Source organism: Coloeus monedula, assembly GCF_965178545.1.
Source record: "Coloeus monedula genome assembly, chromosome: 13".
Lineage (NCBI taxonomy): Eukaryota > Metazoa > Chordata > Aves > Passeriformes > Corvidae > Coloeus > Coloeus monedula.
Window position 1 is genome coordinate 1,762,869 of NC_138793.1, and position 70,826 is coordinate 1,833,694.

The following is a 70,826-nucleotide window of genomic DNA, read 5'->3' on the forward strand; positions in this document are numbered from 1 at the left end:
GGGAACTCTGCAGAGCTGGAAAATGGAAATTTCCATCAGGGCTCCAATGGAAGGAAGAGAATACTGTGAAGAGCCTCAGCAGCATTTTGGATGTTCAGAGGTTCAGCTGCTTTCTGCTCACATAAATACAGCTTTAGTCAGTCACATCTCCTGAGTGTAACTCATGGAGGACTTTGGCTCCCTGTTTTGTGCTTTTACAACCAAGAAATGTCTTCACACTGAGTGAACTCCCTTCTTACAAAATTTGAATGATCATCATGGGAAAGAAATAACAAGCCCTGGAGAGTAAAAAAGCAACACATGGAACAGAAATAGAGTTGTCATCAAAACTGTAAAAAATACATTATGAAAATCGAGTGTCCAAATGCATATGAGGGTTGAATGCCAGAGATGGAAACCTCAGGGACACCCTATCAAAGGGGACAGAGATAAAGCTTCCACACCATCCCTCAGATGCAGACCATCAATCCTTGCCTGACACAAGTGGATTTTACTCAGCTACTCGGAGTTTTCAGTGTTATAGACAGAAATGTTATACTTCAGTCACACTCAGCATTACACAGAGGTTTTGTATTTGAAAAAGGAGATCAGAATCCCACAAAAAATCACTTGGTTTCAAGAATTCTCCATTTTCTACGAGTTTATAGTTAGCATTTTTTAAGCTGAACTGTCTGGCCTTTAGACACAAACAGATTTTGAAGACAGGGGCTGTCTGAAATCTTCTCATGAATTTCCTTTTTCCCATAAAATTCCAGGTATTAACATTGAGTTTTCACCCACTCCCTACACATGTTGCAGCTCAGAAGGAGCAGTGATTTCTAGCAATCACTTCATAACAACAGGGAAAGCTTTCTGTCCTTGTTACCAGGACAAATTTGTTCTCAGATAATTACTTCACAGTATCATTGGCACAAACTCCTTCAGCTCAGAACACCCAAAACTGGGAACATCCTGGCTCAGCAGTCCCAGGCTCTGCAACAGACACCTACAGTGGACACCTACAGAGGGACAACTAAGAGTTACTGCTTGCCAAAGACGTGCTGAAAGCCCAACAAAGTATTTGGGGCCAAATTATTGGAATAATAAAAAAAAACCCCAAACAACAACAACAACAAAACAAAGCAAAGCAAAGCAAAGCAAAGCAAAAGAAAACAAAACAAAACAGTAATAATAATACCTGGTTTTACATTTTTGTATTATATTTATGATGGTGATGATGATGATGAATGAAAGTATCCCAAACCAGCCAGTTTCTTTAATCTTGAAACGGCAAAGAACAGGAACAATCTGGTGCCATTGGTCAGCTCAGCTCTCCCAGCAAAATGCTAAATCCCTGGAATTACCAGGCAAATTAAGAAAATGTGCTCTAACACCAAAAAAACCCCAAAACATCACTCAGCCACTAAGAGAAGTCAGCCTGTAGCCAGTGACCGTTCACAAAGGGATTTATAAAGCTCTCCCTAAGGAATGATCCATGTCTCTACTGTGCAGGAAGCAGCACGTTCCCAATCCAGTCATGGCAGAAGTTTCTTCCCAAGGGAAGATGCAACAAATGTGGCCTTGAGGACTAATGGCACTGGATTGTCATGATTCCATCTGAATCAGTCTGCTTAACTCTTACACAGAGAAACTTTTGAAATTAATACTTGGTTTTATATAAGCTGCTTCTGAATAAGCCATTTAACTTTAAAAAGTGCTGATGGAAATTCTGAATTGCCTTTTCATAGGAAAATAGCATTTTTCATCCCTACCCTAAGGGAAGGAAAAAATTTATTGCAGAGTTTATTTCCCTGTAATATTTTGTTGATTACCTGCAAACATTGCAGTTTTTGTCCTGTGAAAATCAGTATGTAAGACTGTGAAATGTGTGACTGAACAATCCAGTTTCTTTAAACTAACAGAAAATTATTGTACATCTCAATTTTAAATGAAAATTAGAGCTCTATATGCTACTGAAAAGCTGTGAGTGCTTTAAAACTTCTTTTTTTTAAAGAAAAACCTTTTCATAAATTAAAAATTACCACTTTATATCACTTTAGTGATTGCCCTAATGCTGTAACTTGGCAGGTTATGGGCTTTGCAGATGACTTGTAAACCTTCCAAATAGACATCAATAATAGAAGTAATTGCACGGTCTTTATAAAGCAATCTGAACAATTATGCTCCAATATAAAAATCTATTTCCCCTATAACCAGCAATGAATCAGATACCCATTAATGAATAAAGATTGTGAATCATCATCTTTAAAAGATTTAAGACTGGGAAATGTAACAGCTTCTTAAAATTGGCTCCTGGGCTTGTCTGGATTAGTGACTGCATGGCCGAGGTGGTTGAGAGCTCGCTGGAGTTTTTTCAGTGTCCCAAAATAAGTTAACCTGATGTGCATCCTGGAAATGCCCCTCCCAAGGACACACCCTCTGTCTGGGAATGTCCCCTGCTCTCGCCTGGGCTGGACAACATCACAGAGCCACAGAAGTAACCAGGTTGGAAAAGGTCTCTGAGATCATCGAGTCCACCCTGGGACCCAGCACCACCCTGTCACCCAGACCAGGCTTTCTTAAACACCTCCAAGGACATTGCCACCAAGCAAAGGGGCCTCCTTCAGCACAGCATTCATGAGCAGTTTCTAATTTCCTGTGAAAGAATTCCCTCCTCCATCAGTATCCATTAAACACGGTGTGAGTCAGATGGGAGCAGACCCCACTGGCTGTTGCTCACTAATTAATTGTCAGCATCAATTCCTGGAGAAATTCAGTGAACTAAGGGTGATTGGCAACTTTGGTCAGAGGCAGCCATGCCAAGCACAGTATCTGTGCTTTAAGGATGGGTATTACTGCATTTAAACCACTAACATGAGAAGGCAAGATACATCACAAAGACTTTCATATTGAATAACCCAAAACTACTTTTGTTGCCAATCTTTTGTATTTTATGAGTATTTTACATTCTTGGCTCACTCCTTTTGCTGAGACTTGTCCTTACGAATCTTGTGTGTATGCCTAAAAAAATTTAGGCAATGCATTATTTTTAACCTCTTCTTTTCATAAGCATTGTATATTATGTAAATAAACACATCCTTTGCCAGAGGGAAAAAAGTTTGCAAATCCACAGAGACCAAAGGAAAAAGACAAGCATCCAAGAAGCACTTCAGTAATTTTGAAATGAGCATGACAAACTTATTTTTCAGGTCAGTGCATGATTTTCTATTACTACCTTTTCCTTAAACAGTCCTGGCTTACACTACCCATAGCGTAATTAAGATCACTAATTTAATCTGAAATCGAAATAGATTTTTAAAAGTCAGTTGTGCTTTCAGCTCGGATCCTTCACACACAGCAAGTCAGCTGCATGTGAGGTGGTAGTTTGGAACTGTGGGCACAGGTTTTGTCTACAGTCTCCAAGTCCTCTGAGCTTCACAAACACAAAAAATCTGCTTAGACAGACTGCCCATTCACACTTACTTGGTTTTGAGAGGATGGTGTTTGTTTCCATGGAGCTTGAGGGTTTTGGGGTATTTTTAGTTTTTGGAGAAGGGACCAAAATTGTAGTAAGGCACAATTCAAAGGAGGATGCAGTGATTTTGAGCCTCAGTTTTCTTTCTTCTGACTTCAGGATACTCTAGTTACTATTTCAATAGTCTAATTTTGCCACAAAATGCTTAGTCATATACATCTACATAGCTACATCAGAAATTTCCAGTTTTAGGGAAGTGAAAGAATGATTTTTAAAAGAAGAGTCAAAAAACACAGGAGGAAAGACAGACATTGCCTTGAAGTTATGCAAGTTATGTGTATTAACAGTAGAAATGACAAGCATGAGAAACAAACAAGTCACAAACACAAAACCTAAATGGAGTTTCAGGTACTGCCTGTGTCCTTCCCATTAGGGTGGTATTGATGCCATGAAGATTTTTGCCTTTTCTTTTATACCCCTGTTATACCTTTTTTACAGCTTCTGTACTCTCAGTGCTTTTTGCCTACATTCTTAGACTTGTTTGTTCAGCTAAGAGACTCAACATTTTAGAAGCCTTGTAGTTAGGGATCAGTGTGCCCCAGAGCCCAAGGTCCTCTCCAGAACACATTCTGTAAACCAAGATAGAACCATTCCAGGGGAAGGTTCCTTGGGGAGGGGGGCTCACTTGAGCCTCTCATTGGGGAATCTTAGATAGATCTGCTAATTAGTAACACCTATAATGATATACCCAATGTTGGGGGGAGAGGTGGACACAGAGATAGACTCGGTGGGGTGCATCTCGATGCATGTGACCTGGATGTGTGCACCTAAGGATCCTTAAAATAAATACCAAGGTAAAATCCCTTTTCCCCTTCTAACCCTGTTTGACTCTTGATTTTAAGACCAGGAAAAGGAATCAGTATAAGTGAGTCTAAAAACACATTTGCAGTTTTGTCTAAATCCAGCAGCCACCCTGATCACCCAAAAGCCATGTGAGAAACGGGAAAATCAACCACCTGTCTTGCCATTATCACTGCTTCTTTTCTTAATGCAGTGCCATGAACACAGAAGAGCACAAATATTGGGTGTTTTATTTAAAAACGAAAGGATTTGTAGCCAACACAATTTTTCAAAGTTAGAAGTATCTCTTTAAATAGTCCTCTCAAAGATTGAATTCTTGGTATAACTAGATGAATTTTGCAGTTCTGGGTGTGAGCAAGAAAAACACCTCACGTCAAAGATGTTTCACTCTTCCATAGTGAAGAAGAGGAAGCAGGACTCTCCCAAGGCCTGTTCATGCCATGTCTGAGCTCAGAGCTGTGCACTGTCAGGGCTCACAGGTTTCATCTGCTTCTAGGATGGTCTGATCTCAGCAAACTTTCTCACTCCACTGGTTGCCCTTTCTATCCTTTATTCCTTTCTCAGGCACTTACAATATATGCATTTTCTTGTATGTTTTGTATGAGGAGAGGTGAGAGAGCTGCGATTGCTCAGCCTGCAGAGGAGAAGCTTTGGGGTGAGCTCAGTGTGGCCTTGCAGGGCCTGAAGGAGCTGCAGGAAAGCTGGAGAGAGACAATTGCCAAGGGCTGCAGGGACAGGACACAGGGAATGGCTGCCCAGTGCCAGAGGGCAGGGCTGGATGGGATCTTGGGCAGGAATTGTTCCCTGGCAGGGTGGGCAGGCCCTGGCACAGGGTGCCCAGAGCAGCTGGGGCTGCCCCTGGATCCCTGGCAGTGCCCAAGGCCAGGCTGGACACTGGGGCTTGGAGCAGCCTGGGACAGTGGAAGGTGTCCCTGGGCATGGCAGGGGTGGCACTGGATGGGCTTTAAGGTGCCTCCCAACCCAAACCCTTCTGGGCTTCTGTGATAATGTAATTCTTGAATATCTAATGTTCATATCCTAGAAAAATGTCCTCCAGCTCCCCCTCATCTCCTTGTGGGTCTCAGGGTGTTCACCCTGCACAGTGAGCTTCGTTCCTCAGTGAGGAAAGAAGAAGTCAAGACATCCTATTTCACAATAATAAAACTGACTAGTTTGGCATCCAGTCATGTTTGAAACATGACAGTAAAGGAGGAATTAGAGCAAAATCTTCATGCATGCCTAGATCCAGAGTTTCTGTTCTGGGAGGCACCGTGTGCCCAGAGTTACCAGTTCCCAGAGGAGTTAGCTGTGGCCTGATGCAGTGAGTCTTTACTCTTCCATGTGGGGAGATAGGTTAGAGGATTTATGCACTTTCCAATAGTAATCCCACTTGAGACAGTGAAATAGTCACACATCCATACATTTACCTCACCACTTCAGCACCCAGTGTTGATACAGGAGACATATCTGCCTCTTACATCTGAGGAAGACTGGCAGAGGTTCATAAGACTTTGATTTCATGCAAGCCTCACGTGGAGATAGCAGAAGATACCAGAAATCACTTGTTTATCCCACAGTATAGACTTCATTTATTTTCCTTAGCATTAACTACCCTCATTTTTTTCCTCCTTTCTCTCCTTCCAGTATATGCTGCCTTGAATCTCTTTTTCCAGATGGTTTCTGTCACCCTTAACAGTAATACAAAAATTGCCCATGTGTTCTTTAAAGGCTCTGAACCAATTAGCTAAGTCTTTGCTTTCATTTCATCAGCTCAAAATTTCTGTATATCTGATCACATTGTTCCAGCTGTGATCCTAATGAGCTAGAATTTCTCATTTTGGGGGCCCCTAAATTCTATTTATAGAGTCTTTTCCAACAATGAATTCATCTGTTCAGAAAACAAGGTCGGACTGTGCTCAAAAATAACTTATAATGAGCCATGTCAGCAAATACCAGATAAAGGTAGTGCTGAAAGAGGGAAATGAATACTTCAAGCTCATTTATGATTTATGAGTTCAGGGTTGAAATGGAAATGGCACATAATAATGAACAATGGAAATATCTCTTGTTTGGAAAGTGCAGATGAATAGAACTTTGGGTTTGAATAAGTTATTAATAGGTTATTGATCCAACCTATTTCTGCTACCAAAAAAAAAAAAAAAAAAAAAAAAGAGACCAAAGTTCAAAAACTGGTCAGCAATGAACAAAAATATACTCCATCAGCCAATAGCCAAAATACTCCCCAGCCATAAAAATAGAGATCCTTAACCATCAGTCACAGGTCTCTCACATCCAAGATCACGCTGCACCTGCAGTTACAATGGGCACATCCAGGGGGTCACACTCACTCCTCCCGAGTTTCCCAAGGAGAGGTCAAGTGACTCTGGACAGAGTCCCAGGACGTTGTGGGAGTGAAAATGTATGTGACTTCAAGGGAGAGCACAACACTGCGTTTTCTACCCAGGTCAGGGAATCCAAAACCCTGGGATTTTTTTAGAGGTGGACATTTGCTTCCCTTCTACTTTCCCAGTAGAGTTGTCCTACTGACCCGTGCCTGGTCTGTCTTCAGGTGCAACGCCCACACCTCTGGCATGTTTGGTTTTAGTTCAACAGCACCCTGGGAACCAGAGCCAGCCTTTGCTGTGCTCCTAAGGAACATGTCAGAAATACAGTCGTGCCCCTCAGCTCATGGCAAAGCTCTTAGAACAGCTAAAATTTCATCAAGTATAGAAAACCTCCTTAGACAAAAATAAAAGTTTACTTGGATGCATATTCATACCTCTCCCTTTTCTTCACAGAGCATAAAAATCATATTTTCATCACAAAAATGTATTTAAAGCAGGAAGATCCTTGGGCTCATGACTGCCCAGGATCCCATCTTGCCTACAGGTCTTGCTCTTCCTCTGTGGACCAAGTGATGTGTTTATCCACACTCATATATATAATATATAAACAGCTGCAGCAATCAGTTGGTCTGGTGAACAGCACAAATTTATTCAGGAATTTTGTTATATTTTAAATAGATAGGCAGGCTCCTGCAGCAATTTGCAGTCTTTACAAAACATAATTGTCAAATACAACTTGAGGAGAGTGGTTTAGTTACAGCTGTTATTTGCTGGGTACCACGTGGGTATTTTGGAATAAGAACATAAAGCAAGAGCAGGTTCAGCAGTTGCTACATTTCCTGGCTTACATTCTTCCCCTTGCTCTAATTAACATCAGAATTTTACAATTCCTAACCTCTTCAAGAAAAGTAATAAAAAATTCTTACACTAAGCTGAAAAAGGATCAATTACATCCATAACTGGAAAGTTTTTGAACTCTCTCAGCAACAGAAGTTTCGTGGGAGATTGTTTTCATCAGCAGGATGAATAAAAGATGAGTTGGCAGGTGAATCAAGTAGAAATATTTATTACTAGCATGCACTGAGAATGACACTAGAATGCCTCTAAAAACCTGACTGGGGGAAAAGAAATAAATGAAAAAGCCATTTAAAAATTAACTCTCACTCCAGAAAAGGAAATGAAGATAACCAGATAACCAAGCACACCTACTTTTATATCATGTTCTCAAAAAACCACACAAAAATTGAAGTAAAAACAAAATTGAAGCCAAAATGAAATTGAAGCCTCTTTTCCTTTATGTCACATGGTCATAGAAGGGCAACAATGTCCCATTGTTTCTGTGGGTTTTATAGAGGGTTCCACACTCTCTTCCCCAAATGCCACCACAGAAACTCAAATTACTGGCCAGTGCCATCTGCTCCACTGCAGCCAAAGATTTCAAAGACACAGGGTTTACCACAAAGTCACCATAAAAGTAAATAAATCACTTTTTCAGCAGTGTTGGGATTTTACTACTGTTGTCATAGTTTCAATAATTCAGCAGTTATCTCTTATTCATAAACTGAGCTCTGCAGATGAGGGGAAGGTTCTATGTGCCTGCCTTGGGAATTCACAGGGGATTTCACAGCAGAGAAAACCCCTGGCAAACTGCAGGTTTCCAAATGCACAGCACATCAGAATCAGGGTGGATGCACTGATTTTATTTGTTTCTCATATGCTTGCAAACAGTCAGAGATAACTATTCCAGGCTTTTTATAAATAGGATGATGCAACATGAGCCCCAACCCTGGAAGATTTTAATCATGACCTATTTCCTCTGAAAATCTGGCCGAATGATTGGATCTCACTTCTGAAAGAGCGAGAGCATAGAAAAGATCTGGTTAGCAAAGTCTCCCAATAGGTTTGGGATCAGAACCTGACCCAAGGCTGTGTGTGGAGCAAGTCCATGGAGGACCAACTCCAAAGTCCACAACTTTGCCCTGCCCCACCACTGCCCAGCATCTCAATCTTTCAGATGAGTTGCCACTTATTGTCTGATTATTTTCTTTTCATGGTAAGTGGTTAGAAACAGACTCAAACAAATCCCAGGCTGAAGTTTGGGATTACACAAAAGGTAAAGTTGGTCTAAGATGAGGATGCATTACTTTTATCAAATAACAAAGAGGACAAAGTGGTTGCTCTGTCCCCCAGCACTTCAGACAGGTGTTATTTGCTGTGCTAATACTGCATTGCTGTGACAGCAGTAAACAGTGGGAGAAGCTTTTCCACGCAATTGTGGATTATTCACATGTGCACCTGGCTGAAAGCACGTCCGGTCACACTCTGGAATTCCCTCACCCTCCTGTGTGGAAGAAAGTCACGTCTCCCTTCTCATATTGCTTTAAAATTACAATGTTGCCCCTTTTTCTTGATGTAGTTGCTCAGATCAATAACCAGAAAATATAATACCGTGGAGTAACAGGAACGGGAGGGGGAGAGGCATGTGGGAAATGTGACAGCAAGAATACACAGAAAATGCAAGTTTTCATAAGTTGCATCCAATGCAGGCAACTATGTCAAGAAAAAAAGAACTGAACATGAAAGGATAAAGGTGGAGAAACCCTCATCTTACTCAAGAATGCCAGCTGACAACGGGGTTGGAGCAAGACAACTCCGTGAACACCCAGACTAACAGTGTATCCCCATTCCTCCCAGCAGCAAGTTCCCCGGGAGCATCCCAACGCAATTCCCAGACTAGAAGTTTGTCCAGATGGAAATGTTTTAACCGAGGCCACAGCATGGCCCCGGGGCAGCCGCGGCGCTGCGGCCGGATCTCAGCAGGAGCCAGGCACCGCGGTTATGGCTGAGCGAGATTTCCTCGGCTTTGGAAGCATCTTTTCCTCTTGTGCAAGCGAAGACTCTCCAGGAAGCTCAGGCAGTCCTGGCTTCACCTGCACTGTTCTTGTGCCTCACAGTGCCAGGGCAAGGAGACTGTTCCACAAAGCCTGACCCTTTAGGGTACCTGCACCATTCAAACTTGGTCTAGAAAAAGAATTGAAGTTAAACTCTTGCTCAGATTACCCCATTCACAGGTGGGAAGTACTAATAAATCACATCGGATTTTTAAGATGTGTGTAGACGATTGGTGGGATTTTTTTCTCCATTTTCAAGAGCACCTGAAATTTATGTCATGAACACGTGAGAGCGAGGAGAGACTGGTCAGAGCACAGAAACCCTTTTGCAAAACTCAGGTGACACCGTCTGGGCAACCCCGGCTCTGCAGGAACCGAGTCAAGGATTATCCAGCAATGCACTGAAATGGGAATTCTGCTTCTTAAGAAAAACACCGCGGAACTGTGCAGCGTGAAGTTGTGCTGTAAGAGCCACCTCAAAGCAGCCAAGTGCATTTCAAAAGGGACAAAACAAAGCAGCAGAACACACAGAGAAAGGAGCGTGCCCGATGCTGCGCCCTGGGAGCTCAGAACCCCCTGCACTGGCAGCAGGATGCTGGCTCCTGAAGCACTGCAGTCGCCTACAGGTGGGAAGAACTTCTTCCACAGGGAGCACCTCTGCGTGGGTTTGAGAGAAGTACAAAGCCAGAGTCTGAACTAACCTACGCACCCTAGAACAATCCTATAGGATTGGCTCCAAAATTTCGGCAGGGAGGAGTGGGAAGTATGCTTTATGACCCACTCATCTGCTGCCCATATCATTTTAAACATTGCTTGCTGACCCCAGTTTCCCCTTCTGCACTGTTTAGTTCAAAAAAGCTTCACCAAGCCATAGTTTTTCACTTTAAGAAAAGCGCCCAGATAAGTTCCCTTAACCCAAATAAAAACCATAATTATTCTTCCCTGCCACAACTGCTGGCTCCCAATCACCTTTTTCCTTGAGGATGTTAAAGAGCTCCAGTCAGAGCATCCCCAGCCCCTGCCACCCGGGCTCCAAATGCCAAGCTCCAGCAGAAGTGCCCTGTGTGCCATGTGGGGCTGTGATGTCCCTGAGGCACCAGCACAGAAATGAGTCTCACCTGACCGACAAGTGCAGAGATCAAAGGGGAGCAGTGTGAGCCAGCTCTTCAGGATGAGTACAAGGATCTGGTAAAATGTAAAGAGTTCTGCTGGACAGGAACAATTTGAAGGTCAACATCCCCACCATAGATACAAAGAAGGGTGTTGGGGAAGATGAAACAGGAAAGCCTTATAAATATGATTGCCTGACAAAAGATTTTGAGAATATGAAAACTATAAGCGACATCAAAATGAAAGCCACCTTTGAGATACCAAGTCTTAGTTACTGAACAACTGGAAAACAATGGTATGGCCGACTGAAGGTAATCCCCTCTTGATTGAACAATACCCTCTGCTTGCAGGCAGGTCCAAGGGTCAAAGCAGACCCTACTAGCTCAGCAGAAGAGGTCCAAAGAGTAGTTTTTAGAAGTTAAGATGTAACACTCTATGGTAATATAAGAACTCTTATAGGCTGTATGTAAATGCTATAGGATTTGTATCTTGTATTAGATTGGTTAGTGACAATTAGAATATTCAGTACAGAAGATGATTTATTGTATTGTAACCAGGACTTCAGTCACTCTCACACACACACTCTCATTCCACTCTTACACTCTCTTATTCCTCCCTCTCTCTCTTTGCTTACCCGCTTACTCTCTTGCTCTCTTGGGCCTGCTCAGAGCTGCCAGCTGCAGCTCTAAGCAGTGCCCCTGTACCCACGCCCTTTGCAATAAACCGCATGTTCCAAGATCTGACTGCAGAGATCTCTCGTCTCCATCCGTCCCGACCGTCCGAACCACCCCAGAGCTCCCGCAAAGGGAAAACTTTTTTTTCATGTCATGGCATTTTTATTCATTGTAACCCCGAGAAAAACACACACCTGGGATTCTTCCCTCTCTACTTTCTATTGAAGTATTCAGCCTGTGGCAGTACAGAGCACACACCAGCTGTGTGACCAATTGATATCTGACAAAACCCCAAAGTGTGCACAGCTCTGCCTCCAGTTCTCAGTACAACTACAGCTCTGAACAGAGAACCTCTGGTCAACTTAAACAACACCAAAAAAACTCTTCCTCAGAGTCTAGACAAGTATCTTCTTTTGGAAGAAAAAAAAAAAATCAGTCCCAAATAGTTTTCTCTTTACCTCTCCTAGAATAGACAAATACTTGAAATTAATGGGAATAAAGTTAAGCTTCGAAGATTGAATACATGAACAGTTGCCTTGCTACTGGTCTATTGCAATTTAAGGATTTATTGTTTCTATAGGTGTTGTAGGGGGTTTTGCATTATTTTAAGACAATTACAACATTTTAAATGTTACAATGATGTTTTATCTGTTGATAAGCTCATACATACCGAAGTTAAAATAACTTTCTGTAAGTGTCAAATTAACTAAAGCCCAGTTTGGGTATTGGGCCAGTGAACTCATGTCCCCTGTGCTGCCTGGTTAATTTAGTGGAGCCTCAATAGTGTCGAGATGTCTTTACTTTCACTTCTTAAGAGTTGTTTTCATTGTGGAAAAGCCCCAGAGCTGCAAACACTGCAGCGAACTCGCACCTACTCAAGCTGTTTACCTCTATCCCAGGTTGAACATTTGTGCTCTCTGACCTGGAATCTGGTGTATTTCCCTAGGGGCTACATTCCAGTGCAGCAACCAAAACATTGCCTTCCATCCATTTAATAAAGATTAGTTTTAAGTGTGAAAGGAATATTTTTACTTAGAAAAACAGTGATCTCCCCTCACCAATTACAAACAAAGTTACCCTTTTTTACAAAAAAAAAGACCCTCTCCAAACTCCAGCTATGTTATGGAGGTCTGAATACTTTAAATAAGCATCACAATTTAGAAGTTCTGGAGAAAAAAAAAAGTGACGAAGCTGTATTTGAGTTCAAGATGTAAGTTTTGGGGAAGAAAATAATATTTTTCTACTATTTACATCCATGCTTAACCTCAGATGTTTCACTTCAGGGTCACAATGTCCAAAATACCACATTTTAAGACACAGAAGTTGTGTGAATGCTGTTGACTATTACTTCTCTTGCTGCCATGGAAGTGAAAAACACAAAAGGGAAGCAGAACTATCTAACCTAGACCAGACAGATTGCCTGCAAAGTTGTTTGTTCCAACAGATTTTCAATACTGCAGGAGTTGCATCTAAACATTCTTCACATCATCGAGCTTGCAGGAATAGGTTAATGCAGTTAGTTTGCTTACTTAAACATTGTTGATGCTCCATGTCCCCAAATCCTATTTTTATTAGTGCCAGCTAGCTCTGATTGCACTAATTGATGAAGCAATTAAGACAAGAGAATACCTACGATCCAGTTCAAATGGTACAATCCCTGTTCTTCTCACCACAAGTTATGGTGTACACATTACTGAGAATTTAGAGTGACTGAAATCTGGAACTTCTTTAAAATACATTGGATAGAAGACATGATTGAATTGCTGTCAATTCAGGCAATTTCAGGGTGCAGTAAATTGTTGAATTCATGCAACTTACCGTGGTTGTAGTGGGTGAATTCATCAAGAAACGTTTCACTGTGTGCACACTGTCACAGTTCAGTACGCCCGTTAATTTCTGCAGTGACCTTAAAATGTGACTTTTTTCCTGGGTAAACATGCACATCTAATACTACAGAGAATTGAGACTGAAAGGAATTGTAAGAAAAGTGCAACATCTCAGCATGATGGAGCATGAAAGTTCCAGCAGCTCTTCAGAGCTGAAGATCCCTCATGCTTGTTGAGAGGACACTCCATTGCTTTGATCAGGTACAGCTCTTTCGGGGCACCTGGCTACCAGCTGTCAGAGATCAGGAAAGGAGGGGGAAAGGCGGTGTCATCTTGTTCTTATGCGAGCATGGAAATACAAATGAACCTCAGTGCTCATGTGGCTCCAGCTGCTCAGCTGTTTGATGGGATGGATGGCCCGGGTGCCACAGCAGCTGACTGCGGTGTGTCACCTCCAGCCAGCTGCTCCTGTCACCTGTGTGACAGCTACAGTGACAGAGAGCGGACAGCCAGGGGTTCTGTGGTAAGAATCCATAGCTCTGTCATCTCCCAGTCCCAGGATACAACCTAAGAATGCAAAACTTAGTGTCCTGCTAACAATGCAGAATAACACCTTGCTTACCTGAAGGTAAGGTCTTTGACAAGTGCTTGGCATCTCAGAGAATGCACTTTGGGTTTCCAGAGTTCTCACACCCTTCCACATGTGCGGACTTTTCACCCTGGGGTTTTCACACCCTGCTTAGTTCTAGTTCACACACATTTTGTGGAGGGGCAGGAATTTCTGGCAGGTTCCTGTCTTTCCCTGTGTGCTTGCCCAGGGCAGTGGTGGAGTCACCACCCCTGGAGATATTTAAAAGACACGTGGATGTGGTGCTTAGAGACATGGTTTAGCAGTGGCCTTGGCAGTGCCACATTAATGGCTGGATTCAATCTTACAGATCTTTTCCAACCTGAATGATTCTAAGTATAGATGGGTTGCCTTCACTGACAGCAACAAATCCCAGGGAATATGCAGTCGAATCCACGATTTGTATTTAAGAAACCAACCAACCAAACCAAACCAAACCAAACTTTTAACCAGTTTAACGTTATCCTTTTTCACCACAGGATGATTACAGTGCTGCATGGTACAACTGAGCAAACCTACCATGAAATGGGAAATATCTTTCTAATTTTCAGACACGTTCCCCAAAACAATCATTACCGATTTGCCGGTGCAGGTACAACCTACACACAGTATCACCAAGAGTTACACTTGATGAAGAAGTGCCATAGTGACTCTTTCAAAAGATGAGCTGGATTTCACCACTGGACAGTGGAAGGAACAGAAATTTGTATTTGTTTTATGACTAGACACTTGCTGGTTTGCTACACTACTCTTGCAGCGGCAGGTTGGCTCTACATGAGATGTTTTCTAGACTATCTTCATAAAACAAGTCCCACTTCACACCCCTCTGAGAATGGTTTAGCACCTTTGTGCCTCTGGCTACATTGCTAAGTAATCTATTAAGAGGTAGTCAAAGAAATGCTTTCTTTCACTACCTTAGGGCTAAACTTCAAGCAGTGAAGCTTGTAACTGATCACACAAGAGGATTTGTAAGAGCAAACAGAAGCCAGAAGGGTCCAGGGATGCTGCTGAGGAGCTCTCCCCTCCTCACCCGCTGCCTTGCAGGCAGAGCAGACCCCTCCCGAGGTTAACACAGGCCTGACCTCCCCTGTTTGCCTTTCCTGGCACAGGAAACCTCGGTCTCCGCAGCACCAGCCTCGAGGATGAGAGCAGGATACATTTTAAAGCAAGCTGGACTGCAGCAACAAGAATTTCTACAACCTCTGTAGCATCTGGCACAAACCCAAAGTCTGCCTGCAGCCCTTATCACCCAGAGCTCAGGGGCAGGTTTCCTGAGGTAAATGCTGGTTTGGTGATATCAAGGGGAACAGACCCACTCATTGAACATGCCTCCAGGCTGAACTGCTGGATGTATTTCAATATGTACTACATGAAAAAAAAATTAACAGTAAATTCAGAGCAAAGGTTTTTTTAAGGATGCATTCAGTGATTGCAATTGTAGCACTGAATTACAGTCAGTCCTGAATAGTCAAAAGCATGAATATTTTTTGAACAGTTTTAGCTTCCTTCTCCTTCTAATCCCATCTTCAAAAGATTATTAAATGCCGGAAAAAAGCACTAAGAAATTTTATGTGTAAGGAAAAGCACACAAAGAGCCCCAAATCCACAAATGCTACCTGTTTAAGCTCCAAGACCTCATCTACTTAAGATCTTGAGAAAAAAAAAACCCTACTTTTTCACTTGCTAAAAACCCAGTATTTTTATTTGCTCTGCTGCTCCCACACAAGTTCTTACTCAGCAGCAAGAAGAATGAACAGTCCTGTATTCCCAATATTCCTGTGGGCAACAGTTCCTGTTGTGTGTAAACAAGGAAGAGGCACCAGAGAACACCATATGTAAAAGCTAATTTGCAAGCTTGGATGGCACTCTGGAAAGCTCAGTATAAAAGAAAACTATTGTAAAATACACTTTCGTGTATGTTCAGAGACTAAAACATACATTCAGTAGTGAAAATAACTCTGTACCTATAAGGAAAAGCAAGAATGAAAGATTAAACATGTTTTGGAGAAGTACCAGCACTGTTATTTCTTCTAAGTGAAATCTGGAGAGAAAGGTGCTCTCTTTTGTTATATTTACCTTTAGGTGAATTTTTGAACTTCTAGATCTGACAAACAATTTAAATTACAGTTGGTAGATTTGATGCACAGCACTTCATAGAACAATACCTAATAAAGGGTACATTGTTTAAGCAAAACACTCAAATGCTTAAGTCTGGTGCTGTTAAATCCTAAACAGGGAATTGTGGAGACCCTCGTGTTTGAACTCTAAGCTGTCACACAAGTCCACACAGAGTTAAGAGAATATGCGTTCACACTGAAAAAGAATTGCACAAGAAAATAACAATTTTTCCCTTGCTTAAGGAAGAGAATCAGGAAATACATCTGACAATCTGACAAAGGCTCTTTGAACAGCCTTCTTTCATGCTGTTTTATAAATATGGGGCCATTTGTTAAAATATCTGACACATCCAAAGAAAGTTTGGTAGTTAATTTATTTAATTCAGTTACAGTGCTTCAAGAGGATGCCACTCATTCTCCACAAAAGCAGAGCCTGACACTCCATGCAGCTACACCTATTATCCATCTCTATTAAATTGTACCAGCCTCAGTGAAATTTGCCTTGTTTGTTTATTTGGAAAGTTTTACCAGAGGTTCTCATGGAATCAGAACTGGTCCACAGTCTTTAGTTCAGCTACATTTCAGTGAGGTTTTATGAAAACATTTTTCTTCAGTGCATACAGACCTGGAAACCCAGGGCAATTTCACCTTCTAGAAAGTTATTTTCAAAGCCAGTAAGTAACAAAAAGATTTAGGAACTCGCAGACACTGGTAGCAGCTCAACTACCAGAGAATGAGAGGAATGCTTCAGTATCAAAGTTCCCCAGTGGTATTGCACTGCAGCAGTGCAAGGCTCTATTTGTGGTTCCTGTAGTAATCTTCAATAGTTTCTGAGTTGAAGTACACCACAGTGACTGTGATGTCGTCCCTGTACATGCGGGCCAGGTCCTCAGGCAGTGCCAGCATGGCAGCCAGCTTCTCCGGGTCCACCTCGCCGTACTCGTTGCTGCCGATCGCGTGCCGGATCAAATGGGTGGCGATGTTCTGGTCCAGGGAGGCCAGGCCCTTGCTCTTCCTCTGCAGCAACAGGTTGTGCATGTAACCCAAATTAACTGGTTTCTTAAAAGTCAGTGGTGGTTTCTGCATGTTGAGCTCTGTAAGGTGTCCAGCAACAAGTTTTACAACCTTCTCATTACTCAGCATCTCCCATAGCCCATCTGAAGCAATAACAAGAAATTTATCCTTGCTCCTTAATTTGTGATACGTTACTTCAGGTTCTGCAGTTAAATAAGGGGGGGTATGGTAGTTTGGAGGAACATACTGATAAATGTTTAGAGCCTCAACACCACAGCTGTTCTCGAGAATGCTGTGTTGCAATTCTTTACTCCATTTTAATTGCACATCTCCAAAAGCTCTGGACGGCATGAGAATCCCCAGTAATCTGTCATTCACAAATAGGGTTTTCTCCTCAGATCTAGGATGTTCTCTCTTCAATCTTCTAATTTCAAATTCATCATAGGCATTGTGGTCTCGGGTTAGAGGGAGAGTAGACCATGTTCCATCTTCTTCACGAACCCCTAAAACCGCTCTGCAATCACCGGTGTTTGCCACGTGTAGGTGAACACCGTCAATGTGAGCTACACAGGCTGTTGCACCAGAAAAAGCTACTTGCAGGGCAATATTTCTCATCAACTCACTTTCCTGAGGAGCCTGAACTTCCAGTGATATGTCTGAGTCTAACCTTTTGAATGCACAAATCATGGCTTCTTCTAAACTAAACCCCAGCTCAGTGTCCAGGTCCAGCAAGTGCTGCCAGTAAACCCGGAGGTTTTCAAAGTACTGTGAGGTGATTTCCTGGTACTCTACATCGTTGGGATGCTTGTGCCACTGCAGGATGGGCCGCACTGGTTTCATGGCCTCCACGGCCAGCTCGATCTCCTCCAGGCTCTGGCGGGACATGAGGGACACGGCGATGTAGTGCAGCAGCCTCTCGCTCACGGCCTGGGCGCAGGCGGCGCCCGCGTGGCCGTCGAACACCCCGAACATCATCCCCGCCGTCTGCAGGCACGTGGCCGCGCTCCGCCGGTCCTCCATGGGGCTGTTGGAGGCCAGCTGGTTGCTTTCAAACCTCAGCACGGAATTTGCATTCTTGCCATTCAAATCCAGTGTTTTGTGGGATAATTCACCTGCTCTGAGCATGTCGTTGATTTGTGCTGGAGACAACTGGAAAGAAAAGTGTTCTTCTTCGGTGGAAGTGTGTCGGAATGCTTTGGGTAAGGAGAAGGTACTGTCTAAGCTGCAGCTCCCAGCAGGGTAGGGACATGTTTTGGAGAAAACAAGCTTCCATTTGATCTTGTTTCTATTTGGGATACAGATGGAGTACCAACGTCCTTTCCCTTGTAAAACAATGCTGCTTCTGGCTGAGCTTAAAATCCAGGATGATACAGTTCTTGACATCATAAGTCACTCCAAAAATAGAGCACCTTCCTTCAGTAACAAGGAATGTCCTTGCAGCCTGGAATATAAATGCAGGAAAGGGAAAATAATTAGAAAGTTCGTAAGAAGCTTTCCATGCAGAAATACAAAAGCATGTCTAGAGCTCTCAGAAATATTCAGAACTTTTTTCCAAAGAGATTGCTATAGTTGAGGCATCTCAAAAGCAATACAATTTCCATCCCTTAATTATAACCAAGGATATGACTGCTCCTTTTAACTCATCAGAAGAGATAATTTTTACTTTCCAGACAAGTATTTTTCCCTCATTGTAGCAAGACTAAGAAAAAATGGCAACATTACAAGAAATGCTATTGGAAACTGTACAATGAAAAGCCTCATCTTTCAAGTCATGGCACAGAACAAACAGACCCAACGAGATTAAAAGTAGGGACTTAAGTGACAATTAATGCACAGCTCTCAAAAAAGCCTGCTAGAGTACAACTCTATTAATAGACTCAAAACTTCAAACCCAAGAGAAGATAAGTACTTAAACCCTGGGGAAAGACTGAAAGATGTGGCCAGTTAATGATTTATGTGAACTACCATGATCCTCACAACTAGAACAAGCCAGTCTACCTTTCCAATTCTGTTACAGTTTATAAGCTCAGCTGTTCTTTTTTTTTTACTTTCAAGGTCTTAACCAACCTTCAGGCAGGCAGGATCTTTTACACAGCTGAAGGCAGATTCTACTGCTGGTAGAATCAGTAACATTGACAACTTTTACAGGTTCACAATTTGGCTTGTTCATTCGGAGGGCAATTAGAACAAGCAGCAGTGAAGATCTCTGCCGCCAACAGCACAGAAACCTAGGGAACTCCAGCAGCTGAAGCTCTTCAGTTGCCATAGGGGAGGTCCCCACATTGTCTCCTGCATTCAATAAGGTATTCCAGCTGTGCGATATTGCTAACTACAACCAGATGTTCACTCACAACAGAATTTTGCCCCATGGATTTAAAAAACTCACTGTATGGCAGCACTGCAAGTACAATTACTCCCAAAAGATCCCACTAGCAACCACTGAGAACAAGAGAGTCCTCTGAGAGCTTTCAAACACTTTGAGGTGGTCTGTGACACCACTTGCTCAGGCCAAAGACACTATGTGCTGCTACAACACTGGTTTTTTAGCAGGGTGCTTCACAAGAAATAATGAGAAACCAGCCAGATCAGATGCATGCAAATGTTTCCAAGAAATCAGCAGGAAGTAAAAGTGACCGTGAGCTATTCTAAAGAGAAGGCCTACTGCTACAACCCAAGGACTGCTGAAATCCCACTTGGAACCCAAAGCAATGTGTCACAAAACATTTCTGAAGTGTGCTACCCATACTTAACGCAAAAAAGAGCAGACAAGCATTCCAACAGACCCCACCACTATGATTCTGGTGACCTGGTGAGAACAGGCAAAAACACAGCATAATTTTACTGCTGATGTCAGGAGAGCAGATGGAAAAGGCAGTGGCAGTTCACTGTCCAAGGCGTGCCTGCAGTCTCCTGGGACACTGCATCTCCCAACACACAGTGCCTTTTGTTGTTCTACAGAAAGAATGCAACCAAAATAATAGGAAGACAGCTGACACTGCCAACTCCAGCAACAGCTAAACCCAAAAAGCACCTACAGCACAAGACAAGCCAAGGTTTGGCAACCTTTTTCAGTCCATTCCCCGTCCTTCTTTGTTTTCTTGCCCCGTCAGCAACATCAGATTGAAACAATGATGACTTTCACATACTTATCAAAAAGCCCAATGAAACAGCGTTTTAAAGAAACCACCCCCGTTCACACCGCCTGGCTGACAGAGCGAGGCGGTGTGGTTTTCCGCCAGCAGCAGTCACTAACACCAGTTAGCCCTGAGCTCGCCTAAGCACTGACGAGTCCTGGAGCACTTGTAAGCCAGCCCTGCTCACTGCGTTCCCATCCTCGGGGTCCCCCCCAGCCGCAGTGTGCAGACGCTGCTGCCCAGGACGTCCCCGGTAGCGGTGCTAATTAAAGCGGTGTGCTAAAGACCATTATGTAAGAGCCAATTGTTACATAAACTCGCTCCCGCTCCACCACTGCCTCCCCGGGAACGCGGTGTCCCAGCGAGGCCCGCCTGAGCCCGGCCCGCGCCGTCAAGGCCGCGGCACGGCCCGCAGCTGCCGGAGCGCAGAGCGCAGCAGCACCCGCTTTTCCCAATGAAATTAACAGATACCCGCTACATTTGGGTTTACAGCCCCCCTGAGAGCCCCACAACCCCACATTCCCCTCACTCACTCTCCTGACACTGCCCACACCCATCCCTCACCCCACACACATCCGATCTCTACCCGGCCACCTCCCCACTGCCCCAGCCCCACACACCGACACACAGACCCCCCTCTGCTGCCCAACACCCTGTGCCCCCCACACCCCTGTCCCGCGCACGCCCCCTGTGCCCCGCACACACCCACACCGCACCCTGCACACACCCCTCCTCCTCCGCACACACCCCGTCCCCCCCACAGACACCCACCCTGCCCCGCACAGAACACGCCCTGTTCCCCGCACACTCACCCCTTACCCCGCACACATCCACCTCACACCAACCCCGACCCCACCGCCGCCGCGGCCCGTGCCCCGCACAACTCCCACCTCCCCGCTCCCGCTGCCTCTTCCGCACACTCGCCGCGCCAGGCCCGGCTCTGCTCCCTGTGTCCCGGCACGGCTGCCCCGGCGGCGGCCGCTGTCTGCCCGCCCCGCACCCCGCCCCGGGCTCACCCACCGGCCAAACAGCCGCCTCTCGCGCCCGCCGGCCCCGCGCTGCCCCGGCCGGGCTGAGGGACAGCGCTGACCGACAGCCCCGCCGCCCAACCCGCCCTCTGTACCCCGCCCCAGCTGCCGCGGGTTCCCGTCAGGACACGGCGGGGCGGGCGTGGCCCGGCCCTTCCGCCATGTTCTGCGCGGCGGCTGCGGCTGGGCTGGGTTGGGCTGAGCTGGGCTGGGCTTGAGCTGGGCTGGGCTGGGCTTGAGCTGGGCTTGAGCTGGGCTGGGCTGGGCTGGGCTTGAGCTGAGCTGAGCTGAGCTGGGCTGGGCTGGGCTGGGCTGGGCTTGAGCTGAGCTGAGCTGAGCTGGGCTGGGCTGGGCTGGGCTGGGCTTGAGCTGAGCTGAGCTGAGCTGGGCTGGGCTGGGCCGGGCCGGCTGAGGGGCCCTGGCCCCCCTCACTCCCCCGTCACCGTCGGCCCTGCCCCGCGCCCGCCGCCCCTCGGGTGCTGAGGGAGCGCCGGGCCCGGCCCCGCGCGGGCCTGGGCAGCGCAATAACGAGAGCAAAAAGGAAGCTAGTGACACGTGTTAGGAAGCAAAAGCACCAGCAGGGGTTTCTTCCTCATTAATAACAGTGAAACCCATGCTATTCCCTTGAGAGGGGGACCTCGGCTTTTCGTTTCAGTACTCTTCCGCACTCTGCAGCACTGAGGGCACCGGCTGATGAGGCTCAAAATCGCAAAGCTCTTAAGTAATTAATTCGCCATATAAATTATGGAGAACAAAAGGGCTCATTTTGCTGACTCCCCGGTTTTTTGGTTTCATATGACTGCTTGTCTTGGTTGAAATTTCCACTGAGCGATTCTAAGCCCGGTAACGAGGGGAAGGAATGGGCCCAAAGTGCATGGCGGTTAATCAGTAGTTACTGCTGTTAACGCAGTGGTTACTAAGAAGTCCTTGCTTTAAAACCCCTAACAATCATTTATTCAAAAACAGAGGCTCAAAAGTCACAAGGGGCTTTGATATTGTCAGTGCATTTTTTAATTCGCCTGGCTTCTTGAACTAAAGGATTTTTTAGTTAAATAATGTGGTGCAAGTATCCTAGATGAGATAAGAGTGTTCCCAGGTTATCTCATTGTGGAAAGATGCAGATCATCTTCAATGACTCTGAGCTTTCACTTGTTTCTTGTTTTTATTAAAACAATGAAATGTAGCTTCATGTTGCATGGAAGAATAAACAAAAAAATAGGCCATCTTAAGGAAAATTTTCAAACAGTATTTTAGCACACACAAAAAAACCTTAAGTTTGAAATAATTTTTTTATCTGCCTGACAAATCTGCTGAACTGAAAGAGGACACCCACAGCAGCCCTTACCTGCATCTCCCTGCTCTGTGCAGTGCTCAGATACACCAAGAGCAGTTTCTGGATCTCCGCAGGGAATGGGCACAGCCCGAGGCTGCCAGAGCTCCAGAAGCATTTGGGCAGCGCTGCCAGGGATGCCCAGGTTGGGATTGTTGGGGTGTCTGTGCAGGGACAGGAGCTGGATTCAATCACCCCTATAGGTCCCTTCCGACTCAGGATATTCCATGATTCAATGATTCTTCCTTTGGATCTACCAATTTTCAGCTTTTGTAACATTTACAAAACTGATAAAGCCTCCTACAGCAGCCTGAAAATGAACCTGACTGCTCTGAGTTTCCTGTGCTCCCACCATGATTACATGCTTCTCTTCAGCTGAAAGCTGTAACTTATTGCTCACATGTTCATGCAGTAATTTCATAAATTCATATGCATAAGCTGAAGTGGCTTAGGAACCATGTAAATGAAGGTGAAACAATTAACAGTCCTGCAGGAGAAGATGTCCCTTTCACTCCATGTTTTCTAAAAACAAGAAGGAATACCATATTGAAGGTAGTTGACAGGGCTGGATATTAAGTTGAATTGAGATTTAGATTCTACTTTGGACTGTTTGGTTATGCTGATGAACTAAAGTGATTTATAATTAAAGGAAAAAATAATAGAAATGCTACTCGCTGATGTGATCTGAGAAAAGAAATAGTATTACTCAAGCTTGCAGTATTTTTGCTTTTAGGAATATCTAATAAAAATGGCAAATTTCTGTAGCAACGTTGCTTGGTTGCCATAGTGCTCTATGTTCTTAATTTGCATTGAAAAAATTAGAACTCGGGTTTCTTTAAATAAAACTCAGATTCGGTATTGACTTTGCTGATTATAGATGAGCAAAGTTTAGGCCAGTGCCAGAAGAAAATCCTTACCTGGATTTATTAGAAAATTAGCCTAATTCCAGATATTGTATTAAGATGCAGCTATAGGTTAAAATGTAGCAAATCCTATATTTAGATTTTTTCAGGGAGCAATTTCATCTTCTGACTTGTACAGTCAGCAGCTCTGGTTTTCTTTGGAAATACGTTCTTGTACTCACTTCTGTGTTCTTATGTAGGCCAGACTGCACTATTTGGGGTTTCCTTCTTTCCCATGGAATGTTATTTTTCCCCCTTGCTTGTTCGTTTGGACAACTAGCTGTGGCTACTTTGGTGCAATTTAAACATCTTCTGCTTCCAGAGGCTGCAAAGAGCTGCCCCTCATCCCCACTGCCTTCACAGCAGGTGCTAGCATGGATTACTTTCCATGACCTCGTTGATATTCGTGAAAAGTCTGGGACTCCTGATGCTTTGTAAACATTTCTTGTTTGGGGACACACAAAGATCAGAACCACCAGATATCCCTAAGAAAGCAAATCATAAATTGGACTAATGTTTCTGATAAATAGCTAATCCTTTTGTCAAAAAGCTGACCAGTAGCAAAAAGTTTGAATCTAAAGAAAAGTAGTAAACTACTACTAAAAGTAGTTTCCTAGTTTTCAGAAGTTTTTCTGCAACAGAGACTCAGCCTAGTGATACAGATTGGAAAACAGCCATAGATTCAAAGCCTTTGGAAACTTGTGAATGGCCAACATGCAAAGGAAGGTGGGTCCTTTGAATGAATTGTCTCTCTGGCCCATCTTAGTGAACACAGACTGAGCTTTGTGCTTTTTGCACAATAAGCTAAACAGTCTAATAACCAGCTTCTGGAGAGGAAACACGGCACCAACCCACAAAATACCCTCCTGCTGAGTTCCATTAAGAATGGATGTATCTGCCTGTGAATAGTGACATTTCGTCTGCTGTGTGTGGCATTTTGGATTTTCACAAAAGGCAAATTGGCACCACAGAAGCAGAAATCTCTTATTATAAACAAACAAAACCCACAAATAAATGAAGAAATGAAGGAGGCTCTAGGTCTGTTAGAGCAATTGCATTTTCTAGTTTGGTTACAGCTGTTTCCAGTCTGATCTTCCTAAGTAATCTAAACCAAACCCTCAAATGCTAGAAAAGAAGGCAAGCTGCAAGAAACATTGATGAACAGAGGTAAACACCATGCACAATTGTAGGAAAGGTGCCATTCCAACTCTCCAGCTGCATTTAGCCTCTCCTGTTGCAGCAGAGGCTGAGTGGCATCTGGAGTTGCAGGGGTTAACCTGAAGACCCAGTTTAAGTCAATGTAATGACACCAGTGCAAAGGTCTTTCCAGCTGCTGTAATGCAATCTGAACTTCACATGGATCATTTTTATTGGATGTTGCTTACAAATTGGTTTAAGTTAAACTGAAACAAATGTTCATTAAGGTTCTGTGCCACTGTAAGAGTAAATTTACATTTCTTGGGGCAGTGTTGAAGTACAGGAAAGTCTTGTGGCTTGGGAAGAAGTGCTCATGTGTAAAAAAATGATTATATTCCTTTCCTCTCTCTTCCTCCTCCAGCAGACAAACAGGGTGAGCTGGCTCCTAAATTGCTGTATTTAATATTCCACTATGTTGATATGAAATGAAATTATTTGCATTACTATGTTGCTGTTCACAACCTGGAGTAAGGTGCTGAAATTTTACTAAATTTCAAATGTGGTGCAAGTAGCAGCATAAATGGAACATCAGAGGAATGAAAGTTCCCTGCCTTACAGCTGTGCAAGTTGGGAATAGTTCCGTGCAAGTCAGTCAGGTTCCCTCATCTGCTGTGCTTTCCTCAGGGTAAATGAGAAAAAGTGTGAGCTCCCCTCTCCACCAGGCAGAGTAGAGACAGTGGTCTGATGCTCGGTGCTGTTACTAAATGGTCACTTCTGCATGCAGAGGAATTCAGAGAGGAAAACAGCTACACTGAGCTGTGAGATAACATCCCATTTTCTTCAGGCTTATCTCTGTTTTTCTCCTGAAATGCTCTCTTTTTTATCTTTCTGACCCTTGAACCCTGCCAAAAGCACCATCTGGTGCTGATGTACATTGCAAAACTTTTCCCCTGATACTTATATGTGGATCATGAAATGTATCATTATAAATCTGCTACATCATAGCAACTGTATGATGGAAACTGCCTAAAAATCTTTCTGCTTGCAAGAGTTGGGGGAAAACCCCTAAGCTGAACTGTAACTACAGCTATTAACATTTAAAAGCTTAAGTTAAGAGAGTGTGAAGTTCAGCAAGCAGAGGATAGCCCTGCTCAGCAGTGAAATGAGGAACAAAAAATTGTAACTAGTTTATCGAGTTTCTTTTGTCAGACCGATTTTTATCTGAGAAAGGAGTTTCAATGACTACATACATAGAGCCAGCAAGGGGTTGTCAATTGCAATCACTCATCTCTTTAAAAATTATTATTGTCAGAGTTAAATTCTCTCATCTGTTGTATTTTGACTAAATGGGCCTTAAAAATTATTTTAAGCATTGTGGCAATAAAGGGGAGGAACGCCACTAGGTGGCATTTTTAATCCAGCCTTTACAGCTGTGCCAGTTCAGTCGCTGTCCTAAACGTGAAGCCTCTGTTCTCTCAGTGAGGACAGCTCTAATCCCAGGAGAAGGTAAGTGAATTCTTGCTGGAATAATTACAGTCAACTCCCATTTTTCCTTCAACACAATTGGTTGTTGTTGGATAAGGATAGCTCATGTTTTAGAATCATTCAATCTCAAAATAAATGAAGTGCATTAAATAGGTTTTTATACAATACAATATTTGTGGGGTTTTTATTGTCTGATCAGGGTCTCAAGAAACAACAAAGAATATGCAAGTCTTCCTTTTATATTTTACTTCACCGTGGTAAAAAAATTAGATCATGTTCTTCCCTCCAAAAACTGAACCCCCCCCCCCAACCCAAACAACCAAGAACTCCTGTAAGTAAAAACAAATTTATTTCTGAAGGAAGGTACAGTTCAGTTTCTCCCTGGAACTGAACACCTCCGGGTAATGCAGCATTTAAAGCTCTTTGCAATAGCTAAGCTTTTACAAGAACCTCGTAAGCTAAACATTATCCTTCTGTGGTTCATGACTAAACCACCCTCTAAGAAGCTTAAGTACTGTGTGCAAGGTCACAGAATGAACACATTCTGGGCATAAATAAACTTTTTTTTAGATTGAGGGGTTGTAGCTGGGGAAAACTGGACAAAGTTTCAATGCACAAGCCCTCTACCTTCTGCAAGAGATAGGGAGCAGAACCCTACTCCTATGCTTAAAATGAGAGGGAAACACTGAAAATGCTGATTTTGACCTGCTCTGTGAACACCTGTACTAATATTAATGCAGCAGTACTGGGATAGCTTGACTGTGCAACATATGGTAAATAAGATTGTTTATATTTTAATCAGGAAAGTATTTTAAATTTGCCCCTAATATTTTTTTTTTTGTTATCAAAATGTAAGGTTTTTCAAAAGACTTTTTACATTTTAGAATGCATCTCTTAATGTAAATTTTAACAGGGACATAAGGTTCATGATAATAATTTAACTCTGGGCAGGAAGTCATTCCAGTTATACAGTAGATCAGAACTTAAGTGAATGGATTAAGCTGAAACAGAAACTGTTAATCCCAAAAGATGGTAAGAACTGTGATATAGACCAAAAAGAGGTGTCAGAAATAATTTCTAGAGTTTAAAAACATGCCCACAAACTTGTGAGGGACAACTCTTACCTGTACTTAGATCATTCCACTATAGGTTAGTCAAGGTTTTATAGCACTGAAGGTAAAAAAATCAAAGCATTCCTCAGTCCAAAAGAGATGCATCAGTTGAAAACATCAAACATCATTTCTGTTAATGTGCTGTAAGTAGGGAGAGGTGGGTCTTCTTAAAATAAAAGCTGAAGATAAGCACATATGATTTTAAAGTCTCATTTATTTCATTTGTTAAAGAACTTAAGATACATTAAATAGAGTTTCTGCAATACCAGTTTGCATTACTAGCAAAGTTACATTCATAATAGCTAAAACCATTGCATTTTGTAAGAATTTTCCATTGCCTTTAGCATCTGCTGGATAAAAATCTCACATCTAAAACAATGCTGAATTAGCCCTCACAACAGCCTGTGAGGTAGAGGTCAGTGTTACCCTCTTTTTACATAAGAGGAAGCTGAGAAACAAAGTTTTAGATCAGTGTACCAGAAAAACCATGGAGATTTGAGGAGCAGAATTCTAGTCTTTCATTCCTTGTACTGTGCTCCACATCTCATGTCTTCCTTCCTTGGGCAAAGGGGAGCAGCCCACAGCAGCTGCTGTTCTCCCATCTCCCCACTTTCCTTGTAAATCTTTGATTTCTCCATCTCAGCTGATAAAAATTGATCAACATCAGCGATTTCTGCCTGAACTACACGGACAGAACTGACCATGGGAAGCCTGGAACTAAAGTAACTGGGAATTGACTGTGGGTAATCACAGAGAACATCACAGTATTGAGTACCAGAGTTGGAATTTTGTCACTGATCTGCAGAACCAACACATGGCTTTTCTAAAGCAACTTTTGCAGAGGTAAAAGGACTCAGGAGCACTGAAGCCTCCGGTGCACAGGGAGCACCCCTGCCAGGCAGGGTCTGTGCAGCAATGCACACTCAGGGCAGACAGGATCTACCCACATTAGGTCCCAAAGGAAATGAAATACCTGCTTTCTGAAGGAGGTCGTATTGCAGAGCATAGCATTGAACTGAGGTAGAATCTGAGCAACTGAGGACCACAAAACACACCTGGATCACTACAGAGGAACTCTTCAACCAAACTGACCCTTACCAGGGCACTGTGGTCCTGTGTTCTGCATGGGCTGAAAGGATAAATACCTAAATAACACTGTGCAGCAAACTGCTCTGCTTTTCTTCACAGCATTACATTGTTATTTTCATTATAAGATAGCATCTTAGAACAGTAGATTTAAATTATAGATTTAATTTTCATACCAAGGCCTACTTGAGGCAAGTAAAGAACTTCTTCTAGTGCTACTCATACACTCTGTGTCATCAGGCAGCAAGACTACACTGAAAGCAATCTTCAAATCAGAGCTCAGCAAATGCTAACAACAGATCAGTATGGAAAATTTAAGTCCAATTTGTCCAAAATTCTTGATTATTGTTTCCTCATGTATTAAATGAGACAATTAGAAGTTGTGGCTATCAGCACTAGTAGATCGCTACGTAATTTCCCATTTTCTATCAAGATAGATTTTAATTTCATTTTAATTTTATAGAGTTTTAGGTCTTGGATAACAACCTAGTACACTCAGCTATCACTTATATTAGATAGTGCTGGTTAAAAAGATCTCATTTCTCCAAAGAATGAGCACTTCAAATAAAATACAAAGCCAGAAGACTGTTCCTCTCCAAGCAGAGGGTTCATGGAAATGCCTGTCTTGTGTGTTCCATGAGTGGTCTGAAGACCAGAGTTTCTGTTTATAGTATCTCACACGTGGAAGCTCTTGGATATCTCAGGACCATTATCAGTTTTCTTCAGGCCTTGAAGGAAGCTCGAACAATTCTCCCCTTCAGAGGCTGAGGGGGGCGAAAATTATTGGCCATTTGGATCCTCTGGTCTTCCTCACCAGTGGAGAGCAGCATGCGGAATTTCTCCAGCTGGAAATTCAGGGGAAACAATTCACTGCTTAAGAGGGCAATCAACAGTAATGTTTTTTAAAAATGACTAAAAGGAAGTATTCAGTATATTTTAATCAGTTAATGAAACAGGTTCCTAGAGAGTATTAACAGAAAGTAACAGAAGCCCTGAGGATTGAACAAGCTGAATATTCACAGACTTTTAACTTAGCCTCATTTCAAATCAAAACAGTCTCTGCCTGCTTACCCAGCATTGAATCCTACAAGAACTGAGAGAGTATCAGAAGTTTACCTGTTTCACAGAGATTCTGATGGGTTCTTTCAGCACTATCCATGTCACACTCTCATTAAGGGGTGGGGTTGTCAAAGAACCAAGGTATGTCCAATAATCTAGACTCAAGGGCAGGAGACATTTAGGGTTGAAGCCTCTAAACTGAGCTTTTGTTCCCTGGGAAAAGAAAATGGACTTGAAATTTATCCTTTTACTTTTAAGTGCAGGTTAAATAACTTTTTTGAAAGAGAAGAAAATGCTAAAGTAACATTAAAAATAGGGGAAAGGAGAAGTCTGTAAAGGTTTGGCTGCCTTATAACAGCTGTTAGCCAAAAGTAGATGGCAAGTGTGATGCCTAATGCTGGCTTACCAGACCCTGAGGTCTTGCACAATTGTCTTTATCAAAATTCATCTCTTGTCACAATAGGCCCAAAAATAATGCAGGAGGTGTGTTCTGTATATAGTGTTCAGTGTGAGCTACAGATAATATCATGGCAGAGTTCCTTGTCTCATTACTTGCTATTTTCTATTCTTCTCATCTATTTTAGTAGAAAAATTTAAATCCTATAGTCATTGTCTGCTGTGGTAAATATTGGCTTAAAAAAAAAAAAATCAAACCTTCAAGTCTAAAATTAGAGGAAGGTAGATTGACAGAGGAAGATACATTAACCAGAGATTGGTAGAAATAGAAGGAGGTGCTGCCTAAAGTAGTGATTGCCTTAGGTACCACAGTCTGGAGCAAAACTCTTCAACCTGTAGGAGTATCCAAAAGGATCTCAGTCACTCAGAAAACACTTCAGGAACAGACTAACTGCGGACCTCAGTGAGATCATCCTTGACAGAGCTCTGCAGCAAAGAAACAGGCAGCTTCTCCCAGCCTAGGCTCAATGGAAAAGGGATTATTTTGCTGAGTCTAAGAGCTGAGCCTCAAGGGTCATGGAGCTGTTGATTTTGGGCTTTTTGCGAAAGGCAGAACCTCTGGATGACCAGTGGGGTCAGCAAAGCCTTGTGAGGTACCTGAGATTAGGAAAATAATATGAACTTTGGAGGGGAAGAAGAAACTACAACTACAGTTATGTTCTAGTTATGGGAGGACCTGTGGGTGGGTGATTTTTCATTTTTGTCTCAAACATGTACATGAGCATGATTTTTTAAAGGATATCCCAGAAGAAAATTTAAGGAGCTGAGAACTTACTTTAAATTTTACCATGTACAAAGCATCAGTGAGTCTGTTCATACTGGCATGTTCTTTTCCAATCTAAAATAATGGAATAGACAGGTTAAATAAGAAGGATTACAACTATGCTTTAATTAAGTGTTGTTTTCTTACCCAAATCTTAACATTCCTACCAAAGTTTATCAGCAATTTGCAATGCATTAACGCTTCCAGTAAGTCATCTGTTTTCCTTAAGCACTTCTTAAATATGTGGCATGGTCCTCAAACACTTTACAGCATAATGCTTTTCATCATGTAAACATGCTATTTTTGCAATTCTTACCTCCAAGAAAACACCAACTACTGCCAAGCCATCTGGAGCTGCTGCTGCCTCTCCAAATGTTGCATATTTTCTGGCATTCCAATGAACTAAGTGGAGCTTTAAAGAAAAATAACAAATAGGAATTAAATTAGTGATAGAAGCTGTGACTGTGGTTTCTTGTTGACAGCACTAACAATTGTTCATAACAGAACGGTTTTGTGTCAAAGGCATTGCTGGAAACATGAAGTTCAATCTTTTGGACAGGTCCATGAGTGTGGGCAGGCACTAGGCAAGTTTTCTGTAACAGCCCACACTGGGGTGGCATGGCCAGGCTTTGGGAGTGGGAGGGTACAGGGGTGGCTTCTGTGAGAAACCGCCAGAAGCTTCCCCAGCTCGTGATCACAAGGAAGGGACCAGGCTGGAGCAGCTCCTGAAGGACTGACTGCACCCATGGAAAGGGACCAGGCTGGAGCAGCTCCTGAAGGACTGACTGCACCCATGGAAAGGGACCAGGCTGGAGCAGCTCCTGAAGGACTGACTGCACCCATGGAAAGGGACCAGGCTGGAGCAGCTCATGGAGTTCGCTGTCTCCTGTGGGAAGGACCCCACACTGGAGCATGGGAAGAGTGTGAGGAGCCCTTCCCCTGAGGGGAAGGAGCAGCAGAGACAACCTGGGATGAGCTGAGCACAGACCCCATTTCCCATCCCCCTGCACCACTCAGGGGAGGAGATGGACAAAGCTGGGAGTAAAGTTACACCCAGGAAGCAAGGAGGGGTGAGGAGAAGGTGCTTTAAGCTTCAGCTTTTATTTCTCGTTATCCAACTCTGATTTGGTTGTTAACAGATTTTTTTGTTTTGCTGTGTCAGTAACTGGTGAGGGATCTCTCCCTGCCCTTATCCTGACCCATGAGCCTTTCCTTACATTTCCTCTCCCCATCCAGCTGAGGAGGGCAGAGATGGCTGACATGGTGAGCAAGGAATCAGAATCCTAATCCTGCCCCCACTGCAGACAAAGTCATGTGACAACAGCATTTGCATGAAATAATCCCATCTGTGAAAACACATCCTTACCTCACAGGGAAAAGGTTTTCCATCAATGGTATGCTCTGATCCCTGGCTGTGCGTGGTCCCCCAGTGGAAGTGGAACTGCTTTAGCCGGAATGGATTCTGAAAGGGCCCTCCACTGATTGCTGGGCAAAAGAACAAAAAAAAAATTTTAAAAGAGAAAAAAGCTTAAGCATTCTGGCTTTCTAGCTTCCCGCTAGTAAAACTAACCACTGTTGGCACAATAGTGGAAAAAAGCCAGCAGCCTCTCCCAGCATGAAAAAGATGCATCATCCAGGCATTTAAGAGGGGTGGATTTATTAATGGAAAGCACCAAAATTCATCTGAAAATGTAAATTAAAACGTTGTGTGACTACCTGTACAGAATTTGTAGCTTTCTTGAAAGAGTCTATTTGACACATGAAGATGTGGTAACCACCCTTATGGTTATGCCTTTCCTGTTAAACACAATACATACAAGTGGAACAGATGGAGCAGCCCTGGGAGAAGCACTTGGGGTGCTGTGGGTGAGAGCGAGGGCCCTGCCCCAGCCCTGAAACCCCCATTGTGGGCAGCAGGGGAGGGGGGATTCTGCCCCTCTGCCCCTCAGCTGAGAGCCCACCTGCAGAGCTGCCCCAGCCCTGGGGCCAGCACAGGAAGGAGCTGGAGCTGCTGCACAGAGCCCAGAGGAGGCAGCAGCATGAGCAGAGGGATGGAGCAGCTCTGCTGGGAGGAAAGGCTGCCAGAGCTGGCATTGTTCAGCCTGGAAAAGAAAAAGCTCCAAGGAAACCTTATACCCTGAACATCAGGTAGACAATTCAGCTAAGTATTTCCTTCTTACAGTATCTTTACTTCCAGGGGAGGTTACCTATATTCCATTTCCTTTAAATACCTGATCCCATAAAAGGGGAAATATAATAGCTGGTACTTCACATGACACCAGTCAACCTCAAATCACCTTCTGAAGGCAAGGAAATGCCACAGAGACATTTCATACATCATTTAGAAATAACACCTAAGAACAGGTGAATGTTTAAGATGCCACCTATAGAAGATATTTTATCAGCAGCATCAGTAATCCCTGTAATTTTATATGCCACCAAATCTAAAACATTTTGCCCAACAGACATCAAAACCTGATCAGAGTCTCACATTAAGAAAATTAAAATTACATTTAGTATCTGTAAAGCTTGTATCCTCAGTGCAGTTCATAACACTTTATTTAAAGAGTGAAAGCTGGGGCTTGCACAGTGCCACCACATGTGCATGGTTCCAGCTGGCCTTTATGCAGGAAACTGGCCTTGCCAAAGCAAAGGTTTTTAGTATTATTTAAGGATATAAATACCACCTATTATGTTTTTCTAAACTTAGAAAAAGAATGCATCACCTGTCCCAAATATTTTAAGAAATTTAGCTATTATGGATTACTGTAAAAATTCTGTTGTGTCATTTATGCAGAGCTTTGAGTCACTAGATCTATTTCAACACAACTAAAATCAGTTTAAACCATGTTTTCCACTCCTAGCAGTCATCTTCCTTGAAAAAGTGTTACTGAAACAAGACTTGTCCTTAGTGTAGAAAGGTCTCATTCCTGACAGGTGCTCTGAGTCTGTATGTCTAAATGCAGAGTAACAGATGTTCTTAAACTTCTAAAGCTGAATAAAGTTCACTGTTACACAGATACAGTTCAGCTGAAAATTGCATTAAAGTCGTTAGCCAGCTAAGATAATACTTCCACAGATATTTTACAAATTCTGTTTATAGGGTGACATTCTGAACAGATCTGTGCAGTAAAAAGTCCTCTCTGCAAATTCAGTTAAGATGCTTGAAAACCTGACCATTCCATTGGTCAGATTCTTAAATTCATTCCAGAAAAAAACTTAAAACAAAACGGCTAGAATTTTAACCTCTAGCCCTCATTTCAAAGGGTCACCAGCACAGACAAGTCACTTCACAGAAAAAGTACCTTGTTTTGAATATCAGGGTATCCTATTTAGCTTGCATCAATGAGCACACCCAAAAGGACGATGAAATCAACTGATAGGTTTAAAAATTGTTCCAGTTCTTTTTGTTTTGTTTTTTTTTTTAATGCACTCTTTCCAGATGTAAGAGCACAATCTACCATGGAAACAGACCTAACAGAAGAAATAATCAATCACTTAAAAGAATTTACATCCTCTGCCAAGAGCTGAGACAAGAATAATGTAAAACTGCAGACAGTCCAACATCGAAAGTTGGCTGCTACCATCTCAGAACCCAGAATTAGCTGAAGATTTTATAATTCCTGAAGAAACCAAACTTCTACAAGTCAGGGAGGAAAGAAAATGCAAGGCAACAGTAACCAGTCCAGGTACAGCTTGGTGCAGTGAATATGATTATGATGACTGTTCTGCATGACCCATCCCTGCTAATCCTCTTCCCTTCCCTGTGGATGGGAGCTGGGCACTGAGCCACAGCTGGCACGCGAGTTGGCATCTCTGATTTAGGTGATCACGAACCAGGACACTGAGGAGCTTACATCTGTACTCTGGGTGCTGGCTGGGGTCTGGCAGTGCTGGAGAGATGTCCAGCAAACTTCAATTCTCATCTAAAAGAAAAGCACTGCAAACAAACTTCTGATTTTCCTGATGCAAGAGCTTTTCCTAATGAAGAAACACTACATTGATCTGTGATATTGCATTGCTAGAGAGGCTCAAAGTGAAGATAAAAATATAAATGGCTCCAGTCACATGCCTCATTCTAAACTGAAATTATACATCATAGAAGTTACACTGTACAGAATGTACTTAATTTTATCTCCCCCACTAAGTCACAAACTGCTGTTCTGAGCTAGCTAGCTGTGTTAGTCTCACCTGTCCTGTCATCAGTGTCTTCAAACTCCACCATAACAGAGTGGCCAGTGTTGGAGATGCTGAGAGAGGTACAGGACTCATAGGAGATGACAAGGGGCTTCAGGTTGGGGTCATAGACTGCTCTTGCAGAGACGATGTCAATGGGGGACTGGCGGTTCCCCTGGGCAATGGGGTAAGCTTTGTGCCACTCGGAAGGTCCTTCAAAAGCAAACAAAGGAAAGCATCATTATTCCCTTCCTACCATACACAAAATGGTCATTATGGGTTTTCATGAGGCTTGAAATAAAGCTTGCTCAGCAAGAGTGACTCGAATGTTTGGAATGTGAGAAATTCATTTATATTCTAGGCTGGTGTGTTTTTATTAGCACAAAGCAGGTTGCAACAAGATGGGGATTCAAAAGCCTTGTACAAAACACACTGAGGAGATCATGGCACATCAACAGACTGCTGCACCCCCAGTTACTTGTGCCACTCTGTCTCTGCAGAGGCTGCAGTCACCTTGCTAAGGTGTTCCAAGGTGGGTACAGGTGTAAACACTTGCATGCACAAACACACTCCTCCAAGGAAACAGCATTTAATTCTCCCTGGGAAAGACAGTGTAAAAGCTCCAGCAATTCAAATTAGATACAGATGACTCAATCTCTTAGCTACTGACTATGAAGTTATTTTTAAAATCATTTTATGACTGCAGTAAATCTTTGAGACAGCTCCATTCTTCACTCGTGCCCGTTATGGTATCTCTCTAACCTGAGTGAAGGGTACAGGATGATAATTAACACTTTGGGACTTCCTGACCTCAATAGAGCAGGGAGAAAGACCAATTTAATAGCACAAATCTGCTGCCAGAGCTGGAACATTCTTAAGCCATTTGAGATAACAAAAGCTTATGCATATCAAAGAATTCCTTTTTCTTATGGCTCATTTTCTATGGTAGTGAAAGCAGCAATTAAATTCCTCTGCTGCTTCTGTTCATAAAGTGTAACAGTAACAATTGTACTTCGGGATTCTCAAGAAGCATATTTTTAATTGTAGCATTCTCACATACTTTCACAAGGGGAAGCTTTTTTAAAATCAGTCATAGGTATTTAGCCTCCAGGAGTTTACATAACAAAACAGTGATCTATTACACTCTTACTTGGCTTTGACATTTTTTGCAAAGCTAAGCTTATAAAATAATATCTTTTCTCAGCTTGCCTGCAAAGCAGATTTAGGAATTAAGTACTATTACACAAGCTAAGGCCATATCATTTGGCTCTTATAAGCTTCATAAGAGTGAGTATACATTGCTTTATTACTACTACCTACAAGCACAAACACATGACATTACCTACTAGCACTAACCAGCTTCACTTGGTATTCAGATTGGCTTTTAGACTCACAGAAACTAAAGTAATTACTGTTAAGAAAGAGACTGGCCCCTGAAGGTTATGCAAAAGACTCTTGTTGGACACTCAGCAGCTAAAATAATTGCTGTAAAGAGAGACAGACTCCTGGAAGTTATGCAATTGTCTTATTGGCCAGCATCAGCCACTCATCCATCCTCTCTGTAAAGGATACAGGCACTATAAACCACTACTGTGGCAATCTCTGAGGAGCTCCACATCCCCCCTCATGCTGTGACACACATCCTTGGAGGTGGGAAGCAAAGGAGGAGGACTAAATTAAAAACTGTCAAATCAGAAAGCATAAGTTGTTCTGTAAGAGATCTGATACTGATCTGTACAATTTATCGATGTACCAGACATACATAACATATAGCTTATTTTATTCACTTTTATGAAAGCCTAGATACCACATTTCAGCAGCTACACAGAATCAGGAGAATCTATTACTGCTCTACTAAATCTTCTTTGCTTAACAGAATTGCTTTTGGAGAGAGACGCAGGTAATCTTTTTTTATGACAGCATTTTGGAAAGGGACCCATCTATAATATCTGCAGTCTGAAAAAAACCCCAAGCCACTCAAACTGCTTCCCTCAGCTTAGGAATGTTGATTGCAACACTGAAAGGCAGCAGATGTAAACTTGTGCATCTTTTGGTGCCACTTTCTGGGTGCTATTGATTATCAATAAAGTAATTAATTACCTGCTGTATATACTTGATTCTTGCAGACATCAAAATGCAGGCAGCTCTGCAGGGCTCAGGCAACAGCTCTAGAAAGAAAACGAGTGGGGGAAGACAGAGAGATGCAGCACGGAAATGCCATAACCTACCGTCAGCCTGCCCATATCCCCAACTGTGGTGGCCAGTCATTTTGGGAGCTGCCCCTGCTTGGCTCCAGCTCCCTGAGCAGGGCACTGCTGCCTACCTGCCTTTATACCGGCTCCCCGTGGGATAGGGTCAGCCCCTTAAAGATACAGAGCAGCCAAAGCAATTCCTGCAGGACAGGGAAAGCGCCCGTGTTCTCCTGCTCCAGCCTTGCTGCTGCTGCTGCTCCTGCTCCCCCTATTTGCTAAGACAGCCCCGGTGAAGGAAAATGTAAAACTCAGAGAACTGAAGTCTCAGAACTTAGAGAGAAAGCCAAACTGTGGATCAAATTTAGGAAAAGATATCAGTGTTTTCCCATTCTCTGCCCCAAGGAAGCAAAAGCCAGAAGGTGCTCTGAGCGTCAGGACAGTCGTGCAGGTGGGACCTGCCCTTCTCACATCTGTGTTCTGCATGGAGAAACATCACTGCCTCTGCTGAATCCCTCCTTCCAGCTGCAAAAAAGGAATGATGTTTTTACCAGATCTGTGATTAATCACAGTCGGCGCTTAGATGAGATGGAGAACATTCTCATCTCGGGAAAATTACTTGTGCTGCTTTTAAACAAGGTACAAAATCACACAAATTAGCAATGAATTGGCAATCTGATTTTAATTTTGCAACTTTAAAGGAACTTTTTAAACAGACAAAATTAAAAGTGTGGTTATATTAGGGACAGAACACAGCGGACTCCAGACAAAGGAGTTGATCTGTGAAGCCTCAGTTATCTGGAATGATCCAGTAGTTGCCTGCTCCCTGCTAAAGCCATGGAGAGGCTACAATGAGACACCCAATCTGCAGCTGTAAAATGTCTTAAAACATCTCTGGGGCAAGGAAAATGGCTCCTTCATTGTAATTTTGTCAGATCTGAGGAAATGCTCTCTCTCAAGGCTACACTTTACAAACACATTGATTTTCACAACGACAACAGCACACAAAAATAGGGATTCTTCTATTATGCAATCAAGAATATGGAAGGAAAAAATCAATAATAGCATTTTATGCAACTTTTATGTTGTGGTCCTGCCTTGCAAGTATTAATTTCCTTTATCAGGAGGTTTCCATGAGAGTCAGCTATAAAACCTTTGAGAGTTGCTGATGCCAGCGAAATCACTCACAGAGGGCTGTAAACTCCTTCAAAGGTCTCCACAGCAGAGTTCTACAATGACTTACTCAGGTGAGCTCCTCAATTTATTTCTGTTAAGCTGCTGTGACCCGCTCAGGTCCCTGACACGTGCCTGGCACAGACACTGGGTACGGCTGTGTCCCACCAGTCTGGGCACACAGGCCCTCGTGAGGACCCAACACTGGAACTAGGACTTTAAAATACTCACTCAGATGTGGAGCCAGGAAAGCTGTTCTAGGGAAAAGTATAAAAAATGCCAACGCAGCAGTGAAAAGAAGTGGAAGAGGGATTTTGTGTGTTAAAAGAGCAGACCATAAACTGAGGAAAGCCACATGCAAGGCAGAAAATGCTGAGCAACTGTTTTCAAGACTGTTTTCAATTGTTTTCAAGCCAACACTGGGCTCAGGTGAGCCCACAGGGCACAGTGGCACTGCAGTGCCCAACCTGCACTTGACACCATTGACCCCTTCAGCTGTAATTTTCTCACTCAAGCCCACACAGGTGTCTGCATATCTGGACTACAAACACATGGCACAGGAAGAGCTCTGAGACAAGTGGAAATATCCTGATGACACAGCAGGAAGCAGACTCCACAAAATGGAGGTTTAAATGGATGGATTTAGAAAAAGTGGATAGGGGAATGACAAGACCTGAGAGGAAAGGAAAGAGAGCCTGAATAAAACTTTAGCTGTAAATGATAGTGAGTGTGTATATGACAATTTAATGTCCTTCCAATCCAATCAGCCTTCTTTCTTTATGAGGAAAATATTACATTTTCCTTAAATATAAGGTAACACAGCTGCTTATAGAAATATCACATTATTCTGTAACCCTGATACCCCTGGATACTGGCTGACTCTAAGAATGGATTTTCACTGATTGTGTCCTCAAATTATCCTTTATCACTTCAAAAGCTGCAGTCATCATGTAATTCTGCTCTCAATTTAGTTTGAATCCGGGACAATTACATCACACTCATGAACTTATGGAAGTGAGAACAACAGAATGGTAGGTGCTTAAGGGGTGGATTTCTCCAATGCTTAGAAAAAGTGCTTATGATTTCCACAATTTCTCCTGGGCTCTTGACTCCCATGTCAGAAGTGTCTGCTTAGCAGTGAATGGCAGGAAGACATAAATTCATTCACTACAGGGAGAAGTTTCAAGCTGCCTTAAAGCAGAAATCTGTCTTCCCCAGCCTTCTCACTAGGGTTTTATTCCCCTTTGCCAGTAGTGATGAGTGAACAGAGCAGCAGCCCAGGAAGAATACAGGGGTTCTTCTGAACCTGTCACCAGGTGGTGATACCGAACTAACACAAAAGCTTCAGGTTTCCCACCTCTATATCTAAAATTAATTTTCTTTGTGATTTAATTGGAGCTCCCTTTATTAAAATTGCTGTGTAAGGACTAACCATTACAGTTAGAAAACTCCAAGTAAGATTAGAATGCTGAACTGAAGCTGAACATATTTAAGCTTTCAGGTTTGAGGAAATTGGTTTTTTTAATCTCTAAGGTAACATGTCTCTATAATATTACAGGTCTGGAGTCGTTGGGAGGTTCTTGCAGAAGGAGATGTCACTCGAGGATAATGCTCCTAATAAATATTACTGCATCACCAAGGAGGGGCAGAGCTGCATTTCAAGGTATGTAAGATGAAGTAAGAGTTATTTGGTTCCAAGGTGAATGGCTCAATGGCACTCTAAGTGTATTAAGTAACTTGGCAATTACATCTGCTGACATCATTAATAACGGTGACACATTTGAACAAGGTGTCATGTGCCTTCTTTAGTGCCTCCCAGTGTGTCTGGTGCGTCACTGCATGCTAACAAAACCAGGGCAGAAATCTTCACCAGTTTGGGTGCAGGCTGCACACTCCGAGCCGTTCATGTACCGTGGGTAGGAGCAGATGAAATGTTAAATAAAACATTCATCACTCCAGAGCCTGTCTGTGCCTCAGGTTCTTGACAGAGTATCTGTTTATCCAGGCAGCTCCTCTCTCCTCTTACATTGCCACTACTGATGCTGGCAGTTCCCAAAGGGGGTTACACTGAGCTGGCATCTGTTCTTTACATGTGTGTTAAAGGCATTTATAACGAACCCAGGAGCTGCACAAAAATACTCCACACAGTAAATATAAGCACAACAGTTTCCTGCCAACACTGAACACTAAAAGCACAATCATTCCAGATACTTTTTCTATTCTTTAGTGTTTTTTTTTTTAAACAGACTGCCTAAGGTTTTTGATTGACCACAGAAATTTCAACTTTTATATTCTCAAGTTTTTCCTTGCAAACACAAAAATGTGATGGCTTTTGTACATGTATTGATTATTGAGATTATTTTTATATATATAAAAAAGTATATTAATATATTGAGATTTTCATGCATCCAGTGTAACTTCAGGAGCTGAAAGTGGTCATCCATCTCCCATAGCTACAGAGGGAGAGTCATGAGATTTCTAAGGGAAAAACTCAGCTGGGAATCTCCTTCTGGCATCAGGGGGAAAACAAAAATAGAGTGCCAAAGTAAAGAAGGGATTAAGAAGAAAAGGACAAAAAGGACATGCATATAGTTAACAGCTCTGCGAGATAAAAAGCTTGAATCAAACATGGGCCAAGATGGCCAAGGGGATAGAAGGAATCTAGTAGGAACACTCTTGGGAAGGTGGGGCACAAAAAAGGGAATGGGGTTCTCCGGGAACCTGGCTCTCTAGGAGCTTCCCAGCCTTCACACACCATTTTTTTATTGCTTATTTTTGACTTTTAAAGCTGTACACAAATGGCTGCCTTATATTAGGTATGGAAACTACATTCTGGAACTGAGCCTGAAATACTAATTCTTGCAATTCATGGTTTGTTCAGATTAAGCAGTGTAGCAGAGAGCAAGAACAGGAGACTGCTTTTGATTTTGGGAAATAGGATGTTCCTGAAATACTGCAATGGTCACTGACAGCAAAATGAAGGATTTACTGTGGCACAGCAAACACAAAGCCTGAAAAAATGATCTTTGGTGGAGATGCTGTACATGGGAAACAAAAGAGGAAGCACTGTATTGTAGTACATCACCTGCAAGATATAAACCACTCTGTGATAATGCACTGCTGTGTACATCATTCCAGCAGATATGCAGAAAACTAATTTTACTGAAGAGAGGCAGATTAAAAGGATAATGGACTTTATATGGACTAACAACTCAGTGTGAACGATGCAGATATTTCAGGACCTCTCTTTTGTTGTTGAAACTTAGTGCCAGAAATGTTGGTTGAAACTTTTTAAGATGTGAAAGTTTTCTCCTTTTTTTGTACACTGTCAAGGTCCAACCAACGCTGATCCTACATGGAAAGATCATAACAGAAGCACATAGGCACAAGAGATTTCACATGTTCTTGTCTCCATACTAAGCAGGAATAACTGCAATAATGTGCAACATCTCCACAAAATATATGCTACTGGATTTTCCTGACTGCAGGTACTTCAGGGCTTCTGCCTCAGTCTGCCTGAAAATGCCTCAAAAGTCCATACAGAAAGTGCATTGAGAGATGGAGAGAAATGCCCATTTTGAACATAAATTCTGGGAATGGCACTGTTGTCCAGAAAAGTTGGATCCATTACTGTGCAATGGTCACACTTGAGAGAGACATTGATTATTTATGTCAGAGTTGCCAAGCCTCGTGTTTGGTGGCATTCCACAAATCATGCAGCCCAACTATCCATACTTTTTCCTATTTATGTATTTTAGCAAACACAGGCATGAATGTTCATTGGCTACAGGTTACATAGTTCTCTTATTAATTAGTATTCTCTCTTTTATTAATTAATGAGTGTCTTGCCTCTCATGCTAATCAGCGCCATGCTCCATCTATCTATCTATCTGTCTGTCTGTCTATCTATCTATCTGTCTGTCTATCTATCTGTCTGTCTATCTATCTCTCTCTCTGTCTATCTATCTATCTGTCTGTCTGTCTATCTATCTATCTATCTATCTATCTATCTATCTATCTATCTATCTCTCTGTCTGTCTGTCTGTCTGTCTGTCTCTTCCTTTGGCTCGGCGGTTTCCTGTGTGGGTGGTCCTGATCTGCCCCTGCCGGGATTCCCTTGCCCAGTCGGAGCTGATTTCAGTACAGTTGCTGAGTTGGCTTTATTGGTTTCTTCCTTGTCTTGGGGGTTCTGCCAAATGTCCTCGTGGCCCCTAAATTCTGCATTCTCTGTGTCCGCTCTCAGAAAAAGCTTCTTCCCAAGCTTTGTTAATCTCCCGCTGGGCTGAGATCATTGAAACATGTCCAGCCTAAACCTTAACAAGGCAACTGGGCTGACCAGGAATTTGTATTTCTAACACCTGGACATCACTTAGAGCTTGTTGGCTGCTCTGTTTCGTGGATTAAATCTCCCTCTTTGTTGATTAGGCCAGAAAATTACAAAGATCAAACAGCAAAGAACATATTTTCTTAACAAAATTGTACATATTCCACATTTTATGAGGAGTAGTGCCAAGGCATAGGTAGGATGTGATTAAACTCTCCATGAGCTCTTTTGAATGGAATCCTGCTAGGAATGGGGTTCCTACAAGGGCTGGATTGCCGATGGTTAGGCATGGAGTGGTTGTTGGAAGTATTTTTTGTAGGCCTCCTATTTTCCAAATGTCACGTTCTCTGTGCAGGCTGTGGATAATGGACCCTGAGCAGAGGAGTAACATTGCTTTAAGGAATGGGTGGGTTGAGATGCCGGGGAAAGCTGCTGGGGGCAGGTTTAGTCCGATTGTGACTATTATTAGGGCTAAATGATTTATGTGGAGAAGGGCGGGTTTAATACCGTTCTGTGTTCGGCCTCATGTGGCGGCAAACGGTGTGGAGAGGGTCCCCAGGAGAAGGGCGGGGACGGCGCTGGTGAACACAGGGTGGGTGCGAGTGAGGGGCGGAATTCCGGCTACCAGCGACCCTGCCGGGTTCACGTCTCCAGGAGCGCAGGCGCTGCTATCAGCCAGGGCTGAGGGAGGCAGAGAAGCGCCCGTTCCCAGCGCACACCCCGGACACGGCCCCGCATCCCCGGCACAGCTCCGCATCCCCGGCACGGCCCCGCATCCCCGGCACGGCTCCGCATCCCCGGCACGGCCCCGCATCCCCGGCACGGCTCCGCATCCCCGGCACGGCCCCGCACCCCGGGCGCGCTCCTCAGGGCAGGAGCCGCCCCGCCGGCCCCGCCCCGCCCCGCCCCGCCCCGCGCGTGCGCGGCGGGAGCAGCGGCCATGGCGCGGCCGGGCCGGGCCGGCCTAAAGGAGCAGCGCTACGATCGCCAGCTCAGGTACCGCGGGTGGGCTCGGACCGGCACTGACCGGCACCGACCGGGCGGGGAGCGGGGCCGCGCCTCCGGCTGCCCGCCGCGGCCACGGGCCCGCTCGGCGCCGCGCCGGGAACAGGCCCCCGGGGCCGCGCCGGGCCCGGCGGAGCCGCGGGGAGCAGGAGCTGTGTCCTACCTGTCCCTCTCGGGCGGAGCTGTGAGGGCTGTACTGGCATACGGAAAACAGATATGCAATAAATAAGCAGTATATATTAAGGGGAGCATATTAAAAAAAAAGAAAGTATATATTAATACATAATTTTATGTATATGAAGGGGAATAGAGATCCGTAGGCATATATATAGCTACATAAGTACTTATATATGTTTTTATGTAGCATATAAATTATTTATACAATGTTTGTTATATAAGTATATAATGTTTAAGTATGTAAATCTGTATATTCTATATATTTATATTATGTATGTCTATCTATACCTCTCTGACTCTGTATATATGTAAAATATATAAAGGGGGGGGTGTGCCAAAAAGATGGAACCAGGCTCTGCTCCGGGGCCCAGCAATGGCACCAGAGCCACGGGCAGGGCCTGAGCCCAGGGAGCTCCCCCTGCACAGGAGGCAGAACTTCTGCCCTGGGCAGGGCCCAGCCCTGAGCAGATTGGCCAGAGAGGCTGTGCAGTCTCCTCCCTGGGGATATTGCAGAGCCCCATGGACACACTGCTGTGCCCTGGGCTCTGGGATGGCCCTGCTGGAGCAGGGAGGTGGCACCAGAGGAGCCCCTGGGCCCCTCCTGCCTCACCCATCCTGGGGTTCTGTGAAAGGGCAGAAAAGATCCAAGTTACCAGAGAAGGATAACGGCACTGGAGTCAGGGGTGTCTGTCTGCAGTGTGGCTGTTTAGTTTTCACATGGATACGTGTGAGTGAAGGGCTCAGCAGTGGTGATACCACTGTGCTGTTCCCTCCTGTGCTGTCCCCTCCATAGGTTTGTGCAGCTCAGGAGTGCAGAGTCCTGGGCTCCTCAGTACAGGAAAGACAAGGAGCTGCTGGAGAGGGTCCTGCAGAGGGCACAGAGAGGATTTGGGGTCTGGAGCATCTCTGGTGAGGAGAGACTGGGAGTTGGACCTGGTTAGCCCAGAGAAGAGAAGACTGAGAGGGATCTCATCAATGCATGGATATATCTCAAAAGTGGGTGTCAGAGGATGGTGCCAGACTCTTTTGGGTGGTGCCCAGCAGCAGGACAAGGAGCAATGGCCATAAACTAAAACACAAGAAGTTCCGCCTCAACATGAGGAAGAACTTCTTTTCCTGGAGGGGGCAGAGCCCTGGAATAGCTGCCCAGGGAGGGTGTGGAGTCTCCCTCTCTGGGACATTCCAAACCTACCTGGACACATACCTGTGTCACCTGCTCCAGGTGACCCTGCCTGGGGCAGGGGGGCTGGACTGGGTGACCTCCAGAGGTCCCTTCCAACCCTAAAAATTCTCTGAGTTACAACCCCAGTGAAATAAGTATGATGTGTGACACAAGACTGTCCTGGCCTGATTTCAGCCTCAGTGCTGTTTTCTAGGGGTCTGAAATACCAGACTCAGCAAGACTTGATTTCTGCCTCCTGTACATTTCAGTGTCTTGTATAAGAAATTTTTTAAAAAATATATATGTAGTTCTATTATCTATAATAAAAGTTAGGAAGAACAGAGCATTCAGCATTAGGACAAAATTTGGGCAAGGATTGTTTTAACCCATGGAATTTTTAAAAAGTTAAAGTATGTTGTAAGAGGAAGAGGTGTGTGTCCATGCATGTGGTGTAATGCCAGGGAAACTGGGTTGCTCTTTGGAAAGTCTCAGAGTTTTCACAGTAAGTTTCCTTAATGATGCCTATTTTGGTTAGTGCTGTTTAGGCCCTCAGCAGTGAATGGACAGTAGCATGCCAGCCCTCCGTTTGTCCTTGTTGTTGTTGTTTGTTTATAATGGCTTTGCAATCTGAAGTTAAATAACTTCATTGTGTTTTGGTTTCCCTCTCAATACAGGCTGTGGGGTGACCATGGCCAAGAAGCATTGGAATCTGCCCATGTTTGTGTAATAAATGCAACAGCAACAGGAACTGAAATACTCAAAAACTTGGTGCTGCCAGGTCAGTAGATATTTCTTCTGTCTCTTCTTTGTGATGTATCTGATAACTTGATGATGCCAAGTTATTTATAGGAGGTTTTTCCCCCCAAAGGTATTGGTTCGTTTACAATTGTCGATGGGAATCAAGTCTCTGGAGAAGATGTTGGAAATAAGTAGGTTTTTTACTGATTTCTGTTGCAAATTGCCAAGTAACAGAGTTTCATAGGTAGTTCTATCTCTATGTTTGCTAAGAAGTCTTGTAAAACTCTTTTAAAAGCCTCTCTTGTGTTTCTCCAAGTCTTCTGTGGGTGACAGCATGCACAGTCATTTTGATATTAGCTGCTAAATTATTGTACTTGCTGGGTTTAAACCTTACAGGTCTATTTGCTTCACACATCAAGTTTATAAGGACAATGCTCTACTCAATATAAAAATACTTCACATTAACTTGTTTGCTGTAGTCTCGAGCTATGACAGTGCAAGCCTTGCATGTGTTTCAGTGTAGCTCAATATATTTTCCCTGATTTTGGTGATGAATATGACTTAATTTTCATTAGTCATTGTGCAAGTGTGACTGCTAGACATTTATTAGCTTTTGTAGCTTTGAAAGGCTCTGTGCAGCAGAGGAAAGGATAGAAAAGCTGTTTGCAAATCCTGTAAAAATGATTTTCTTACTAATTCTTGATCAAGTTCTGTTATGGTGCACATAGATACCTACAGGGGTTGTGTGGGGGGGAAGGATATTCCATTATGTGAGGAAATCAGTGCTAGTGGGTCTGTAATTAGCCTGGTGAGAAAGAACCTGCAGCATGACCCTGTCTTCTAGAGGAGTTTGGCATGTCTTATATTTCAGATTTATGGCTTGGGCATTGAAAAGCTTTCTTAAGAAACCATAGCTGAGGAAAATACAACAGTGGTGGAAAAAGCAGCTTTAAGGGGCAGTGTGGTTTGTTGTGTATGAGAGTCAGCACATGTAATTCTCTCTTGTCTCCTTTTCAGTTTCTTTCTACAAAAAAGCCATATTGGTCAGGTAAGGAGATAATAAATGTCAGTTTACATGTATTGAAAGTGGAAATGTTGAGTATTTAAATGTGGTATTATGAATAATGCCGAAACCATGTGTGTATGGGATGCATTTTTGCTTCAGATGAGCAAGGCTTGGAGTAAGGAGCCTTAGCTTATGATGCGCTTTGTTGTGGGGTGTTTCCTGGGGTTGTTTGCTTGGTTTGGCATTGCTAGCTTGTGGATGTACATTGTTAGCTTGTACTATGTAGTACTGATACACTGTATAAACTACGTTTCATTTTGATTGCTCTGAAACAGAATCGTGCCCAGAGTGCCACGGAGCTCTTGCAGGAATTGAATAGTGATGTTTCTGGAAACTTTGTTGAAGAGGTTTGTCTTCTTAAATGAGTACTACGTGTGCATTACATGGTGTGATAAAAATGGGAAATAACAGCTCTGTGTTGCTTTGCAGTGTTGCAGTTTAAATAGATTTCAGGATAAAACAGCATTTGAGGAAGATGATCTCAAGTTAAATCATTTTTATGTATTTCAAACAAAAAACCATTTTATGTATTTCAAACATTATTTTGTAACTTCATCTTAATTTTATAACTTTCACTTAACACTTTATGTTCAACAGACTTGTTCTCACTTCTGTGAGTACTTCTGTACTCAGAAATTTTCACTGCTCCCTGACATACATTTTTTTTTCTCCTATTTAGAGTCCAGAAAAGCTTTTAGACAGTGACCCTTCCTTTTTTAATCGGTTTAACTTAGTGGTTGCAACACAGCTACCGGAAAGGTAAGAAGTACCTCAGGTTGTTTGTTTTCATTCAGTTGAAAAAGCAGGTATATATATATATATATATATATATATATATATATATATATATATATATATATATATATACACACATATAGACACAGGCACTTTCTTGCAGAAGAACTTAAACAGAACAGAATTTTGTCATTGTGAAGGAAAGTTACAGCCAGTGATGGCATTTTCTAGAGACCTTTTTGTACCTCTGATTGGAACTGCCTCTGCTGGAAGTTAGGATTGTGAACACATGGATCTAATTCTTTTTTTCTCTCTTTCACAACTCCTTGAAGCTTTCTGTTTGATACGTGGAGCATTTGGGAGGATGGAATGAGACATAAGTAAAATGATGGATGAACATTTTTCCAACTCACTGTAAATTCCTATATGAAATTAATCACGTTATGTACTTAGGATCATGATGATATTAGAGAAGTTTTCTGAGAGATCTCTTTCCCAAGTATAGGAGTTGAATTCATAGTTAACTGTCTTCTGTATATCTGAAAAAAGAATGTTTTCCTTGCAGTACGTTGCTGCGCCTGGCTGAAGTTCTCTGGAATTCCAACATTCCTCTGCTGGTCTGCAGGACTTATGGACTGGTTGGTTACATGAGAGTCGTTATTAAAGAGCATACAGGTTAGAGGGTTTTCTGAGATAAAGGCTTCTCTGTAAGGTTTAAAGCTTCAATAACTAATGGCACTTTGGGGTTTTTTGTTTCTCTTTTTTCATCTTGTGATATATTTAATATTTGTTAAGTCTTAAGTAGTTTGCATTCTTTGAGGAATGCGTAGGGATTATGGACTGCAACAAATAATAAAATTTGGGGTTATCTTGACATTATGGTTGACTTACACAGAACTTTTACTTTGAGAATCAAGCAGTGAAAGGAGCAGGTGATGCTGTATTGGTGTAGCTCTGTTTCGAAGGCCAGACATAAAGCTGAGAAATGCATTGTGTCGTTTTTTCACAGTTGTTGAGTCTCACCCTGACAATATGTTAGAAGATCTGAGACTGGACAAACCATTTCCAGAACTGACAGAACACGTTCAGGATTATGACTTGGATCATATGGACAAAAAGGTTGGTGTGTGGTGTGCACTGTGTTCCCCAGGACAGATGCAGACACAGCACAGGGATGCTGTGAAAATGCCTCCTGGCAGATGACTCTGGTGCCAAGTCTCATCTGAACAGAGGCAACTCTAGAATCAGTCACGAGGAACTATTTTTGTCTCTGCCCCAAATGTTCCAGTCTATTTAAATCTCAGGCAGGTGGGGTCTTGGGAAATAAGCAGTATTCTTGGACAGCTTGATCTTTTGTTAAATTGAATACCCCCTCACACCCTCTTTTTGAATTTGGTTTTTAATTTTTATGGTTACCTACTGCTGCAGAGCTTTGTACTGTGGGTGTTTGTGCATAGGATATGTTCCACTCCAGAAAAATATTGGAGAACTTGACTCACCCTTTGTAAAATAAAGTAATAATAATTTGATAATTTCTTTTCTAGTAGTTAAAGATTGTTAGAGCTGAATCAAAATCTGGAACATGTCCTGTGTCTTTAGAATAGTGGAAGGGATGTTTGGAGTTTACATTGAAAATAAGTTTTTAATTCATTTCCTATTTTTTATCTTTTCTCAACCTGACAAAGATTTCTCTGCTGTTCAATTACAGGACCACAGCCACACTCCATGGATTGTGATTGTAGCGAAGTATCTCACAAAATGGTTCAATGAGGTATGCTGCAAAACTGTATTATTATTTTTATTGGTCTGTCTTTTCTAAACTAGTTAATTATTTTGGCAGTGTGGAACATAGAACAAGGTGGAATCATGAAAGATTACTAATTGAAATACAAGTGTATTGAAATACAAGTGAATGTGTGAGCAATGACAGACTCCTGGAGTTCAGCAGTCTGAACACAGTGAGATTAGTAGTAGGTATTTTAAAGACAAAAATCTCTTTGTGTTTTTTAAATTTAGAAAAGTGAGCAGTTGCCTAAGAGTTACAAAGAGAAAGAAGCCTTCAAAGAACTGATTCGGCAAGGTAATCCATGTCCCAGGAGTCCCTTATTCCTACTGGCAGAAACAGATACAAGGTGGTATCTGAAAAGTAATCACAGGTTCTCTCGGGTTTAATTTAGGAGAGATCTGCTGGTATATACTGTATTATTCTTCTGCTAAATGATTGTTTTGTACAGGTAGATCTTAAGATGCCAGACAGCAGTAACATGTATGCAGTATTTCATCCTGTCTAAAATCCAGAGTGTGTTTTGATTTGGGTGGGAGGAAAGGCCTTAAGAGAAAATGCTGTTCAAAATGTGATAAGGAGGAAAGCAAGTGGCTTTTGGCACTGGAATTATTATTAACTGCAAATATTTGGTGTGTCCATTGACCCACCAGACACTTGGTAATCATTCATCTCTGAATGAGCAGGTTGTGTAGCACTGAGTGCACTGTAACCAGTGTGTGAATGACCTCATTTGTACAGGTGTTTCAGTCCAATACCTTCTGAGGGTGCTAAAATTCATGTGGCATTTTTAAGATGTATAAATACATTGTCTTAAATGATTGTAGAAAAAACACCATTAACTGAATTTTTGGTGTTCCCTCACTTAAAGGTGGCCTGTGTGCAAATTTGGAGTGCTTCTGTCACCCTTATCCCCAGGCTGTAATAGGGAACTGATCTGTAGTAATTACCCTTGGTAAATCAGATTTTTAGTGGAGGCCCTTTCTTGGCCTGGCTTGCTCTGTGGATGCATAAGTGTTTGCCAAATTTGATCAAAAAAACTCAGCGAAACATGGCATGGGAAGGAGAGTTGAATTGTTAATTTAGTGCTTATGAAACTTGATTATCTCTTTCTCACACAAATAAACTGGTGTTTTTGTGCTAAGTAACTTCTGCTTAACATCACAGGAAAATGAATCATATGCAGAATTTAAATGAGGTTAGCTTTATAATTACATCTGGTCTTTTTTCTTGTGATTTATTTTTCATTTTTTTGCTGGTAGCTGTTATGCCATGAATATGTCCAAAGCCAGTCTGCTTTGTTGGTAAGACATAAATGATGAGATGTAATTCAAACAGTTGTGCATTTTAATTTTTTTTTCAATAAGGTATCTTAAAGAATGAAAATGGGACCCCAGAAGATGAGGAAAACTTCGAAGAAGCTATAAAAAATGTGAACACAGCATTAAATCCTACAGAGGTAAAATAAACATTTCTGTGATAAAATTGAAGCAATTTCAACTGCCTCATTTTCTCAGAACATATTATACAGTTTTAGGACAAAAATTTCATTTGTAACATTTGTATTTACCTAAAACAGGATTAGTACAATGTTTAGAACTGAAATTGTGTAGTTAAATAGACCTAGGCTAGCTGGCACTGTAGCTTATGAAAAGTCTCTTACTCCCTTGCTCTTGCAAGAAAGCTGCATTTCCCTCCTGCAGACTTGAATTCAAGTCTAGAATGAGTCAGCAACCAGAGTGCATCAGCAATGAGTTCTTGTCTCAGATTTCCAGAGTTCAGTCTGTAAAAAACTCTGTGAAGTGCTGGGTACAATTGTAAGGATTTAGCAGTGAGTGGTGTGGCTGATGCTGATTTAAATACACTGCTGGGGGAGAGACTGAGAGCATTTACTGAAATTGTGCTGTATTGAAGCTAGGGGCTGTAGTAGTTACTCTCTGTGGAAATGAAGGGCTGCAAGGGACTCCTGATACGATAAATTCACTTCCTTCCTTTTGAAGAAACTTACTACAAAATTCCCTTCATAAACTGGTCAAGCTCAAAAGCATTAGAAGGGGTGTTTTGTTTTTTAGATAATCCTAACCTAATAACTCGTGGTTTAAAATTGAGCTCTGATTTCCTTAGTTTCTCATCTGGGGTAAACTGCAAAGGCTACATGGGGCAAAAGCACATTCTGTGATTCTTCCTAGATTATGTTCTGTTGTTTTGAACTGTGCTGATCCTTGCTTGGACAGTCATGTTAAGGCTCCCAAGAAAGCAGCAGGTAAAACTTAGTGCTGTCATCCAAGCCACTACCAGACATGGCCCAAGATATTAATATTCATTTGAGTTCATGTGCCAGACTGACCTGCAGCAGTTAAGGAGTCAAAACACTGACTTTTGTAGCCCCATTCCCCTTCCCTGGCCTTTTTTCTGCTCTGCCCCAGCAGGCAGTGGGAAGTTGGGACAGTTGCTGCTGTAGTTTTTTTCAATCTTCTCTATCAAAGATAGAAATCAGGTGAGATTTTGTTTGTAACACTGATCATGCTCAGAAGCATTGCCTTGCTCTTGGGCAGGGCTGCTATTAGAAATGTGTCTGAGAAGCACTGACTGTAGGATTCAGAGGGGATTTGGTATGAAACTCTGAGGTCACTTGGAGTTGGCTCACCTATTTAATGAGTGTTGAGATAATTCAAGAAATCAAGAGTCAACAAATTACAAACCCAATTTATTTATTTTCATAGATTCCAAGAGGCATCGAAGAGCTTTTTAATGATGATTGCTGCCTAAAACTCACAGAGCAGGTATGAGTAGTTAAGGGTAAGACTTAAAAGTAGAAAAAGCATCGTAAATAACATCTGTGTACATGGCTGTCTCTTGTGCATTTGTAGTCATCTTCCTTCTGGATTTTGGTTCGAGCTTTAAAGGAATTTGTGGCAAATGAAGGGCAAGGAAGCTTGCCTGTCCGGGGCACCATTCCTGATATGACAGCAGACTCCAGTAAATTCATCAAATTGCAAAATGTGTAAGTAGACAACTCCTTGAGAGAGCTCACTTCTATTCATGTGGCTTGTATTTTGTCTTTATAATGTAAAACAAAAAAAAAAAAAACAGCCTTCACTGTGGAGTTGATGGTTTTCTGCTGTAATTTTTTACTTCTTTATTATTACCAGATACCGTGAAAAAGCAAAGAAGGATATTGCTGCTGTGGGGAACCATGCTGCTAAATTGTTACAGTCCCTGGGCAAGGTGAGTGCAAACCTATGGCCATTCTTCTCATGGAACGAAGTATCTGTGAAGTATCTGCTTTATTTATCACTTTTGGTTTGATCATATAAAAGTCAAATGCATACAGGGATATACTATTTACAATTTAAGACACTTCTTTTTGTACATTAGTTACTTGTTATTTCACAATAAACATGTTAATATATCCAAAAGCAGGAATTCTCTGGCCATTGTGTGTACTGGAATGAGTATGTTCTCTCTCCTAGGCACCTGAGTCTATTTCAGAGAGAGAATTGAAATTGTTCTGTGAGTATGCTTGGATTCTCTTCTGGGTTTAGGTGAATGATCAAATAATCAAAAACTTTTGAATGATCATGTAGTTATGAAGCAGTAAGTCAATATTTGAACTTTTCAAGTAAGTTCTAAGTGGTTTGCATCCCTCCTTTTCAGGAGAAGTAGCAGATGTTCAGCATCTCTCAGGAGTGAGTCTGTAAAAGTTGGCTTTAAAATGATGTATTTTTTCACTCCAAACAGCAAGCATCAGCTGCCCTCTGTGATGAGTACCTGAGCACTCTTGCCCATGCTGGGGTACTGGTTTCAGAGTGTAGGCTCTGTAGACTTGAGGTAGTCTGAAAAGCTGTAACCCAGTTGATGGCACTTCAGGCTGTGTCTGTTGTGGATGTGTACAGCTGTCCAGCAGCAGCCTGGCTGAGGCTCCTCACAGCTGTAAACTCCCCTGTAAGCACAGAGCCAGGAGCATGCTGCCCTGCATTGGTAAAACATTTGGGAACCTCCCAGTTGCTCCTTTTTCAGTGCTGGGTTGTAACTGCACCCTGGGTTGGTTCATAGCAATGATACTGGAGAATAACCTTTTCCAGCTGTGCTATTAAAATATTAATTGAGGACATTGTGAGGCAGTGTTAGATATAGTGGAAGATGGAAAGAACCGTGTTGGTTTGCAGCAGGGAAGAGGGAAACATGGTGGCTGTGACTGATGAATTGCTGTGGTGTAGCTGTTCCATTAACATGGCAGATACATGGAGATTCCACATGAGCACAAAGTGTTTCCCTGAAGCTCTCCTGACCATAGACCTAAGCGTAGTTACACAGATTTTTATTACTGCAAGCTAAGAAGAAACAGGAAGGTGTTCAATAAAATCCTGTTAAGTTGCAGTCTTGCCCATGTCACAGAGCAGCGAGGCAGGCAGCCAGGGCTGTGGTGAGTGGTGCCACTGACTGGCTCTCTCCTTGTGCCCTGTGCCCAGGCAGCAACGCCGCCTTCCTGCGCGTGGTGCGCTGCAGGTCCCTGGCTGAGGAGTGCAGCCTGAGCTCTTTCAGCAAGGATGCAATCAGTAAGTACTGCTGCTTGGCACAAACTTCACTGCACTTCCACCTTGGGATGGTTTGGGGAGGAAAAAGGACTGTAAGCTACATGTTCTACTGTGTTGGGCAGTTTTATCATTTGGCATCAACTACAAGTAGGGAGTTTTTAAGTCTAGAATGTTGAATTCAATTTGATTTTGAAATGTCAAAAATGACCTTACTGATTGATGCACGTTTCAGCTTTTTTTTTTTTTCTCGTGGATTTTACTTGTAGTAGTCTATAAATAAAACACTGTTTTCTTCAAACTTCTCTTTTCTGTACCTCAGTTATTTCTGACAGCTGAAAAGGTGCTTTAACCTGACGAAATGAAAATAATTATCTTGACCCCTTTCAGCTTACCTCTTTAGTATGTGAACTAGCAAACGAGTTACTTAATATTGCTTTTGGTTTTTATATTGCCTTTTTTTTTTTGAGCCTGCATAAATAAAAAAGCTGGAAATACTTTTTTATTGAAGTTTGTTGAAGTTAAGCTTATACAAGTCCTCTGAATGTTTTGGACAAAATACATATTTTGTGTATACATACATCTTGTAATATTTACAATTTCAGTGAAAGCTCCTTGAATTAGTTGGCAATGGGCAGGGGGATATAAGTAGTTAGTATTTACAAAGACTACTGAGCTGTGTGGTAAGGGATTTAAGACCTGTTTTGTAATTACAGTCATTACAGTTAAATACTTAAAGCATGTGTTTCAAATCCTGAAATTATAACTAAGGAATACCCCATTTAAATTAAAGCAGCTGCCAGAATTGAAATGTGGGTTTCTTCACTGAATAGTTTATATTAAATACATATAACAGGGTCATAAACTTTGGAGGCAAAATTGTGTATCTGACAGTTGTTTGATTAAGATTCTGTCACAGGTTGTATTCATTAAAGTTTCTTTCTACTGCAGATTTCACAGTTTGTTTTCAGGGAATTCAAAACCTTTCTTTTTCCATTTCATCTGCACCAGCTAACCAGTTCTCTTGCTGTTTTCAGTTTCCCATATGGATAACCCAGACAGTGAAATAGTGCTGTATGTGATGCTGAGGGCTGTCAATAGGTTTTACAAGCAGCATGGTAGATACCCAGGTATGCCAACACCAGTTACTTCACATCATCAAAGGAAATACTAAGATCCAATAGTTACTGTAGTACAAGTTACAAACTACCAATACAACATCGGTTGCGGTTTTGTTTCCATACTAATACAACTTTAGGAATGTGAAAATTAAAATGAGAATTTTTTTCTCTTTGGGAACTTAAAGGAATTTATCTGAATTAGTACCACTGAAATAGGTTGTGTGGATTATGAATCAGTTCAGCTATGCAGTAATTTGTCTATCATGAGTAGCATCAACAGAATATTCAATGTGTTAATAACACATTAATTGGCTTAGAAACTTTTTAGGAAAACAAAATATTTAGACTGCCATTTAAACCCATTAGCTTTGACTGTGGTGTTACAGTTGTGTGATGAAACAGTTGATTTATTTTGCAGGTGTCTACAACTACCAGGTAGAAGATGATATTGGAAAACTAAAATCATGCCTTACTGGTTTCCTCCAAGAACATGGGCTGTCTGTAGTGGTGAAAGATGACTATGTGCATGAGTTGTAAGTGTTGCATTTGAAGTGTGGCTTTGTTGGTAAGGCTGCCTGGCAGTTTCTGATCGTTCCTTTCCCGTGCAGTTGTCGCTACGGAGCTGCTGAGCCTCACGCTGTTGCTGCCTTCATGGGAGGTAAGGGTGCCACTGCCTTTCCCAGGGCCACACCAACAACAGCCTGCTGAGGCACAACCTCTGCTGGCTTAATTACTTTGGACTGTCAGAGCAAAGGCTGCAATCACAGGCTGCAGTCAAAGATGGGATTAGGGCAGAATCCTCCCCTTCATTCTCCAGATGTGTGTGTATATATAGAGTGAATGGGCAGAGCAAGGGTGTAAAAGCAGCCAAATAAACTTCAAACACAATCTCAGTACCTCAATTCTTCAAGCTTAAAAATGTGTTTAAAAGTGAAATGCTTGAAAGAGGCTTAATTTTTTTAAAAAGAAAGTGGTAATTATAGTAGTATTAAAATTGATGCAGAACACATCTTTTAACACAGAACACTTATGTTAAAGATCTATGAAATATAAATAGCCTTGGTTTCTTACTTTCATTCAACCTGCAGGTATGTTTTAATGGATGCTCAAAATAGATATATCAGTTAACTTACCTTCTTTATTTGGCTTCATGCAGTGCTGAAGATAATTATGTATTATATAGTCTGTATGTAGGAATTTTTTTCTGATTAAGCAAAATTTGGTCTGTATCATTCTTTAGAAGAATACATAAAGGTAACTTCTGAAGAAATTACAGAATGTTTCCTATTACAGGAGAACTCAAAGGGATCATAGTGAAGTGACCCTTCAGTTTATTTTGCAGTTAAGGTTTACATGCTTTTTTTTAAATTTAACTTCTCAGTTTAGAGAGGTCAGAACTTGCATGGGCCTGTCTGCACACACATTTTTGCTCTGTGTGTATGTACCTGGAGAGAAAGAGTACGCAAAGCTAACATTTGAAGTAGCAGCTTTGTGATCTTCTTTTATACCGGGAAGTACTGAAAGGATTTTTGCCTCCTAGGAGATTTATCAGATTTATCACTAAAACAATTCCAGTGTAGGGACTTCTAGATAAATAACATTATTTTACTGTTGTTTGAATATTACCTGCTAACTGCCTTCTGGTTTTTATTCTCTTTTACAGGAGCTGCTGCACAGGAAGTTATCAAAGTCATTACAGGGCAGTTTGTAATTTTTAATAACACCTTTATTTACAGTGGAATGTCACAGACTTCAGCAACTTTCCAGCTGTAGGACAAGCTCTTGCATTTGATGCCTCCAGGCACTGCTGCTGCTGTATTTACAGTTTTTACAGTATTTACAGTTCTGTAAATACTGTGGTGTTCTGCCACTGACTGGACTGTTCTATTCTGTATTACCTGCAAATTAAAGTTCCTTTATTTGTAATGATCTTCTTCTTGTTGTTGTTGTTTCCTAAGGACAAATAAAATCATACCATATCCTGGCAATATTTTAAATCTAGAATTTTCTGATTCACCTCTGGAAGAAAAAGGCAGTAGCTGCTTTTGGCAAGGTAGGTTGCATTTGCAAATTGGCTCACCTCATTTGCAGCAGAAGTGAGGTTGTTTTTGTAAAAGCTGCTCATCAGCTTGAGTGGGAAGAAGGTGCAAAAGGGTGAGAGGCTGATGGAGCTCTGATGGTCTGAGGATCCAATGGTGTGAAGAGCTGGAAAGTGAAATACCTTTTATAGAGTTCAGGGTCATTAGGGAAACGGAGTGTGTGCCTGAAAGCTTGGTTCTGCCAGCTGTATTCACCTAGTAAAAGGTTTTTTTCCTGCATCTCTGTGTGTAGCCAATGCCAAGGGATGGCAGCTCTTTCTGTTGTGGGGGCATTGCAGCCTCCAGCTGCAGAGTATGCAAACCGAGCTGCACTGAATTGTGTTCTCCAGGGCTCCGTTCTGGGGCTGGTCCTGGTTAACACCTTTATTGATGATTTGTGTGTGGGGATTGAGAGCACCCTCAGTAAATTTGCAGCCAGCCAGTTGGCTGGGAGTGTGGAGCTGCTGGAGGACGGGAAGGCTCTGCTGCCAGACTGGGACAGACTCGATCAATGGGCCAAGGACAACGGTGCGAGGTTCCACAAGGCCAAGTGCCACATCCTGCAGGTCACCAGCTGCCTCGGTATGAGCCAATGTGTGCCCAAGTGGGCAACAGGACAGCGGCACCTGGCCAGTGGCAGCACTAGTGTGGGCAGCAGGACCAGGGCAGTGCCTGTCCCTCTGTGCTGGGCACTGGTGAGCACATCTTGAGTGCTGCATCCAGCTCCGGGCCCCTCGTGAGAAAGGACATTGAGGGGCAGGAACGTGTCCAGAGAAGGGCAACAAGGCTTATGAAGGCTTGGGAGGAGTAGCTGAGCAAGCTGGGTTTGTTCCATCTGGAGAAGAGAGGGCTTGGGAGGGGCATCGCGCTCTCCAACTCCCTGACAGGAGCGTGCAGTGCAGTGGGGCCGGTCTCTTCAGCCGTGCCTGCAGTAAGAACCAGAGGAAACGGCCTCAAGTTGAAAGATGAAATTCAGATTAGATTTTTTCACTGTTCAGGTGTTCAGGCCTGGGAATTGGTTGGCCAGGGAGGTGGTGGAGTCGCCATCCCTGGAGGTTTTTAAGAGGCCTCTGGATCTGACACTGGGAAATAGTTTAGTGGTTTAGGGTTTGCAATGGTAGTGCTGGGCTGACGGTTGAACTGGTGTGAAAGATTTCTTCCATCCCTGACGATTCTACAATTCCAAGTGCTTCCCGCCTGGCTGAGGGGAAGGCTCAGGGTTGTCCCAAGTCCGAGGGCAGCCGCGCTCTGAGGCGCTCGAGCGGCGCTGCGGCGGCTCCTGAGGGGCCAGGCCGGGCACTGCCCTCAGCCCGGCGGGGCCGCCGCTCCCTCTCAGCCCGGAGATCCCAGCCCTCAGCCCGGCGGGGCCGCCGCTCCCCCTCAGCCCGGAGATCCCAGCCCTCAGCCCGGCGGGCAGTGCTCGGCAGCCGGAACCCGCCTCGCCTCGGGGTCTGCCCGGAGCCACCCGCGCCGCCGGATCACAGGTACCCGAGCCGTGCCCCATTTCCCCCCTCGGGACTCCCCAGCCCTGCCACAGAAGAATGCAGCTGGCGTTTCATCTTTCGACTGTTGCCCTCCTCCCGCCCCTCCTCCCGCCCCTTTAAAAGTATTTTTTTCTCTGTTCTTTCCTATTTATATTTGGGCTGATCTGGAGTGCTTGTTAAGACTTCAAAGTGGAGCTCGAATAATGAGCTGTAAATCACACACAGAGCTCATCTGAGCGAGGAGGGGTGGGAGGGAGCTGAAATAGGCCAGAACACCCCCAAGTCCTGTTCCACAGCACAGCGTCCTCACAGCCTCAGCTGCTGCTGTGGGGTTTGATTTCCACAGGACGCCAGCAATCCGGACTTCCCCCTTCTTTGGGGTTTGGTCCCTGGGTTTCAAAGAATAAATCCCACCGAGGCTGGCTGGTCTACTGACCGTGCCAGCCATGTGCTCTAGTGCTGCTGAACACACACACTGACAGATCTACACTTCTCCAGGAGAGGTTTTTGAGATTTGAAGGGATGTTACTGGGTTATTTTCCATAACTGACGGAGAAGAGGTAATCTGTTTTATGTGCAACATTTGCCAGATATTTGTTGAAGCAAATATAGTTGCTTGTCTTTCCACCTTGCCCTGTGATGCACCAACAGAGGTGAGCTATTTGCATCTAATTAACGTAGGCTGGCGTATAAATACTGTTTCGTGTAGGCTGCAAAAGTAAAAGATCCAGGTAGGGTCCAGATGTGTCCTTGTATACATACGGTTTTAACGCCTTGTGCTTCCTATATTGTATAATTGTATAAACACGTATTAAATTAAACTCTTCTGAAATGCAATTAGCTCCAGAGTGAACTCATTTTTACAGCCTTCCTTTTGTTATGGTGGTTTTTGTTTTCTCTTAGGCTGGTGGGGTTGTAGCAGTAGCACAAAAAGAGGTGAAGAAGGCTTGCATGCTTTTCCCTGTTGTGGCAGGGTTGGATTTGCAGGAAAATGAAATGCATGTCTATTATCACTTCTGAAAAGTTAAAGGGAGATGAACTCTCTAAAATCTCCCTCTCTAATGGAAGCAGCAAAGGAATGGGGACAATCAGTAACTAAACAGAAAGCAGGGCTGTCTGTCTTCATTAAGATGACACTGATACTGCTTCCAGCCTTCGCTCCACTTTGAGAAGGAAAGCTAATCCATTATTAAGCTGGATTCACCACTGATTTAAAGTTTCTACCTGGAGCTAAGTAATTTTTTGAGAAATTGAGTAATAGGTTACTGTGATGCTTGCATCAACCTTTTGTGTTTGGGACTTGGGGTATGTTTGAGGGACCATCCTTCTGCCTCCAAACCTGAGTGTCACTGCTGCTCAGCTCTCAGAGGCTGCCACAGTGGGTTTGTGAAGAATCAGTGATGTGGGGTTTTGTGGGTTATGTGGTTCATGTAATGTGACAATGTCTTTGGTGAATTAAAATAAATTCTTAGTGTAAGAAATATGTCTCTGTGCTCATTGTCTTTGGTTTGTTCAGTACCACTAGAACAACACTGATGGTTTAGTGGCTCCTTGAGCAGCAGAAAGCTGAGTGTTTTATAGTGTTCACCCCCTAAGTAACATTACTTGAGTGCCACATGTTGGCTGATGGCAAAGTTGGCCTCTATTGTAAGGAAAATTGGCTCAGCTTTGTTGTGATCAGTGACACAGAGCAGGGGATATCCTTTACTGACAGGGACATTAACAGTGTCCCTCAGTGGGAACACGGAATTACCTGATTTCTGCAGAGTGTCCACTTTCAAAAGATGATAACGCAGTAGTTACAAATGCAGGGTTATTATAAAATACTCTATTTCCAAAGGAGAACTTTGCCATGCAAGAATACATTAAACTGTATGTGTGTGTCAGGTGACAGAGTAAAGGCAGAAAACTGGAAAGAGTGCATTTTAGAAAAATGATGTCATTTATTCTGCAGACACTATAAAAACTGCTAAACTGAACAGAACTGAAAACACTTTTTTCCTTGCTGTTGTAGAACAAGAACAGAGATAAAGCAAAAATGAACACTCAAAATGTGCAGAAAAATCAGTGTGGTAAGATATCTAATATAATTTGTCATTATAATCTGCATCAATTTTACAAAGTTTTAGTAGACTGTGATAGGCCTGTCATGGGGTGGTGTGCTGTTGGGAAAATGTTCTTCTTGCCAAATTTTGGATACTGTATTGGATATATAAAGGTTAAATCCAATTACTTACAAGTAGTAAAGCACACCACTACAAAGTAACTTTTTTTTTAAATTTGCTAATATTTATCCACATTTTTGTTGTATTTTAACTTTCAGAAGCCCCAAATCTTACAAGGGTTTACAATATCCAATACCTGCTGTGTACTATTGCAAATTATTATCAAAAAAGTCTTTTTATGATACCCCAAAGACTAAGAAACAGATTTTCCAAGTTTGTTTACCCACCTAGGGTTGTATGTAGGTGCCCAGAGAATACTTTGTGTTGCCTCTCTAACCACCTGATTGAGGGCTCTGCTGCTATGGTGCATGATTTATGTCTCTTGTAACTCAGTACCATGGAGCAGCCTTGTGCTGTTGGACTCTTCCCTTACTACTCTATAGATTTTCAACTCTATTTGCACTCTGAATATTTTAATTGTTGTGTATTATTTACACTTAATGCACCTTGCAATTGTGAATTTAATATTTAGTAGCTTACATCACACTTAACAGTTAACTAATAATTAAAGGCCAGAAATATTAGAATATTTCCTAACAAAGGAAATCATGCTCAAATAACAAACTGTGGACAGAAATATTTCTAGGCTAGGTGTGTTTGTTGTTTGTGGGTGAATAGAAGTGATGTAGCTCCATTTTGGCTCACTTTCCCCCCCTTTTTAAAAATACATGCACATACTACATTTTGGACAGGTTTATTCTAATACTGAATAGATTAATATACAGCAAATATAACAATTTTAATGAAGTGTTTTGTGTTTGCTCCTAGATGTGAAAACAGATCTGAACTTACTGCTTGAATGCCTTAAATATCAGATGGACTGCCCTGTGTCTCAGAGAGAGGCTTTGATCACTATCTATTCAATTTGTCAACAAAACAGTAAGAAATGCTTTTCCTTAGAAACAATGCACTCATTTATGTTCATCACGTATGTTAAGAAACTGATGAGCATTGTAAAAGCATTGTCTAAAGGATATAAGGTTTGAGATGTTGTAAAATCTTAGAAGCCTTTTGTTTTGCAGAGAAGCAAAAGCAAAAGTTTTTGTTCTTTTTTTCTCTTGTAGGTGAAGCAAGTGAATACTTTCGAGAAATTGGTGGTTTGATGTTTATAAATGACCTTGCCAAGTCGAGTGTTCATTGCATAGTAAAGGAAGCAGCTTTATTTACATTGGGGATTATTATAGAGAGTAATGGTAATAAAAATAATATTTTTTGTATTTCTGAGTGCGTTTGGCCCCGTCATTACTAGTGGTTGTGCTTTGTCTCCCTTTTTTTTTTTTTGGTCTCACAAAACGAGACTACAAGATTGTCAGTTGGAGCAAGGGGCAATAAAGGTGCCCCAGTTCCACTGTCCATCCCCAGATTTGATCAATGCCTTGTTGATCCGTGCACAAAGGATGTCTTTAAATTACCAGACACACCCGTACTCCCCCTCTCCCTCAGCAGCAAGTGCTGAATGACTCCTAGATTGTTCCAAAGCTTGCCAGGGTCCTGATTGGTGTAGAACTCACTGCAGGGGGAGCCCTCACTTCATAGTCCTGCCTTGTCTCCACTCGCCACATACAGGCCACGACTGAGACTTAATAGTTTAGGATTATGAGTGGCTTACTTTAGGACTTAATGGTTTTCACTTTCTATTTTCAGTGTATTGTCAACAGACTTTGTGTACTTCTGAATTGTTTGAAGACCTCATTTTATTTTTAATTAAAAAGGATTCTGGTGTGAACTTGAAAAGAATGTCCGTTTACGTCATCTTAGTACTGGTTTCAAATAACAGTAAGTTGGGTTCTTTTCTGTGTTACAACAACACTCTTTTTCTATTTGCCAATCTTCAGTACAGAATTTGGAACATTTGATAAGTAATGTTTTGGTAAACTTAATTTATAAAGATGAATGTTTGCATGTAACTGAACCTGAATTGTCTAAGTAGGTCATTGCTCACTGGGATTTCCTTAAACAGCAGAACGTGGTTTAGTTCTAAAAATACAGTTTGCAAATGCAAAGCCGTAGTTTCTGAGAGTGTATAGAAAAACCATAGAAAGGTGTTTTTCCCAGTATGTTGATATGATTTTGTATTTTTTCTGGGGAGGATATGTACTCGGTAAAGGGAATGTATGTATGTAAATTAAACTTGATGTTAAGATTTTGTCTGCATTTGCATTTGTCTCTGGAGTCTTGTGTGTGTTCTCTTTTAGAAAATGGGCAAACCCATGTCAGAGATACAGGCTGCATCAGCCTGCTGCTGCAGTTATTCAGGTAACCACAGACAGATAATAGACTGGTTAGCAGTTATGTTGCCTTGACTCTTTGGGACTTGTTTGCATTGTCCTTAACAGAACAACTCTCCCCACCTCTGAGAAGAATCTGTCAGATGAAAATACTGATCCCTGCTATCAGCTCTGGTCTTCTGTGTGCAGCACTCTCTGTGCCTGTGTGAACAATCCCCAGAATGGTATGTTTTCCCTAAAAATTGTGAAAGAAGTTTAAAGTTATTCTTGAAACTGGTAATACTTTGGTTTCGTTTTTACTGTTCAGCTGAAATTTCATTTCATTACATTCTGATTTGGGGTCCTTTGTTTCTATTTTTCCAGAAGATAATCAAAACATTTGCTGCTCCGTTTTTCCCTATGCCAAAGAGTGGCTCGAGAGTTGCACAGAGCCTGAGATAGTTCGTCCCATTTGTTCATTTCTTGGTCTCACAGTTGCAAATAACTGTAAGTGCACCTCAAGCTTTACACAGTTTTGCATTTGTTAAAAGTAAGTTTAATTAGAGTTAAATGGTTTTTTCTTTCTTGTCAATCTCTACAAAGTCACTTACTGTTCTTCCAACTTTGACAACTGTATTCCACCATCTTTACTTAGACTGCACTGTGCTTAAGCCCACAAATAGCCACAAACTGGTTGCATTTCACAAGGTCAGTAAAAACTATTTGGAAGCTGTTTTGATTAAAAGTATTTCTAAATAAAAGTCATTATTACATGACTGAAAACAGTGACTTAGGTAGAACTCAGGCACGATGTTTGCCATTTGTATGCGCATATTAGGGTCACTGTTTCCTGTAACTATTTTATATGCAGTTACTACATTTCTTGAGATTAATATATATCCAGCTTCTGCCGTACAAGAAATGTAATGACAGAAAAACTGTGATAAACTTACTTGGTAAAATGCTAAAATAATTTGCAAACTGTATTGCTTAAATCACATTTTTTCTGTTTTTCACTAAGCATACGTACAGAAATATTTTGTTTCTATTGGAGGATTGGATACATTAGCCAAAGTTCTCCTTGAGCTTATGCATGATTCCTGTTTGAGTCACTCGAGCATGAAACTTGCAGTGGTAGTAACAAAGACTCTGGATGCCTGCATTGCTAATAACTGTGAGTGAAAAGATTTTTTTAATCTATGATAATTCTAAAATGCAATTTTTAAAGTCTCGTGTTGGTGGAAGAGTTTTATAAATGGATGCTTAAAGGCAGTTAAGTTATATACATCCCAGTGGATGTTGCAGATTTTTTTAGAATTCAAAGGTGTAAATGGGGAGTGATTCAGTTCATCTGAGGTGGATTACTTTCCCATTATTGCTAAAATAAACACAGTGAAATTTAAACCCCACTGAAAATTAAAAGTAAGATGCTAGAGCTAGTTTGGGGTAGGTAAAGCTGAGCACTGGGCATGGCAGTCAGTTTGGATCCTGGAGTTAGGCCTGTGCCTGAATAATAAATTGTGTAGCTTTAGGAAGCTTTAGTAACTCAGAGGTGGAGCTGAACAAATGTGGTATTTCTGCAGAACACACATCTGCTCTGATTTGCTGGCTGGGTAGTGCTCTCCCACTGAGGTCTTGTGTATTCCATCAGAAGGTTTGGAGAAACCTGTGTTCCTGACAAATCTGTGCTGTGGCCATCGTTTGTGTACCTGCCACTTCTGCCATAAGAGCTTAAAATGGAAGTTCACAAAAGTTTAAAAGCATAACCCTGCACTAGTTCTGAGTGTAGTTTCAAGTCAGTTGGTGTGTGACAGGATTAGGCCTCAGCATGGATGTTCCCAGTTTCAGGAAGGGCTTGCCCTTCTTTTTGTGGCAGATACTCTGTGTCAAAGCTTATTCAACTCTTTCTGGCCTTATACTGGAGCTGATAAAGGATGTGGAGAAGCTCAGCAGAGATCTCCAAAACTTGCACAGTGCAAAGCCCTTGTTTATCATTATCTTCTACCACATCTCCGTGGAGCTGGGAGGAAGGGCAGGGTTGGATTTGGGAGCAGCACAGGAGGGATGTGGTAATCTGAAGTGTTAAAGTGAAAGGCAGAGCAGGACAGGGCTGAGCAGGTCCAAGGCTTTGGGGGGGTCTCTAGAGTTTCCTCAAAACCCAGCATTTTATACTTGGATGATTCCTACACACTTATTATCTAGTTTCTTTTCCTTCCAATTGTTTTAACAAACAGCTGCCGTGGGTGTTGTCTTGGCAAAGTATCACACTGTGTCAGAGCTGCTGAAGCTGCTGTCCAATGAGACACTGAACACAGGAGAAAAAATCAGTATTATTCTAACAATTGGACACTGTACTGAAGTTTGTGGTAAGATTTGCTTTTTCTTTTTTCTTTCTGTCAGCTTCTCCTAAGTTTTCATACACCGACTCCTCCAGTGGTGTCACTTCATCAAGACTGGAACGCGAGGGAGAGTTCTATTAAATAACGTTAATATTTGGAAAAAAAAGTTTTTTATAATGTTCCATCTTTACATTTTAAAGCTTTTTAGTAGGAAGTGTCTTTAATAGCTTTGAAAAAGTAGACTAATATGCAAGAACTCAGAGCTGAGTGTAGGGATCACAGGGAATAATTAACCCAGACCTGAAACTGCTGCAATCCAGACAGAGCAAATGAGTTGTCCTGAGCTCTCTTTTCATGGTCCTTGGTGCATACAGCTTCTGTCCACTGCTTACAAGGCCAGTAATATTTGTAAAAGCCATGTAAGAGCATTGGTTTTGAAGTCACATAAGCAGTACGTAGCCCTGAAATGTTTTTTTGTCATGTTCCTTAGGGCTTGCCCAAGCATTTCTTGGGCATATCAAGCATACCAAAAATACAGCACTTCAGTTGGTATTTTATGGTAGTACAGGCAAATAGAAAGGGAAGTTCATTTGTACTACTGGTTTTTTCTCATGTATGTTCAGATAAACAAGAAAAGGGGATTATGTTCAAAAATTCTGAATAATTTTCATCCTCTGAGTGCCAGTAATGTGCAATAATTAGCTCAATAGGTCATAAATTTATTTTAAAAGACATTTTTTCATGAAGAATTAATTGAAACAAGGCTTAATGGAAAATGTCTTTTGAATAGAAAAATGATTAAACCAACAGAATAAAAGCTTCTCTTAAAATGTCAATGCTGTCAAAATAAAAATACTTTCTTTTTAGAATTAAGTTTAAACAAGAAAACTATTTTTAGCAAGTTATCAGTTTTATGAATACATATGCAAATGAGATCACAATTTTAAAAATTAGCTAATTACATAGTAAATGAGGAACAGATTGGCTAGACCAGGATTAAACTACTAATTTTATTAGAGTTTTGCTAATTATAAACTTTAAGGTTTTGATATTTCTACATCTCAGGGCTTACAGAAATGTAGCATTATCTACTCCAAGAGCAGGTAATGGAGGAAGAGAAGTCATAATTCGAATGTTTTAGGCCACAATTAAGTGAGCTTGGAACTCCATCATATAATTTGTCTCAGTCATCCTTCAGTTTTCTTACAGAAATTTGAGTTCTTGTCAAATCATCCTGTGTGGTGTAAAGCTCTCCTGCTGGGTCATTGCAGCAGGCTCAGGTCTGTAATGCAAATCTCTTCTTCTACAGAAACTTAAGGAAAGTTGCTACTATTAGCTCTTAAAATTACTGTGAGGTTAAGGTGTCTGAGGCTGAAACCAGCCTATTTTCCTTTACCATGTCCTGTTGTAGAAGAAAACCAGTGTGAACTGCTCCAGAACAATGGTCTGCCACTTATGATTCAGGTATTGACAGAATCTCAGGACGAGGAACTCATCAAAGCTGCTACATTTGTGCTGCAGAACTGCAAACAAATGAGTAAGCTTGCTGTTTTTGCTTTAAAAATGACAGTGATTATTTCCATCTCTGTGTTCTGCTGATTCCCTAAGTGATTTTAACTGTGGCAGCTTTGTAATTCTGTGTACTCCAAAAGATGTTTGTTTTCTGCAGAGAAAGTTGCCTATTTGCAATGAAGAACTGTCTTAGGCAGAAAAAAGAGAAGTAAAAATTCCAGTGATGTTGCAATAATGCATTTGTGAAACCTCTCCATGTAGTTAAAAAACTTTCTTTCTTAAAAGCTTTCCTGTCTAGAAATTTTGTGGAAAATACTAACATTGTCATTGAACACCCCATGGGTGCTCTCTTCCTGGGGATGTACCACTAGAGAGAGCAAATAAACAGGAGACAATCAAGCCTGAAATCACTGTGACTACATTCATTTCCAGTATTAAGAAATCCTGATCTTTCTTTTTGAAGTACACTCTTCTTTTGAAATACATCCTTATTTTAAGGTACATTAAGCTTTTATTAATTATTTGTACAATACTGCCAATGAAACAGAGATACCTTTTCTTCTAATCACTAGAGCATGGAAGGTATTCAATTCCTATTTAGTAAAAAACAAACCTGTATCTACACTTTTGTGCTGAAAGCATAACTGAGAGTTTTGTGTAAGATTGAGAGGGTGTGGGGATTTGTAGTGTCCATTAATATGGAACTGCTTTTTGAAAAAGCAGAGACTCATACTGGTTAAAAACCTATAGGGTTAGGTTTAAATCAATGAAAAAGTATTTTTTCCACAGCATCATTGTGCAAACAGTTTATAGTAACTGTAATTACAAGCTCACCTCTTTTAACTGCAGCTTATATTTGAAGTGTGTTAACATTTATGTATAAATTTAAGTTTTATTAAAATTGCTATTTTGCATTAAATTATTGGGGCTGTCACCCACTAAAATATGATAAATACTTTTTGAGATGTTAATTGATAAAATTTTAAATATTAATGTTGTTTTATATTTTAAAGCTGAGCAGTTGTCTCTGAAATCATATGATAACTCATTAAATGTGAACAGTGCAGAAGAGTTGGGTGTGCAAGTCAGAAAAAGATGTCTACAAGACTACTGGAAGAAAGCAAAAGAAATTTTACACAGAATAAACTTGATGGAAAAAGAGCATGATGAGGTTGGCCTATTTACCAAAATAGGATAAAACTAATCACATCTTTCCGGAGTTCAGTGAGAAAGAGAAAGTAAACCTTTAAGATAATTTCAATGTGAGCAAAAACACCAGGAAAAACATTGGATTTGTATGAAACTGCAACCTGCAACTTTTATAATTATTGTAGATCAGGCTGAGTTACAGGTGTGCAGAGAATGGGGGCATCTCTATTTTATGAAGTATTCTATTTTATTGTAAAACCAGATTTCTTACAAGACAGAAAAAGAAGAAAATGAGTTTATTTTTAATTGCTGGACATTCAAACCTATAACTTTAATATTTGCATGCTTGAAATGCTCAGGGTTGTACAGCTGGGGTGGGATAGATGATAAAGGAGAATGTGAACATAAGCTGAGATAAAGCTGTTTCATATTTCCCTAGTGCTTTATAGCTGCTAAATATCTGTGGGTTTGGAACAGCAAGTTTATGAGTTATTTAGATGGATTTTAAGTTCTAGCAGTGCCTTGCATTAGTAGCAAATTCATTGTTTCAGTCTGAAATTACCACTTAGTAAGTATCCCTTCAGCACCTTCAGTGGCATTGCTGTCTTGTTGGCTTTCAGCTCGGTCAGGGGGTTTTCTGAAGCTTCTCTGGAATTTACTTTGCCCTCAGAGTTACACTATCTAGTTAATCCTGTTACTAGATTTATTTAGCATTTTTACAGAGCTCACATAGTCACTAACCAGTATTTTTCAATACAGGGAAGAGTGCAAGGAGAAATACTTGTAGATGAACCTTCAGTAGCCAATTCTGAAGCATTAGAATCCCATGAAGTGAATCCTGCTGATCCAAAGATGCACACAGAAAGAACACATAAGGAAATCTGCTGTCCACAATTGACCTCAAAGTTGAATAATCAGGTTCTTGCTCCATCTGCAACTTCTGCTCCACAAAAAAATGAAACAGTGAACACTATGGATGCAGCTTCTACCAGACAAACTGAACAGAGGAATAATCCATGTTCAGTTACTGAGCTGCAAACAGACAGTGTACCTCAAAGTCACAGTATAAATGGAAAAACTGCTTGTGTAAAATATCAGTCTGGTCTTCAAGCAGGGTAAGAATCTTACACCTAAGCAGAAACACTAAGTTGTTTTTCTTCAGTAATTTCCAAGCTGAATGTCAGCCTTTTAAATTATCTGTTACTATCTTTTTCATCTAGAGAAAAGACATAGCCTTTTTGGTGGCCCACTAGAGATTATGCTGTGAAAGTGTTTTTGAGGTCACAGATCAAAGCTTATGGTCATTGTAGTAACAAAAGCTCCTGATCTCTTTCTCTGAGTGGTGGTGTTGTACAGACAGCCTGTTTCAGGGCATGTTTTCAGCATAGTGGTGAAAATCATCCCTGGCTTTTGCCCCAAAGTTCTCACTGATGTAACAGATCAAGATTTAACCCATTGGTTTGGATAAAACCACAATGGTTTCTGTAATGTGCACTTACTAGGAAAACAACAGGTAGACAACTGCTCAGAAAAATTTTGAAATTGAAGTGTCTGCAAAGTAGGGGGCAAAGTTTCAGCACCTCTGCTGTTCTCCCCTCATGTTCCATTGCTGCCCTGCATGGGAGGAGAAAGGAACAGCCCTGTTTAGTCATTCTCTGTTCTCATTGCTCTCACACAAATGCTAATTTTCCTCTTTTTCTATTGCTTCTTATGGATATCTTTCCTCTTGATAACCCAAAATTGTTTATAGCCAACTTGCAATCATAAATACAGATTCCATTCTCTTGAGTTTATATCTGGAATATCCTGCAAGACAGTCAATGGAAAAGTATCACCAAAACGACATTTTTGGGGGGTTTTATGTTTTGTTTGGGCTTTTTGAGTTCCACATTTTTATTGTGCTTTTTTGTATGTGTCTGGCTGCACCTTGCTCTATGCAGTTTCCTGGTATTATATTGTTACTTTGCAACTACCACAGAAATTACCATGGTACATTCAGGTAAATTTTGTTTTGCTACTGGTTAGCATAATTTCACACAGCTTCTGTATTTGTTGTTCTGGGCTCTGAAGCACAAAACTATTAAGACATCATTAAAAAAAAGTCTCTCTTTGAACATGTGTTTGTGAACACAGGAATTACTGAAAGGTAACCATGGGTCAGGCTCCTTGCTCCTGCAGCTTTCAGAGAGAGTCAGTGACACAAAAATCCTCAATCAGGGTATCACAGCAGTGTGTTGGTTGCACAGAAGTTAATCAGTGCAAGAAAAGAAGAAACCTAATTATCTTTTGGAGCTTTTGCTACAAATAGTGAAGGCTACAGTATTCTGAAGATTCTGTGAAAGTTTTATGTGCACTAGGTAATCCTTATGTGAATCAGGATTGCAAATTACTCTGGAAACCAGCACCCTTTGAAAGCTCTGCACTCCCTGCTGAACAGACTGCAAGGAATGCCAATCACAGATCTCTGGTAAACAGGTTTTAACATGCACTGATTACATGCTGGGTACCAGAAGTCCAGTAACTTGGGATAATTAGAATAATTTTTTTAGAGTTTTCTCTTTTATATATTTGATTTTATATATTTGATTGTTTCTTTTGTGCCCTTGAAGTGTGTGTATTCATTTGCAGGTAAATGTATGTTGTTTTTATTGTTTTATTGTTTTTAATTTGTTCACATTTTGATCTTCCCAGTGAACAGTTATTTAAACAACCAGCAGAGACTGTCAGAAATATGAAACAGACGTGCACATCAGGTACAAATAGCTACACATATTCCTTTCTGAGCTGATTTTGTTCTTAATGAGATTTTAATTAGCTTTGTGTATGTTTATCACTACTTTTTATCACTTGTTATGTATCATTACATGACAGAGAGTGCATTGTGTGTAATATCCTTTAACTGGTTTGCACAGTGTTGGAATTTTATACTGTACACAATTTTACCAGGAGAACTGTTATTCTACTTTTCTTCTAATACATATTTTAGCTTTCTTTTTTTTAAATTGACTTTAACTATTCAAATGAATGTATCAGAGATTAAGTTTAGTGTTTAATCTGTACTGACCAGTGAAAGCCACTAACAGAAAATGCAGGCTTGGTCCTGTGTCTGTGAGGTAGGGGATAGAACCTGCCTGTGAGAGTGACTTTTGCCTGATGCTGTTCCTACATGTTGAATATGTGTTTAAGAGAGAAGCTTTTCAGATTTGCATTAATCCTAGTCTGATGCATTTATTTCA

General features: G+C 41.9%; 4 protein-coding genes across 6 annotated transcripts in view; 2 read left to right on the forward strand and 2 right to left on the reverse strand.

Annotated features, from left to right (window-relative positions):
• Positions 1–16,287: 16,287 nt before the first annotated feature.
• On the reverse strand, positions 16,288–21,158 carry PDP2 (pyruvate dehydrogenase phosphatase catalytic subunit 2). 3 transcript variants are annotated; one of them, XM_082289790.1, is made up of 2 exons: positions 21,075–21,158; positions 16,288–18,361 (listed from the first exon to the last, which is right to left on the reverse strand). In XM_082289790.1, the coding sequence occupies exon 2, from the start codon at positions 18,304–18,306 to the stop codon at positions 16,702–16,704; it is 1,605 nt and encodes a 534-aa protein (XP_082145916.1). In that variant the 5' UTR covers positions 18,307–18,361; positions 21,075–21,158; the 3' UTR covers positions 16,288–16,701. The 3 variants fall into 3 exon arrangements, with proteins under 3 accessions (XP_082145916.1, XP_082145917.1, XP_082145918.1); XM_082289791.1 differs by having other exon boundaries at positions 20,945–21,077; XM_082289792.1 differs by lacking the exon at positions 21,075–21,158 and adding an exon at positions 18,988–20,505.
• Positions 21,159–28,856: 7,698 nt separating this feature from the next.
• On the reverse strand, positions 28,857–36,856 carry CA7 (carbonic anhydrase 7; the record flags this gene model as incomplete). Its single annotated transcript, XM_082290349.1, has 7 exons — positions 28,857–28,979; positions 29,251–29,406; positions 30,425–30,487; positions 30,729–30,824; positions 31,779–31,897; positions 34,604–34,801; positions 36,817–36,856. The coding sequence occupies 7 exons, from the start codon at positions 36,854–36,856 to the stop codon at positions 28,857–28,859; spliced, it is 795 nt and encodes a 264-aa protein (XP_082146475.1).
• Positions 36,857–43,188: 6,332 nt separating this feature from the next.
• Positions 43,189–56,527, forward strand: NAE1 (NEDD8 activating enzyme E1 subunit 1). Its single transcript, XM_082290339.1, has 20 exons — positions 43,189–43,270; positions 45,293–45,396; positions 45,487–45,547; positions 46,374–46,404; positions 46,698–46,769; positions 47,102–47,181; positions 47,723–47,832; positions 48,167–48,276; positions 48,866–48,928; positions 49,174–49,237; positions 50,308–50,399; positions 51,664–51,723; positions 51,811–51,944; positions 52,093–52,168; positions 52,414–52,453; positions 53,413–53,499; positions 54,513–54,605; positions 55,015–55,129; positions 55,205–55,254; positions 56,260–56,527. The coding sequence occupies exons 1-20, from the start codon at positions 43,215–43,217 to the stop codon at positions 56,367–56,369; spliced, it is 1,608 nt and encodes a 535-aa protein (XP_082146465.1). The 5' UTR covers positions 43,189–43,214; the 3' UTR covers positions 56,370–56,527.
• Positions 56,528–60,196: 3,669 nt separating this feature from the next.
• TERB1 (telomere repeat binding bouquet formation protein 1) overlaps positions 60,197–70,826 on the forward strand; it is a gene marked incomplete at both ends in the record, with an annotated part of 16,684 nt that continues 6,054 nt past the window's right edge. Inside the window, 14 exon segments of the mRNA XM_082290102.1 lie at positions 60,197–60,230; positions 61,152–61,262; positions 61,448–61,576; positions 62,028–62,159; positions 62,579–62,639; positions 62,720–62,835; positions 62,975–63,097; positions 63,612–63,764; positions 64,825–64,956; positions 66,341–66,466; positions 67,455–67,612; positions 68,350–68,705; positions 69,968–70,021; positions 70,023–70,057. Of these exon segments, the coding sequence (XP_082146228.1) occupies positions 60,197–60,230; positions 61,152–61,262; positions 61,448–61,576; positions 62,028–62,159; positions 62,579–62,639; positions 62,720–62,835; positions 62,975–63,097; positions 63,612–63,764; positions 64,825–64,956; positions 66,341–66,466; positions 67,455–67,612; positions 68,350–68,705; positions 69,968–70,021; positions 70,023–70,057 (1,720 nt within the window).

What these genes read in the sequence shown, in the direction of transcription:
- PDP2 (XM_082289790.1), bottom strand. Translation starts at nt 18,306, where the DNA reads ATGATGTCAAGAACTGTATCATCCTGGATTTTAAGCTCAGCCAGAAGC.
- NAE1 (XM_082290339.1), top strand. Translation starts at nt 43,215, where the DNA reads ATGGCGCGGCCGGGCCGGGCCGGCCTAAAGGAGCAGCGCTACGATCGC. An exon ending in GCAACACAGCTACCGGAAAG is followed by an intron (nt 47,182 to 47,722) that starts GTAAGAAGTACC and finishes TTTTCCTTGCAG; the next exon opens with TACGTTGCTGCGCCTGGCTG. An exon ending in GAGAGAATTGAAATTGTTCT is followed by an intron (nt 52,454 to 53,412) that starts GTGAGTATGCTT and finishes CCCTGTGCCCAG; the next exon opens with GCAGCAACGCCGCCTTCCTG.